The 60,948-nt window shown below is 37.4% G+C and overlaps 1 long non-coding RNA gene across 1 annotated transcript; it reads right to left on the bottom strand.

Annotated features, from left to right (window-relative positions):
- Positions 1 to 14,796: 14,796 nt before the first annotated feature.
- LOC128528275 (uncharacterized) lies at positions 14,797 to 15,726 on the bottom strand. Its single transcript, XR_008360926.1, has 2 exons — positions 15,275 to 15,726; positions 14,797 to 14,985 (listed from the first exon to the last, which is right to left on the bottom strand). It is a non-coding gene; the product is annotated as an uncharacterized LOC128528275 (long non-coding RNA).
- Positions 15,727 to 60,948: the final 45,222 nt, after the last annotated feature.

Below are 60,948 nucleotides of genomic sequence, written 5' to 3'. Positions count from 1 at the left end.
TGACCCTCTTTGTTCAACGACTTAACCATGTTAAAAGCAGAACATACTGTAGTGATGTCTGATTGGTTTTCCCAAATCATCACACATTTGGCATGCATACTAGCTCGCAGGTCATCTGTAGAAGGTCTTTAGGTCATCTTCACAATAATAATGACTTAATGATGATGCACTGAAGCAGCTTAGGTTATAACGGGAGGTTATAATGGGTTTGGTGAAAAAAAAAAAAATATATATATATATATATATATATATATATATATATGCATTCAATCTAAAAATAATTATAGTATTATACAATAATTATACAGTCTTTTAACAGCAGATAAAGGAAACATATTTTGGGTTCGGTGTTTCCACCTGTATTGCACCAAGTCTCGTTATATGCAAGTGCCGCACACGGTCAGGCGTCTTTGTCTATTCACTTCCTGTTCAATACAGACTTAGAAATTAGTGCAGACTGTAAACATTATTTAAAAAAAAATCTCCTACTATTCCCTTTAACTTTATTATTTCTCTCCAGGTGACACTTTCTTGTACAGCCATCACAAGTAAAAAAAAAAATGTATATTTTTACGGATTCTGAGATATTACTACTTTGTTTGCAAATAAAATATTCAACAAGTTATTTTTTTGCGTCGTGTCATTTGAATCGGTTTGTCTCGCTCTGAACTGCTGATGGTCAGCAAAACTTCACCATGGAAATCCATAACCTTCAAACCAAAGGACTGAAAGGTGTCCCATGCAGCACCTACCTCATCCATCCTGCAGCGAGGAACCACATGTTTCCCCCCTGTAATTTGATTCCAGCTATTATTATGTCGACACTTTCAGGGTAAAAATCATCAGACATTGATGACATTTCTGCTTCACTTGACTCAAATTACCTTCCCGGTGTGACACATCGCTCGGCACGTTCTCTCGCCTGTTTAAGCATGTGTCTTCAAAGTGCTCTTTATTTTATTGCACCGCTGAAGCCTTCAGTGCAATTTAGAAGAGGAGAAAGAAAATGAATTTAGTCGAAGCGAACACCACACCAAACAGGCAATAAAAAATAAGAATCATTTGCTGTGATATGAGACATGTTATTGCTACGACTACGAGGCCAGATGGTGCTGTGAAATGAAATTGGACAAGTTTAGAATAATAATAAAGTTGATTATTTTTATAATAATGTTCGTAATGTTTCATATTATGATAGTTAGTTGTTGCTTTTCTGACGTGATAAGTGAAATGTACGGTCTACAGGTACAACATCTATTACGCAACAGTGCCTCCTTTTGTACAGAAATATTAATACTGGTGTGAACAAGAACCTGTTCGTATATGAATCATTTTCGGATCAGGGTTCTGTGTAATGTGAATACATGAATACAAGGAATGTATACATGAAAAAGGACCCTGCATTTTCTGGCTTATCAGTATATTCAATGAATTTCAAGAGAGACAACCACACAACCATTACCCTGCTAAAAACTATACTATACACCATTAAAGACACCAAAACTTTATTACCTGTAATTCATATCAGAACACAATTATGCATGCACACCGTATATACTTGGTCAATTATATGAATGATGCTTGCTTATATCTCATACAATATAGGCTCTTCTATAATAAGTGTAATTTATTATATATAGCATTATCTAAAGTATTTTATATAGATACACATAAAGAGCCTTGTTATAAAACATCATTCTACACTACCAGTCAAAGGTTTGGACACCACGTACACTACGTACTGTAAATTCCTGGTAACTCTAAATAAACTTCTCTGCAGCAGAGGTAACTTTTGGTCTTGCTTTCTTGGGAAGATCTTCATAAGAGACAGTTTTATCATGGTGCTTGATGGGTTTTACAAATGAACTTGACAATAATGTTCATGCAAGAACTATTCCAGATCAGCTGACCTTCATGTCTTAAAATAACAACTGACTGTCATTGTTGTTACTCAATTACCTAATGCAGTGTGTGTTATTTCATAGTTTCTAAAAACAACAAATGCAGTATTGTTCTAGATTGTAAAAAAATAAATCTAAAGTTGAGTCCAAACTTTTGACTGGTACTGTATATACAGTAACTCTACCTATTTAACCTGCATGTTATAAGTTGCACAATGCCAATTTTTGCACGTATATATACAAACTACTATTTGCACATATGGTAAATGTTAAACTGCATTTCACTGCAAAAAAACAGTATGATCTATCCATCTATCCACCCATCCATCAAGGGAACAACTAGTTAACTGTGGTTACTTCTTATTAGAAGTGATGTCACAAAGCAGTTTGCATTTTTGGAATAATGATGCAATATGAACTACTATAGATAAGTTTCTTCTAGTCAAATCAAAAGTACTGTGACATGTAAAGTTCACTGTCTGAAGAGCAGACTCATTTTGACACAGATCATAAAAGCCAAGCACAGAGTTTAGGCATGTGCTACAGTATGTTTAACTTCTTACTGTAGCTTAGTACAGTACTATAACAAAACTGTTAAAACTCTTCAGTAGTGCTGTGCTTTAATATGCTGCTGAAGTTAGCTGTGGGTAAGACAATTCCAAGTGCCCCATACTGCACAACAACAAAAAATCATACAGAGTGGAGTCAGATCTAATCTGTGGTCCTTTAACCCCAATCAGAGCTACTGTAGGCTGAGTCAAGCCTAAGGATTAGACGTTGGAGTGTGTCCTCAGGTTGGTGTTGTTTCGTGCTGCACCTTGTTGTGTAGGTTGAAGGAGGCGTCAGTGCTATTGGAGAAAGTTTGTTGATATTTAAACTCAAAAGCCAAGCAAGTTAAAAAGCTCGTCCACAAAACTCAGGTGGTCACCAGAGGTGGGCAAAGTATACAAATCCTGTAACTGAGTAAATACCCTAGGAAAATATTGCTCAAGTAAAAACCTTCCACTTGCTCGTGTACTCGAGTAAAATTACAGAAGCACTCACCTTCCATGTGGTTAGGTGACGCAACATCCAGAAATGTACTTAGAAGTAGGAGTATGGATATTTGTTGTATTTCTGAGTGAAGTAAAAGTAAAAAGCGTTCTCTAATAAGACAAAAAGTAATGCACACATGTGAAATATATGTACTCAGTTTCCTCCCACTGTGGTGTTCATGTTCTCTTGTCGGTCCTTCTACCCATTCAGCTCATCTTACTCTATCAGCAGATCATGAAGAGTCTCCTCACAGATAAATGACAATACCATTTCAAGGCCAGAAATTGATTTCATCAGCTCTGTGGAAACACCAGTAGGTGCATATGGATCTAAAGGTTTGGTATGGACCACCAGATCCAGCATTCATCATCATCATCATCATCATCATCAGCCACCAACGCCAGTATGCTCTTTCACTGACTAGCTTCTTCTGTGAATGTCACACCACCTGTGGAAGGTCTGTTCTGCCCAAAATCCTGGCTTTGGATCTGGAGAGATATTAACTGAAGGACTTTCAGTGCAGAATAGTTGGTTGCAAAACCATATTGAACCAGAAGTTTTTAAGACACAGGTCTGACAGACTGATCCTGACTCAGAGCTGAGCACAAGTATTAAGTAAAAACTGGGTCATTAAAATGGCAGAAAGTTTAATATGTGCATCTCTCTCTCTCTCTCTCTCTCTGCTAGTGATGGGGCGTCCATGAATGATTAGTTCTTTTTGAATGAGTGTTTAACGTGACTCAAAAATAGCATCACAAAACCTCCGTAGATTATGTACAGTTAACAGAAATGAGTAGTTACCTCTCTTTTACCTAGTCTTTTGGTCTGAATCGTTTGTTTTATTGGTCATGTGACTCCCATAGGTGCTACAGTATGCAGTGCAATAGATTCAAAAGAACGAATGACTCAGACTAAAAGACTCAATTCAACTAGAAGATGCTCAATTCTTTTTCCTTTGTAATGCACTGCATAGCGTCTATGAGAGTCACATGACAAAAGAAAGAAACGATTCAGACCAGAAGATACGAGAGGTGAGCTGCTCATTCTGTTCATTATAATATCTTCTTAGCTGTGATATTTTCATTACTTGAACTACAGATGAAGATTTTTGTATGTACAGTATGTAGGCATGTAGGGGTCTGTTTATTGAAAATGTAACATTTTATTTTTATTTCTGATCAAAAGAACAAAATGAACTAAATGACTCAAAAAAAAGATTTGTTTATTTTTATGAATGAGATTTAAAGAACCGAGTCACTAAACTGATCCAAACTTCCCATCACTACTCTCTGAGCATGCACTAGGTGTGAGGAGAGCGCATGGGGACAGCCGAGCCTGAGAACACGAAGGGCCCACAGCGCAAAACCTGTACAGTAGTCAGCCCTGACTGTGACCCCTACGCCAACTCCGTCCCTAATGTCTGCACTGAAAAGGTACAAGAAAGAGAGCACCGCAGCACAACCCAGAAGAAAAAAAAGAGAACCTACCACAGAACACATCAGAAAACGTAAAACCTGCAGTCAAACTCTGAGCACCGCAGCACATGATAATGAAGGATCAAGGTGCAGCTTAGGGTTGCGCGATATGGCCATTGTCATATCGTCCTATCGTCAGCCTGTAAGATCGCCGATACACGATAGTAGTCAAAGCCCAGGGATTCTGCGTGCTGTCGCGTTGTATTCAGAGAGTAGTACATATTTTTGTGGTTATTTTTTTCATTTCATGTCTGTTGTTTTATCAATAAATCTGCTCATATCTGCGCACGCTTTTATCAGCCTTTTGATCAAAAAGTTGCACGCGCAACTCAGTTTCACTTTGCACAAGGCAGTGTTTATTGTTTAGTGTATATTTAAAGCGCATAAACACAATAAAACAATTGTTTTAGGCTAACATATCATACCTCATTGTAGTTTTTTTGCACACACGCGCGGGTGCGTTACAATAATAATAAGGAAAAATCACAATAATAAATTCGGAGCAGTACTACTAATAATAAATATACTGAATGAAGAAAGCGCCGTCGAAGAAGTATCATCATTGAAGGAGAGAAGAAAATGAAGAATTAATACATATCAGTATTTACAGTTTGAGCTCGACACGTTTATGAGCTCTGTCGCTTGCTGTCAATGGGTGACTAGGAGAGAGAACACATTTTCGGCTTCAGTAGACACACAATACTTCAAACTGAAACACGACTGCCCCATACAGGTAATGAAGGGCATTTTCACAGCTTGCCGTGCGCAGCCGTGGCAAGTCACGGGATTCCTTTTCTTGAAACGTGAGTTTTTAATGGCGACATCTGTATCGTCCATATAGCTGACTATCGTCGATAGACGAGACTATCGTCGATAGACAATAGTATCGTCTATCGGCACAACCCTAGTGCAGCTCAACACATACAGACACACCCAACATAGACATTGAAGAAAGACTAAACTGTTCCTTACAACGATCCAAAACAGAGTAAAAAACATGCAGTAAAAACGCTGCTATCCGAGCAAAAGGAACTGCAAAAAAAAAAAAAACGCAACAGGTAACAAACAACAAGGGGGGGGGGGGGGGGGGGAAAGCCCAATAGTTGAATAAAAAAAACCTTTAAACAGGAGTGTCAATCAATGGAAAAAAAACTGATTCCGGCAAACGCAGGGCTTCGTTTGCTATTGGTCACGTGACTCTCAGGTATTGCCAAGGGGACCAAGTTATGTCTTCCCTGAGTGAGCAATGCGCTGGACCAGTTCCCTATCAGTGTCCTGACACCTCCTGGATTCAATGCCCTGTTCACTCACCTTATCCAGAGATACAGCAGTGCTGGTTTGGGGTCTGCTGGCCTATTTTTAAGTTTATAGTGATTATTGTAGGGAGGCTGACAAAAAGACCAGACTTAAAGATTTGGTGGGTTGTCAATTTACGTATTATTTATCAGGACATCAGGTGAAGCTGACAACCGGACGCTTCAGACGCCCCAAACAAAGGCTGAATTTATGCCAGGTGTGGAGAGCATGAGGTGTGTCTTAGGCCCAGCACGATACCCTGGACAGTGGCCACATTGTTGTCACCTATTAGAGGCCAGCTTTGTCAGTCTGACATTCAAAAGAGACCCAAAAAAAAACAAGTTAATTAAGTTCTGACAAGATGGACAATGATTCTCAGGGACTGCAGTAAAATTAGGCAGCTGGTTCTGGGTACTGACACAGTCATGCAGAGCACTACCCTGCATCTGACTGATGTTCACCAAACTATACTCAATTAGGGGCACAACAAGAGACGGGACACTGGCATTCTGCTGCAGGAATGAAAATACCAGCATCAATTCCTGTAGCTCCTGTGCCTCTCTGACCTGTACAGACACACCCAATGCTCCAACCCACCGCCTGGCACCAAGCATCAGTACCACTTCAATAAAAGTACATTGGGGCAGGAAGTTCTCAAAAAGAAATCTACAGTTTCACGACACCTGGGTGTTTTACCAATTGTTTGACTGAGGCTGCAGCACAATTGTGTTTTTTCCTTTGCTGCCATCAAGAAATGTCTAACAAGAAATGTTTACTGGTTTTGGACAATTTATTTGCAATGTCTCAATTCCAGTTGGCGCTACAGTACATTGTCACAGTGTATTGTATTGTGCATTGTGCTGTGTTTGTTACTGTTTGCACTTTTATATTTTTGTATAGTTTTTAGCTAGTATTGTTAATTTATGTTGCATGATCCTGGAAAATGTTGTGTACTGAACTGTATATGGCTAAAACGACAAAAGTCTACTTGACATGACTCATTTCTATTTTTGATCTCACAAGTGCCTGATCAATTACTCCTTTTTCCAAACCTTTTACTAAAGTGTGTGTTTTATAAGTCTAGGGAGTTGTTAAAGAACTGGAGTAAGGTTCTGTTCAGTGGTGTAGTCTTGTACTGTACATCACGGGTTTGGTTCGATTCCCGCCTCGGGTCTGTGCGAGTGGAGTTTGCATACTCTCCCAGTGCTTGGTGGGTTTCCTCCGGGTGCTCTGGTTTTCTCCCACGGTCCAAAAGATTTGTAGAGTAGGCTGTTAACTGAAGTTCCCAAATTCCCTGCAATGGATTAGAGCCCTGTCCAGGGTGTATCCCGCCTCATACCCCAAGTCTCTTGGGATAGGGTCCAGGCCCCCCGCGACCCTGTATACTGTACATGATAAAGTAGAATAGATTATCGGTGATTGAGTAGTCTGATATTTTTTCCTCTAAAAGTGTATAGTACAACTATTATACAGTATGTATTTGAAAAATACCAGTAAAAATGTGCTAAAATATTTAAATTAAGTAATTTGGCCTATATGTAATTAACAATGAACTGTTAATGTTGGATGGTAATACTTTTACAATAACTTACTCTGCTATTTGTATGGATAATTAAGTGATATTTGAAAGTTTTAAACCACTTCAGGTGTTTGAGATAAAAGATATGTCAGGAATGAAACAGCTGAACTTTGAAGCAGGAAGGGTGCTGATTTCACCCGGTTCTTATTTAGTTTTTTTCTAATTTTTTACCTCCGTGGCACCTTGTCATGTGTTATCTGTATTTTTTTTAGTTCAGCTGGTTTTCAGCACGATCTATTGCAGCGCTTTTGAGCCCTAAAGTCTAAGAGCATCGATTTGCTCGGGTAATCTTATCATGTTCACATTGAGAGCGTACAATTACATTTTCAGCTCGGCAATTGATTGAGAACAGCGGCCTACATGTGTCCATGTTAAAGCCTCGTTCAAAAAAAATCAGCTTTTAAAAGCACACACACAAAGATATTGATTTTTCTTGAGTGCAAACATTAGTCCTGATTATCCATATGAATTTTCATGGCACAGATGGATCTGCGTAAAAGATTTCTTTAATATGTTTGTTTCATGTCTCATTTCAGGGCAATACTAGCTGGTTGCAAATCTTAGACAGGACATAATACAGTATGGCCATATGATGGTAAGGATCTGTACTTTGACATGGACAAAGTATTTTGGCAAACCTTCAATGATATTGTATACAAATACAAATACTTCAATAAGGAGTTGGTCAGTCTTTTGGAGCTATAACAGTTTCCACTCCTCTTGGAAGGCTGTCCACAAGATTTGGGTGTTTCTGATGGAGTTCATGCCCATTCATTCAGTAGAGCATTTTGCAGTGTAAGGTCAGACACTGATGTTGGACGAGACGACCTGGCCTGTAGTCTCCTTTCCATTTAATCTAAAAGTTGCCTAATGGAGTTGAGGTCAGGGCTCTGTGTTAGGGCCAGTCAAGTTCTTCCACACTGAACTCATCAAACCATGTCACAGTCATGTTGGAATAGAAAGGACCTTCACCAAACTGTTGCCACAAAGTTGGAAGCATACCATTGTCCAAGATATCTTGGTATGCTGAAGTCAATATTTAACAGGTTCAACAACAGTTCCCAGGGGCTTTCTTTCTTTCATGCCAGTTGTTGCCCTGGAATTTATCTCAATCATTTTCAAGAGCAATCTAAAGAACATCTTTAATCCTGATGTTGTAGCTCTGACTGCATGTGAAGAAACTTACACAGGGCACACCTTTGCTGCGCACTTAACAGCGGTTGCAGTGCAAATCATTTAATTCTGTTCACTGAGTTGATTACACTTTACAGCTGTAGAGAAAGAATAAAGAAAGCTCACCCAGCATGCCTTGCCCTTAACATTTGGGTTTATAGAGCTGTTTTCCCTAGAAAATCTGTCTCACAGCTTCTGTGCAGCTTTTTTTTTTTTTTACAGTGCTGCTGAGAATAACCCTGGGTAAGGCTATGGTTGCATCGCAGATGAAACAGACTTAAGATACAATGCTGTGAAAAAGTATTTTCCTGTTCCTAATTAAAAAAAATTTGCATATTGGTCACACTTAAATTATTTCAGATCATAAAATAAATGAATGTTGCAACAAAACAAGTAAACAATATTTTCCTTGATGCTGTAAGGAAACATGATTTTTTGGATATAGATTTTTTTTTTTATATTCATGCTTTCCATCGCTGGTTTAAAAAAAAAAGTTTAAGTTTGACCCAATATGTACTGATGCTTTAACATGATTTTTTGTTGTAAATGTATTTTCTTGTTTTACTGTTAAGCATTATCTTTCCTCTTGTTTCAGGTGAAATTTCTATTTTGGAAAGCTTTTCTCACTTAATAAATGAAATCATCATTTAAAACGGCATTTAGTATTTACTTGGGTTATCTTTGTGGGGCAAATACTTTTTCACAGCATTATCTGTAATGTACTGTTCATTCACTCTTGTAATTTACAATAAAGCAGTCTGAAATCTTTTGCCATTTTTTTTTTTCCCTCTATGGAGCCCTGACTGTTTACTCACAGGTGTTTTGGGGGGAAAAAATGCTGCGATCATAATCAAGTGTACCCGAAGATCAATTTATGGCTTCTGAAATCATCACAGGAAAATATTTTAATGAATATATTAATTTATTCATTTTCATTACTCTGCAGGAACATAATGGATTTAAAGCTTATGGTAGAAACTGTAGAGATGAAACAGGAAGACACACTGATTTTGGTAGGTGAGACACATGTGGACATCGAGAACGTGCAAAACTCCAAAACACATGGTCATCCAGGTGTTACAGTACATGTGATCAGGGATCTGTGCATGATACAAGATCTTCTTCTTTAACCTTGGCAAACCCTGTCCTCACAGAGCTCTCTTTGTGCACATTAGACATTGCACATATTTTAGCCCATATTGAGTACACCTCAGCAAATGGTATTCTTAGCCTGAGAGAAATGATAATATAGTACTTTTATATTATATAATGATAATTTAGTACTAAAACCAATAAATTACTGATTTTACCACACCCCTAAATTCAGATCTTAGATGTAGTTGAAGGTGCTATTCAAGAAAGTCATGCAAGAATTACCACTATGAACAGAAGTTCAAGCCTAAAATGAGGCGTGTCTCAGTTTTGTATGAATTTGACCTTAAACCACTGGTGCACAGTTTGGTGTAAATCATAATGAAATTTCAGTTTGGGCTGGAAATACACTACGGAAAGCGGTTTTCTGTAAGTCCTATTAATTCAGTTGCAGAGGCCGCATTGATTTGTGTATACAGTTTAATATAAGTGCAAGAAAATATACTTAAAATATTAGTTCAACATGCAAACTAATTGCAGTTCTTGGACCATGGGGCATTTTCCGAGCAGCCAAATTGACAGGGAAGTATGGAAGCTATACAGTATTGTTATTCATAGGTGAGAAAGAAATTGGTGCTACCAATGCCCAACTAAAAGATGAGGAACATGCACCTAAAAAGAAGGTACTTCTGTTATTTTGGTGTAACAAGTCACGTTAATGTATTAGGATATGATGTCTGAAGATTTAGTGATATACAACATTTTGTTCATATAACTCTACCGTGAATGCCTGAACGACACCCAGTTTAGCTTGCCTCAGCTGAATGGGTCACAAATACTGTAATTGTTCTGTGTGTGAAGGTTTGAAATCAATTTACTAAGTTGCCTCTAAGCCTAGAAAAGAGATTAACTCAATTGCAAGCCATCGTTTGGTCACATGCACAATACAGTACAGTGAAATAATTCTTCATACAGTATATTGTTAGAAAGCTGGGTTCAGAGCACAGGGGCAGGTGAGGGCCATAACTCAAGTGCTCAACAGGGGCAACTAAACAGGCAGCAACATTCTGATCAAAAACCATCAAGCTACCTCTGCCTAGGTTTGTGGATTTAAGGTTTGAATGTGTTTTTTAAGATATTTTGATGCTTGCAAAGTATAAGCAACATACTGTATAGGGATCACCATCTGCTGTCTCGTGGCATCAGTAGTGCCGGCGCTCATCATCACATTTTTTATTAATCTGCAACTCCTCTAAAGCAATTCATGGGAATTTGATCAAACCATCAAAAATAACTTTTACTAGGTAGCCATTTCATTTTCTAATAACTTCACTTTCCCCCTAAAGAGCATTTTTTATGCACTACATGACTTCCTCGAGAGCGTCAGATCTATTTTTTTACTCTTGAATCAGGGAGTGACCATTTCTTTTACCCTGAAAGAACCTTATAATGGATGAGTAATTGCTCAAGTGATATTAAGTTTTCAGCGTTTTTTTTTTTTTTTTTTGGTGGAACTCCAGAGAGAGATAATTATGAATAATAATTGAAAAGAGAAAAAAGAGTTGATTAAAGACCACTTTAAATGAAAGCGAGAGTGTGAGAGAGACAGAGAGAGGGGAAAAAAGAAAGATATGACTGAAGCTTTTGAAGGACACCTCCACACAGTGAGAGAGGGAAAAAAAAGCGACAGAATGGTTTTGACGCTGCTGTCTGTGGCTCATTTCTAATCTGCGTGACCAATAATCTCTAAACCGTTTAACCGCTATGGTGGCTAAAATAGATGTTTTTTTTTCGAATATCTTATTTTTCTTTATGGCTGGCTTTTTCAGGAAAGTGCCTTCAAGGTCATCAGTAATGTACTGCAGGGTATATTTAATTTCTTTAGTCTTTGGCTATTCTATCTTTTTGGTATGATGCGATTTTGAAGTTATTTGTAACAATGATCCAGTGAACAGGTGTCAGTTGCAGCCATGAGCATCATGCGACATTAAGCATGGCAAGGTTCAGATGAGACAGAGTGGTTTGCCTATATCCCTTCTTTGGATGTGTGTACTATTTGATTTACTGTAAAAATGGACACATGTACATGAGCACAAAAATTTTGTAAATGTCTCTTTTTTCCACCTGTCAGTTAGCCATAACATAGGTTTGGATGGTTGAGGGTTTAAATCCAACTACATTTGCACAAACTGGTTGCAGGCTGATTAGATTACAGTGCGTACTCTCTCTCAATTTGACTCCTGGAATATGTCTGTGTCATAAAGGAAGAAACACTCAGTTGATATAATAACCTGGTCGTTCTTCATCATCATCATCATCATCATCATCATTTATGCTTCCTAGCAAACTGAATCCTTTTTTAGGGCCCAAGCACTATAGGGTGTGCAGGACCCACTTTGTTTTCTAAGGATTTTTTTTACAACCTTTTGGACATAACATGCTCAGAAACTCATGAAAATCGGCAGACAGGTTGAAATCTGCTGCCATGGGGACACCTGAAAGTCTTATGGCCCGGGCCCCCAGGGGCCCCCACACGAGATTTAGCTGGATAGCTCGTACACACTTTCATCGTTCGTACACATTTAGAGCTCATTGAGCTGAACAACCTTCGCACTGCATGTCCTGGGCTCAACTCAACAGGAGGCCGGTCATTCTGGCTCATTCACAAAAATGTACTCAATGGATTTTGATAAACTTCTCCCAGGGGATTTATACAATCGTCACCAAACCGGGCCGATGTGATCAAAAGACAATGAGGACGCGAAATTGCGAAGGGATTTTTTATATCTCAAACAGGTCAGCCGTGATAATGTCTTAAACTTACACTGAAAACTTCATAACTTCTGTGTGGCATTATATTGAGTGACATCACGTTCAGTGACATCACATTCAGTCACATCACATTGAGTAATCATAGTGTGATGCTTCATAGTGTGATGATTTTCTTCCAGCATCTGTGGCCTATTGAACACAATTACACATCACAAATGTTAACACTCACACACAAACATCTCACACATACACACAAACACTTTACACATGCACACATACATATATACACACACATCACAAATGTTAACACTCACACACAAACATCTCACACATACACCTCTCTAACGACGCACACACACACACGCACAAACACACTTATCACTAATGTTAACACACAGACTCACATACACAAACATCCACACGTCACAGACACACACGCCACACACACCCACCCACACACACGGCCCAAACTGACATTAGCCCTATATAGTGTGTGATGTGTAAAGTGTGTGAATTTCTTACTTTATTATATGTGTATATTTGCCAGAGTCTTTAGTCTCTCTTACTTTATTTTCTGAAGGTTATTAAATTTCACTTGCTCAATTCTGTGCTCAGATTGAACTCTCGCCTTGGTGATTTCTATACTGTCTTTTGAATTATTTATATTCATTTATTTTATCGAGCACTTCTCATGGTTCAATAAAATACAGTTCCCCATTCATGGAGGTTAAAAAGGTTAAGCATTGTGGCATGATAAATATTTATAAGACTGTATTTTACACCCCTAAATTAATTTCCTTTGTATTATTGCTTTTTATGCTGAGGTGTTTGATGCAAGCTGAGACCGGAGAGAACTGCCCTTTAGGATATGAATACATTAAGTCTGGTGTACCGGGTATCATCTTTCCCGTAGAGCTGAGTCAGACATTTGGGGGAACGATTGGTGCTGACAAACGTTTTTTTAAAAACCTTGTGTATTTAATGTGTATTTTTGGTAATTGTAACATTTTTGTGTATTGAATTTGAAACCACTGAATCCAATATAATTCACATGTGCAATGGGTTTTTAAAAGTATTGGCACCCTTCAATTTTACAGTATAAACTATTCTATAAAATCAATATTACACTATTTATATTCTATGCATAACCTGCATGTGTGTCATTGGCGCCAACATTTTGGTCTTTAATCTGTAGACTTAAAAGGTTTACCCTAAAGGTTCAGCTATCAGGATCTCAAAGCTCTACCCTTTTATTTTATTTTTTGACAAAATCATTAAGAGCAATAGTGTAAATAGTCTTTCCAATCTCTCACATGCTTTCAGCAACTCCTGCACCGAACATCAGCAGCCACATGGAGGCATCCGAGGAGTGCTGAGTGAATCATGGAAGTATTAATAGAAGAAAAATATTCTATTAAATTCTATTCTATTAAATAGAAGAAAAAAAGTGCAGTGTGTACAATAGGTGTGAGGAAGATCAAGGATTAATATAAGTGAGACGTGAGTAATGAAGAGAGTAGGATTTATGTAGATTAGTGCTGTAACATGGTGTAAGCGTCAGAATGTGTGTTTATGGGAAATCCATAATGGCATAATAAAATCCACCACAGTAAAAATTAGTAGTAGCGCAGTCAGAGACATACCCGAAAGCAAAACATGCATGCATCCTCTCTACAGGGTCTCTGGGAGCCTATCCCTGGGGCATGAGGCGGGGTACACAGTGGACAGGGTGCCAATCAGTTGCAGCACATGCACATACAAAAAAAGGGCAAATAACCTAATCTGCATGTCTTTGGATTATGGGAGGAAACCGGAGAATCCGGGGGAAGCCCACCAAGCAGGAATGCTCTAACACCTCAAAACAAGGTTTCTCCAGAGAGTCGACAGTGTGCGGACATGCATCATCATGCAAGACCACAGTGCCCTTGGATATCAGTTCTCTGCATTTAATCTGAAGTTTAGGCTTCAGCTCTTCAATAAACGTCTCACTATAACGAGCACTGTTGATTGTTCCCACATGGAAAAAACCTATATAAAACATATATGTTTTAATATAGGTTTGATATAGGTTTTTAATATATGTGACATATATAAAATTGGCCGTTTTCCTATATTATATGTACATATATGTACATATATGCGTACATATATGTGCGCGTGCATATATGCGTGCATATATGTACCTATAGACATATATGTGACATATATAAAATTGGCCGTTTTCCTATATTATATGTACATATATGTACATATATGCGTACATATATGCGTGCGTGCATATATGTACCCATATAGACATATATGTGACATATATAAAATTGGCCGTTTTCCTATATTATATGTACATATATGTGTACATATATATGTGCATATATGTACCTATGTGCATATTTATGCACCTATATTTTTACCTGGATATTAGTAAAATTATTAAAATCCATAGCTGTTAGACAACATAAATAAAAGCCCAAAATGTAGAAATTTAATTTTTTTATTTTTTTAAGAACAATCAAATAGTAAAAGAACAAAAATAAGACAAAAAAACTCAACAGGAAGAAAACATATATATATTTTGAGGACCTTCTCAGCTTCGTGAGCTTTGAATTGATAGATGTGCCTGTCTGCCCTCGGGTGGCTGCCGGCCACTTCTTCAATGTAGCATCTAGAAAAGACAAAAATAATAAGACAGTATAATAATAATAAATGATTATTTATTAAAACGTTTATAAACATCTGTAAACTCCATAAGGCATTAGCTTAGCCACCGGGAAATATGTTTGTGCTACATACAGAAAGGCAGCATGTTAGCATGATTTACCTAAACTATGTAAATGGCATTGAAAGCCAATGTGTCACACAAGCTGACAAGAGCTAGCTGAAGTGAGGAAAATATTTACTAATATTAGTTTAATATTATCAGAATAAGAGTTATATAAGACTTAATAACTTACCCAGTGTGTCCTCCTGGATTCTCTTTTCAAAATGCTCCCGTTCGTCGTCAGGGCCACACAGTCTTCTTCTGAGGTAAATGTAAACTCCTCCCACTTTCCAGAACATTCTGAAGAGTTTCCTTGTCCGGGGGCGTGGCCTAGTATGTAAATTAGCCGGACTGATTTCTGTGTGATTGGCGTGTGGGCGTGTCCTGCCTCGGGTCATTAGCAGATAACTCGACAGAAATTCTAAAATGTGTTTTTTATTTAGTTAGTTCTTAGTTATTGCCTTGATAATAGAAAATATGAGCGCATCATGTATGACAGTTGCCAAAGTGAAATATGAGCTAAAATGACCAGATCCTGCCATGAGCTATATAGAAGACATATCTTGTATGTACATATAGGGCTTATATGTGGATATAAAGAAGCAATACAGGAGACCTATATGGCCTGTATATGCACATATATGCACCTCAATTTTGCCTATATGCAGCATATATATTATCATATATATGCATATATACTGCATATATCCTCATGTAGGTCAGGATATATGTGCATATATACTGCATATAGGCCTTCATATATACTGCATATAGGCCTTCATATATACTGCATATAGGCTTCATATATGCGCATATATCCTCATGTAGGTCAGGATATATGTGCATATATACTGCATATAGGTGAGGATAAATGCGCATATATACTGCATATAGGCCTTCATATATGCGCATATATCCTCATATAGGTCAGGATATATGTGCATATATACTGCATATAGGTGAGGATAAATGCGCATATATACTGCATATAGGCCTTCATATATGCGCATATATCCTCATATAGGTCAGGATATATGTGCATATATACTGCATATAGGTGAGGATATATGCGCATATATCCTCATATAGGTGAGGATATATGCGCATATATACTGCATATAGGTTTCATATATGCGCATATATCCTCATATAGATTCTTTCCATGTGGGTTGAACCTTTTTCCTGATAATGTTCCAATACTTCTGACCCTTGCGATGCGAATCCCAGAAAATTGTAAGCATTGATGAATTTTCCAGCTGATGGTCGACTTTTGACCTGTTTTCTCTGATTGAGGATGTTTCCGTTCCATACTCTGCCGTTTACTCTCAGGATCGTAGTGATGAATCCATGTCTTCTCACCAGTAATGATTCCATTAAAGAAACTTATACCTCGTCTCTGCCTCAGCGCTTCATTACAATGCCGTAGCTAACGATGTCCGAGCATATTGAAAACCACAGGAAGCTAAGATTTTGTGATTTATTTATTTTTTTTTATCAAAAAAGGAAAAAGTGAAGTGTGAACCAGACCTAATGGTTTTATACACATATCCATGGTGGTGTAATATAGCTGAACAGCATGAAGTGCTTTACTCCTCCTATACCACAACATGCCATGCTTTAAAGCTTAAGATGCAGTAGATTTATTTTAGATCTTTAACCGACCTGATTTCTGTTTAACCAGAATGTAAAAAGAGTTAAGACAAATATTACAAGACGTGCTTGGCTTACTTCACCCTATATTCTCATGTTTCTCTATGACAGATATGAAGTGCGTCACAAATATAGACTTGATTTTAACAATCTAGAACTCGATGTTATAAGCCATAAACAAATCTATATTTTTCCAAAACAGAGTAAATGCATATGCAAGTTTTCTATACAGTAGCTTTTACAAAACCTACAGTAGAGTCAGTAAATTAAGCTTTTAACATTTTCCCCACAATTTATGATGTATGAACAGATGTAAAGATTGTTTTTCTCAATATTAGATTGATGTAAAATAATGTAAAAAGATGCATGTTATTTCATATTTATAGTTCAGCGCTGTTTAATAAGAGGATGCAGGTCATGTCACTTCCATAGTTATAATAATAATAATCACAGCTTAGTACTGAGAGATGTGTAATGAGGTAATTCTGTCATCCATCCACACTCTTGCCTTTACATCCCCCCTCTTGGCTTCACACACACACACTCTGCTCTTCACAGAAACACTGCTCTGTCGGGATTTTTTTCAAAGGTTAAGTGCAGGTTAATTTGTTTGTTTGTTTTACTTTACAGCAGTGATTCCGTTAGTATGCGCTCACATTGTGACAAGTGTCATTAGCGATAATACAAAACAGTCTTTCTGTTAATGTGTGTGTGTGTGTGTGTGTGCACGAAAATCAAATAAGTGAGTAAAAAAGTTTCCGGTGTAAGATAAGAAGAAGGAGACGGGTGGGGCTTAAAGTAAGAGTCTCCTCTTACTTTAGCTTCACACACACACACACACACACCCTGCCTGCGCGCATAAACGGAAACACTTATCTGCCGGGATTTATTTTAACTTTTTTTAAAAAGGTAAAATGCAGGGTTTTTTTTTTTTTTTTTACTTTATATTTTGAGTTAATTATTTTTAAAAATTGTTTTTATTTTTAATTTTTTTTGGCTGTGGAACGAATCATTTGAATTTCCATTATTTCTAATGGGAAAATTTGCTTTAATGTATGAGTGTTTTAGAATATGAGCATGCTTGTAATCCAAGGTTCCACTGTACCTCTTTGTTTATCAATTGATCGTCTATCTTAATTTTTTTTACTAATTATGAATATACTAAGTATTTAATTAAAGCCTAACAAAATTGTTCTTGATCTAAAAAGAAGCGTTCCCCCCCCCCCTTTCTTTCTAATGAGTTTTCTTCTTTTTTATAAACTCTTATTACAGTGCAAACTATCATCTCAGTTTTCTCATGAGGGCCACTAAAGTCACTCCAGGAGAAGTTACAGTATATTTTATCCTTGAGTAAACTCTTTGCAGTTATTATGACAACAATTAGCTCCCTCCTGTTAGTGTTGTGGTTTAACCAAGATGATTAAAAAGATATTGAGATCCAGAACTGTCAGAGTAATTGTCATCCTGGCTGGTTTAATAAGGTCTGTGTTTGATATATTGTACACTTATGACAACTTCAGAACATTATCAATCAATCAACATTTATTTATATAGCACTTTACAGCAACCTAAGTTGAACCATTAGTACAGCCACTGTTCAGTACTGAGGAGGAGAAGTGACGATGCACCGCAAGATAATGATAGTATCAGCTATTACTTCATTCTTTAAGAAAGAAGAAGGGTTTATGCAAATTGGCGATGACATTTTAAATCCTAAAATTTTAGAAATAGTGATTTATACGTAATACATTCAGATATGCGGAAAGTTAGATGGTATTCACAGCCCATCCTGGAAACACTGCTTGAGAAGTGAGAAGACATCCTGGATGGAACACTATTACATTTCTCATTAGGATCAGTCTGGACTGATTAGTGCTTCGCTCCAAAGTCTAATCTTTATGCTCCGTAGCAAATTTAGTGATTTTCTTATTTTTTTACATTTGTTCTCATTACATTATGTTACATAATATATTTCTGTGTGTGTGAAAATGGTCTTTAGGACTTTATTATTAGATTTTTTTTTTCCTGATCACATTTCTTTTACAAAGTTGAAGGTTCAGGAAAGTCCTTACAGGTTGTAATTATGTGTCGGACAGTTCCAAACACAAATCCAGGTAATTTAAAATAATTGTCAGTATTTGATGATGACCAATATTTGACTTTGTGACTTTTTTTTTTCTTTCTAAATATTCTTCAAAATCTCTTTGAATTTTATGTGAAGGAAATATGTACATGATTTCATTGTTTTGTGGATGAGTGTGTGTTTTGGGTTTTACAGTATGTATCTTATTAAAAGTGTTTTAGTGAAACTTAATGTGCTGCCATTATGGCCAGGACTTCCTAGTAGAGGAGATTCGGATTTAAATGGGATTTTTTCTTCCTGGTAAAATAAAGGAATAATAAATATTAAATATAAAAATTTAAATTAGAAACTCTTTCAGGAGGTTCTAAAATTAATCAGAAATGCAATCTGGATGTTTCTATGCATATCCTCGTGTGTTTGTGCGTTTTATAATTCAAACCTTTTTTTTTTTTTTAAACACAACTGATACAGTGGTATTGTACAGTTTGGCATATCAAACACAAATAGCCATTACAAATTTTAGACTTAAATTTTTTTTTTAAATGTTCCTTGGCATATGCAGCATTTTTCACTATATGAGCGAATGAACTGAGCTGAACTAAAGGTTGCCTAAGTTGTGTGTACATCCAGGACCCTTTTAAAACTTCTTTGCAACAGTGGAAAGCCAAGTAAAGCAAGTTTACATATTACTTTGGGTTTATTTTTTTTTTGCCATTTTGTGCAAGATTTAGTGAAGACATACAGTACAGTAGCACACGGGCTCAGTAATGTCAGCAATGACGGTAGCAAAAAGAAAAGGACGCCACTATTCATTTCATGTTTTTTTTTTTTTTTTATATGATTATAGTGTTGGAAATCGGTCATATTTTTTAGTGGCTGAAACATTTTATTTGCATTTATATTATTACCTATACGAAAATGCATATCACTTCACAATACAAAATTTTGCCTTAGGAGCTCGCCTCATATTCATATGCTGAAGTACCACCTTATTCGCATTATTCGTTATTAATCCGTTAAGTCTTGGTTAAATCAGCGTTAATCAGTATTCGGAAAGTGCTGTGAAACTAAAAGAAAAGCAGCGTGCTTAAAACACTCACCAGTCCTGCTAGGTTTAGCGGTTAATGTTTAATGGTGGTGATGAAGAGGAGAACGGTGGAAGTGTAGTTTATGTGAAAGGTGAGTGGTTTTTTCGCAGAAGCACTGGAATTGGGGGGCGGTCAAGCACACACTCAATATAAAACATGAAAGCACTTTCTGATCCACACACACAAAAAAAGGTAGAGGTAAGTAAAGAAAATAAATCTGTATGGTTGATAACGACAAATTCCAGTCTATTGTCTTTATCTTTATGTGTGATTGTGATCCAGTGAACTGACTGGATGATCTTTTCAATTTCTAAGGAAAATGCAGACAGAGGATGAAGATCAACAGCGTGCTAAACAGTGAAGGTCAGTATAAACAGACAGACATTAGCCCTCACTTCTAATAAAGTGATAAATGTAATAAATTTATTCATTCTCGTTAAAAAAATAATAAATATCAATAATTAAGGAAACACACAGTTATTTGAGCAAATTGGCCCACAGGACTAAGGCTAATTATGAATTGTCTGATTATACATTTGATATGGAAATAACACAGCCCATGCGAGCATGTGTTTCTCTAAAAAAAAAGAAGAAAAAAAAAACATTGTTTACAACAAAACAGCTAAAAACAATGAATTATTTAAATTTTCTTTCTAGCAGACAAAAAGGCCTACGCTTCAACCTTTTCAGCACATCTATTTTGTCCTGTGTATCCCACAATGATCCCAGAAACACGTCTCGTTCAGTATGCTGTTCTGTGCTGGAGGGAGACAAATAAAAAAAATCTATTTATTCTTTATTTGATTACCTGCCCAATAAACCTGCAGTGGTAAAGAGATTGAGGATGATGCTTTGTCTTTCTTTGAAAAAATATCAAACTCCAGAGTGACCAGTCATTCGTAGAGGATCAAAGGCCCTAGATCATCATCATCATCATCATCATCATCATCGGTCTGTGGAGTGATATCTTTATACAATGTAAATCATTGTTTCACTGAGGTTTGAGGAGAATGACCATTAGTATCTTTAGCCCCCTTTTACACTGGCATGTGCCCCAGTGAAACCTCACTTTCCAGTTCTATCAACCACAGATAAGAGCTTGTTTTGGGCATGGATGCGTTTGTTCCCCCTTATCCACAATGTCTAAGCAACCTCCTGTAGTTTAACCCTTAATACAAGCTGAGGCCACCTTGTGGTCCGTCATGCATCAAAATCAGAAGCAAAGCAGAAGAATCAGAATTAAGGTGTAATTTAGAACAAATAAAAAAATACAGTTGTGTTCAAAATAATAGCAGTGTGTTGACGAGAGTGAGTTAAGCTCCATATCCATATAAAAACGTTTAATTTAAATGACACAAATGCATTGGACACCATGCACGTTCTATTCTGAATCACAACATGAAGAAAAATATTTGTCTGTTTAAAAAAATATCAGGGTCATCATTCATCTTTACAATGTGATCAATTTACAGTTTAAACAAAAATGCTTTAAGTTTAATCTTTCTTGTGCAGATCTGAACTAATATTTAGTTGTATAACCATGCTTTCTGAGAACTGCTTCACATCTGTGCTGCATGGAGTCAACCTACTTCTAAGAACCTTTGAACAGATATTCCAACCCAAAAAAACAGCATTTTTTTGTCTCAGAAACAGCATTTTTATTGTCAGCCCAAAAGTTTTCTATTTGATTAAGGTCTGGGGATTGGGCCGGCCACTCCATAACGTCAATCTTGTTGGTCTGGAACCAAGATGCTGCCCGCTTACTGGTGTGTCTGGGGTTGTTGTCTTGTTGAAACACCCATTTCAAGGGCAATTCCTCTTCGGCATAAGGCAAGATGACCTCTTTAAGTATTCTGATGTACTCAAATTGATCTATGATCCCTAAAACGTGATGAATAGGCCCAACACCATAGTACGAGAAGCATCGCTATATCATGATGCTTGTGCCTCCATGCTTCACTGTCTTCACAGTGTAGACTACTGTGGCTTGAATTCAGTGTTGGGGGGTCACCTGACAAACTGTCCGTGGCCTCGAGACCCAAAAAAAAAAAGATTAATCTTGCTTACTGTACATCAGTCCACAAAATATTGTGCCATTTCTCTTTAGGCCAGTCAGTGTGTTCTTTGGCGAACTGTAACTTCTTCAGCGCATGTCTTTTTTCACCAATAGGACTTTGCAGGGGCTTCTTGCTGATAGCTTTCTGGTTTTGGTCTCCATTTTAAAGCATTTGATATCATTTTAGCAGATCAGCCTTTTAGCAGAGCAGAACGGTAGTGTATATATATATATATATATATATATATATATATATATATATATATATATAATAAAAAGGATTAGAGCAACAGGAGACCTTTAGATCTAGCAATGGATGTTGGATCGGCCAGACTGACAGGAAGGCTACTACAACTTAAGCACTCTTTACAGCCATGGTTAGCAGAAAAGCATCTCTACAAACAGGAATCTGAGGCAATGCTTGACAGCTGATGAATTTACAGAAACTATGTGAAGCGGTCATGTCAAGCCGAAATCACTAAGGAATGTTTACAACACCTTGAAAAATCAATGTCATGAATTATTAAGGTGAACACAGGAGAGTAATACCTACTGTTAGCACGCTGTTCCATTATATATGTTGCTGTGGAGCAGCCTGTGTTGCTTCTTTTGTTTAAAAAAGCAAAAGTCCCTGGCAATGAATACAGTACATGCATTTATTGTATATGGGAGAAATATGACATGACAAAAAGAAGTACATTAGAAAAACCAAGAGGATCAATATGAGGCATCATCCAGGCCATCAGCATGAAAGATTGCCCTCTCTAGTAGAAAGACACTTCAAGAGTTACGGACATAATGTTAATGACCTGCCTGCCTCCAATGCTTTTGTTACCATGCAAGTAAACAATGTGACAGTTATGGATTTAAAAAAATAATAATAATAAATGCAATAAAAATGTGTGAAGCAAAATGATGCTTTTAGAATCTTCAGATAAAATGGAAATAAAGTGACCTAAATTGAAGAGTTTTTTAGATGTAAAATTATTCATTATAAATAGTATTGACTTTGACCACCATTTGCATTTTACCCTTTAACCCTTATTGCTTTTTGCAATGTAAATAGAGGTTGCAAATGGGAACATATGGCATAATTATCAAATTGAGAGAATCAAGCTGTAGGCAACAAAATAATATAATATGCAACTGTTTCCAACAGAAATTAGGTGTGACTTTGGGCTTTTTTCCTCTTTTTTTAAACCATCTGTTTCAACTCCTTAAACAACTTATCACACAAATGGTTACATCACAACATTTGCATTTCCAATGCAAATAAACAAATATCATTGCAACTTTAAATACATTTTAATATAAAGTGATCATAATATCCTTTTCAACTTTTTCCCCTAGAGAATTTCTTTAGAAATTCCAAAACAGTGTTGGTGCTCATTTTATTATTTTTCTTTTTTATGAAATACATATAACTACAGAATATGTGCATGCTAAAAAAAAAGTTTATGCAACATGGAAGTGATCAATCTTGCTTTCCTAAAATAATTTAAGTAGCTAACTTCAGCCATTTTGGAGAGATGATTTTATATGTGCCCCAAAATTTTACATTTTTCAGCATTATATTGTCTTACTTTAAACAATAATCATTTAAAATGCAAATTATTTATATTTCTTTGAGTATTGATTTTAAAATTGGTTTAAGCGTCTAGAAGCATATATGACCGTGTTGCTTGAATTGGATCGCTTAGTGCAAAATTAAGAATTTTTTTCCCCAAAATAAATAAATAAATCTGTAGTATCCATAACCATGTCAAATTATATTTGTTGCAATATCTTAACACTTTTGCATTTTAGAATAATACACTTTTCTCAGGTTTATGTCTTTTCATGTGAATTCTAAATTGGCCAAGTTTCAACTGAATGACAATTAAGATCTTAGAAAGATTTGAATAAAAATGTGTTACAGTCACTATATAAAAGAGCATGAAATAATATTCACCAAAAGTGTTTATTTTTATCTGACAAAAATATGTTTATGCATATTTACAAAAAAAAAGGCATGGATTTGGAGATAAAGTGTTATACGATCCCTTAGCACCCATACACGTTTTGGCCGCTTGGCTGATTTATTTATATATATTTGGGAAGATAATAACTTTTTCCTTTGACATGAGTTTATTTTTCGATCTCAGAATTAGCAAGTAGACCATTTGTGGTAAATACAATAGCGCACAAGTTACATGAGCTCTTATTGGTTTGGAGTAAAAGCTTAAATAAACACTATAGGACTTTGTCAGTTGAAAACTCATGGTCTAATATAAATAAAGATTTTTATAATTTATTAATTGTTTAGCTTCAAGTTTCTCTCCAGAAAAATCTTCCTTCCTTTCTTTTTTTGCTACTGAACAACAAGCATGTATAAATAATCTTTTAATTAAACACACACAGGTGTAAACACTCACTCATTGGCCTCTGCAACTCCTCCACCCAATCACAGACTGCGCTTTATCAGGAGCTCTCTGCCACAATCAGTATTTCTCTACAATAACAGGTTTTTTTTTTTTATCAACAGAGCAAATCTTCTATATAAGAGGCCACAGAGAATCATTACATTGTCGAAGAATCCACTTGTTCATGTTAGTTGGGATTATACTAATTTGTCCAAATCATTCGACAGGTTTAGATTTTTTATGCTTAAGGTCCAAGATAAATAAAAAAAAACCTGGCCTATGTTTGTACATTGTGATGGAATACACCTTTTTCTGCCTAAATGATCAGATTTTCCAACAAACCTTTACAATGGTACTGTGCGACCAAAGAAATGTAGATCAAAAAAAACTAAGCACTTTATCACAGTTTATGTTGGATATAAGGAATAGTTTTTGTTGAAATTATGAGAACAATTTTTTCACATAATGCGTTTTCAGTGTTTGTGCACAAACACATTTGTATCTCTCGTTAAAGCTGCAGGCAACTAACAAATGAAAGCAGCGCTATCATTAACTGGAGAGTGATCTGATATTGTGTCTGTCATTATAATATCTGTACGCTGCCAGAAAAAAAGGGTTCAATTGGGAACTGTAAAGGGTTCTTAAAGAAGAATCTAATACTGGATTCTTCAGAAAATAGCATCTAATAGTGTTTTCCTTTTACAGAGTGTGTTAAAAAAAAAAAAACTGGTAAATCCCATTTTCCTCCAAAGAGTGTATAAGGAAGGTTAAAGTTCTTTGGTGGTTCAGGTCCATGGACATTTCTGTAATCACTAATGCATACCAAAATTATAAATTACAAACATCTTAAGGCTTTAGAGCAAACATTATTGTATTATTTTATAAGTATTTCATTCTTAAAGAAATATATTATAGTAATTGTTTAATGCTGAATTAAAATAAATAAATAAATAAATAAATAAATAATAATAATAATAATAATAATAATGTAAAATAGTTTGTCATTTTAATACATTATCCATGAATCAATTTTCTGGTTTCCCTTATATCGTAGATAAAATCAGTCATTTTCTTAAAGCCTCTTTATTTTGTCTTGAAATTAAATAAACAAATTAGTATTCATTCATTCATTCATTCATTCATTCATTCCCTTAACCACCTTACCTGTAAATAGACTCGGGATCCCCACAGTCTATCCGAGAAGACTTTGGGCATAAAACAGGGTATATGTACAGGGTCCCAGTCCATTACAGGGCACACACACTCACACACACACATGCACACACACCACACAACATCTCTACATGCAATTTGTGACAATTACTCTAATCTGCATGTATTTGAAGTGTGTATGGAAACCAGAGCCCCTGAAGGAAACCCACCGAGCACGGCGAAAACATACAAGCTCCATACACACATGAACCTGAGGCAAGAATTAAACCCTCAACCCTGGGGGTGCTATATACTGTACATACATAACAATAATCTCTCCTAAATACTTTCCAGTGTCAGGAAGATAGTAAGTGCCAAATGCAGATCTTCTTGATGAAACCTTCACTATTTTTGTGCTGTTTTTTTTTTAATCAGCTTGTGTGCAGTGTTCATCAGCTCTGTTCCTCTATAAGTTGTTACTACAGTAATTAGAACAAATTAGAATGACTGTATTAATATAAACCTATAATTTGCAGCTCCTGTTATAGTACAATAAGCTTCATAAAAAACAAGGAGTCTAGAGTAATACACTATACTCAAGTGTTCAGGAGGAGTTTTGGAGGCAGATCAAGCCATCAATTCTCGCTGTCTGCATTTGTAATTTCAAACCTAACCTACTTTTAATTTAAGTAGCATGTTAGAAATGTAAAAATAAATAAATAAAAGAAACATTGACCCAAAGTTCAGGGAATACGGCACACAACATATTTAATTTTGACCTACGTGAATACTTCCCATAATTACTGCTGTTTAAAGCTAACTATACCTACCAAAGAGACTTCTTGGCGGATGTAGGAAATGACTCATTGTATCTTTAATACCTAGTCATTATCCTCAGATATAAAAAGACTAAGTAGATGTGTAGTTGAAAGTTAAAATAGGAATAAAGAGAATTTTTTTTAAAGAGCTTCTGTAAAAAAACAGTCTAAATGCTTTACTGTAGAATGACTTCCTCATTGAGGGACATTTTTTTACTAACTTTATATTTTAGTATTGGTGATGTATTGCACATTTAATAATTTGGCATATTTTGGTCACTATACACAATTTATAAAATCCAAACCGATTTAGTAAGCAGGTCATTCTGAGTTTTGATTTTTTCCAAAAAAAATTGAATACACAACCATGCCAAAAAAAAAAAAAAATTACTATGTCTTATATGCAATAAATAGACACAAAACCGTCAAGGAATTTAATGCAATTCTGTTGACCTGTAAGACAAACCAAGATGAGTTGGATTTATTTGATTCCATTCCTATATATGTTAGACTTCTGGTTTTTGGCAGAGGAAGAGCTGATGAGTTCATCTGTCACACGGAGAAAACCATCCAAAAAAATTATGGATGAGACTGAATTCTGATTTCAATCATTACTGGAAATCATAAAAAGTCTAATCTAACCTTAAGCCTAAATTGCATGGGGTGTTTAAAGTTACTGTCTAATTAAATGCTTTGAGGATGCAAGCACACATTTTATTAGAAACTCTAATCGTAATGATTTCAGTCCACCTGACAAAATATTCTCTATGTAAACCTTGATTTATCTCCATTGCCTCCTCTTGTATTATTTTATCCTCATTGAAATATAATGAACTGAAGTAATGTTTTTGTTGTTGTTTTGTTGTTGTTGTCTTTTAAAACTAATCTGACTTTATATCAGAAATAAAGAAATAAATGTAACTTCCTTACTGCATTGCATTTTACTTTGATTGTAGAGTTGTTGTCTCGCAATCACCGTCCACAGCCCCATGTTTAAGTTGTATTTTTTTTTGTTAGGGCCTTAAAGAGATCATAAGGAGTTGATGTTCCATATAATATACGGTAATGCCTTTTCTTTTTTTTTTTTTTAACAAACTTTTTGGAATTGGTACTAAAAATACTTCCAGCTCACTAAATGGAATTATTTGATCAGATTTCAGTTCTGAATATCATCTGTGCATCTTACATTCATGATCAGTTCTGTTTAAGATAAGAGCTCTGTCTGCCTAAAAATACATTTAAATGATTAACGTTTTACTGTTCAAGCCTTAACCCCACAGTGCGTCCGGTATCATGAGCTGATTACCAGTTGAGTCCATGGAAACCGAATTTCTACTTGTTTCGTTACCATAGCAACTAAACCTGAGCAAGTAACTTGAGGTAATCAATAACTGTGTCTTTTTTTGCAAGGGCAATATTATTATAAAATAGTATAATTATCAAATATTATGCCGATGGTGTGATATTAGGGATGACTGAGGGTGTGTGTGTGCTGGGGGGGAAGCTGGGTTATTCAGTAGAGATCAAATATGCTTGCTCTGTCCCCTCTCCTGCTGCGCAGCCAGAATAATCAGAATATGAACAGCTTGACAGGGTTATTATTCATATTCCAAACTAATAACTGGTTTTATAGAAATTAGGCCGATAAAAAAAATAAGGAGTAAAAAGTTGCTTCAGGTCATGCTGTTATTGAAAAGAAATGATAAACTTTGGATGTTAACCCGAAACTCTGCTCGACTACTGTACATTTACGCCATATCACAGTGTTGATTTGTTTTTCTAAAACACCCTGTGGTGAAGGGTTTCTTTCTCTTATACCCCAGTGAGTGCCAATTATTAAAATGTGTTAATTAATTATTCAACACCTCATCGCTAATTTTAACTATCTGTGGTTAGAATAATCATTACGAAAAAAGTTCTGTTCTTACATTTATAGCAGCTATAAACAGTTTCTCTCTCAAGGGTAAAACAATGATAAAATGGGTCTTCTCACTATATATACAGTGAATGATAAACAGCAGTGCATGGAGTCATGGACGCTTTTCATAGTTGAATGGTTACAGCTTTAAAGTAGACATTTTATGCAAAAATCCCTTTTTTGACATTCTCCAGTGTGCGTACAAACAAAGTTGTTGTCGTTTTTTGAAAACTTGAGGTATCTGTCTGTCAACTGGAGCATTAACACACACACACACACACACACACTTTGGAGGAACACTGAGACCTGTTAAAGAAATAGTTTGAGAAGTGTTCAAGTAAAACCGGGACTTGGGATAGAATTTCTCCTGAAAGAAGGCATAAAACCGATTGACCCTTGCAGAAGAGTTCAAGGACAGTACGGTGATAAGACTCTTAAAATATCTGAATGGTGCAAACGTTTTAAAGAAGGTTGTGATACCTGACCCTTGAGTACACACAATCATTCACCATATTACTGAGCTAGGAGTTACTGCCACATACCCCTGTGCAGATATGACATCATTCCAAATCATTTCCACATGTTTAAACCACTTAAGGAGTTCCTGGGAGGCCAGTGTTTCAGACATGAAGCAAGCTGTCCAAAAATGGCAAGAAAACTTTCTACTTTGATGGTGTCCAAGCACTAGTGAAACACTGGGAGAAGTGCATTAGTGTAGCAGGAGATTATTTAGAGAAATAAAGGGAGTTTTTAGTCTCATAATTTGTGTTCTGTTATTCCGAACAATCAAAAGTCCCGTTTAAAGTTTAAAGTTCCAGCAAATGCTAAGCGTCTACCCCAAGCAACAATAATGCATTGCATTAATATAAGTATAACTTACAGCCAGATCAGCTACTATAGACATTAAATATAGGTATTTAACAACTTTTGAGCACACATCAAAGATTCAACAGGTGCAACTGGCGTTTTAGCAAATAAAAGAACTGTAGATGTTTAGGTTCTTGCAGCACATCAGCACGAGTATCGTTCTTATGTCTTTGCAATGTCTATTTTGTTTTTTTTTGTATTTTTCTTCTCTTTATTTCTCTCTCATCCTTGTAGTCTATAGGAGGAATAATTCATGTCCCCTATGAGATCTTTCACCACATGCACTGTGTCTGTGTGTACATGCATAATTTAAAATAAGAGACATGAAGCCTGCAGAAATGCAATTTATATGAAAAACCACTGTAGAGGAATACATTTTAATAGTGTTTTTTTCTATTATTTATTTATTCATTTATTTCTGAACTTGTACATGTAGGGTGACATTACAGTTTATGGTAAGACTTGCTGTCAACGTGAATTCCCAATAGATACTGTAGATGCTCTCTCAGTGCTCCTGAGGAGCATTTTATACTAAACCATGAAGGCACACAGACCGTAGCTTGCCAAGGAGCCCCATTTCTGAAATATCCCCCTTTATAGAAATATGCGTCAATTTTAGCTGTAAATAAAGATAAGAAATCTTCCAGCATGCTCAAGGTAACAAATCTCACTACATGCATGTGAGGGCATTTTTCTCATGCATAAGGCTGATGCCTTTTTTATGGGTCATGTGGTCCAATATAGGATTCTGGTCGTAAGAAAAGAAAAAACAACCTTTAAAGATTGATCGGCTGTTACAGTATATTCCAAATCAATGTGGATTTGATGTAAGTGCCCCAGTAAAGCAGTTTGTTATGATGGCAAATATAATGCAAACAGAATGGTATAAATTGACAGGGCAGAATTTGTGTGTATAAATCAACTTGTGCGCTTCCTCCTATTGGATGTGTATGATTTTATTTCAATCTGTTAGGACTACCTTCTGTTATATAAACCCATTGATGACAGACTTATATCCCTGCAGTGCCAGCAACATATCTGAGCAGGAAAACCCATTTGATCTTTATGGCACCACAGGCTCTGTAAACAAGATTCTAAACAAATGATGTAGAACACCGGCATCCATCCAACCTGGACATGTAGGCACCTTTAACTGTCCATCTGTCATGTTGCCTGTCAGTTCAGAAAGCTCGTTCTGTTGTACAAATGTGTACAGTGGCTATGTATCAGGAACACTGTAGCACAAAGAGAAAAGAAAACCTAGGAAAATAAAAGCTTTGTTGTTGTTGTTGTTTTTGCTAGAACACTAGTATCATTAAACTGCTTAAAAATCACACCACTCCTTTATTAAATGCATAATTTTATAACATCATTTATGACAAATCAATCCAATTATTATTATTTATTATTCTTACTCCAATATTCCAGAAGTCAGATGTTGTACAGAGAACAACAAGATCTAAAGTTCCTAAAGATCATGTGGAGAAGAAATTATTTTCTCTCATTCAGTTTTCTTATTTAATGATAACATTTTTAATGATATCGATGTGTTTTGCTTTAAATATGTTGCTGGCACTGCATGGATGTAAGGCTGTCTTCACTGGGTTTATACTGTATAACTGCAGTCACATTGACTCCATTGTTAAAAAAGGCCCATCAGGGGTTGCATTTCCTTCACCAGCTGAAGAAGTTCAACCTGTCAGAGGAGCTACTCACACAGTTCCACTCAGCCATCAATGAATCTGTCCTGTGCACTTCATTAACTGTCTGGTTTGGCTCGGCTCAGCTACAAAATCAGACACCTTAAGAGACTACAAAGGAGGGTTCGGACTGCTGAAAGAAGTATCAGTGCTCCCCTTCCCACCCTTCAAAGACTGTATACAGTATGAGGAAAAGGGCTCAGAAAATTACTCAGACCCCTTACATCAAAGCCATCTTGTCCTTGAGCACTGAACACCAGGACAGTCAGACATAAAACCATTTATTTCACCTCCATGCAATCTACCTCCTGAAGAGTCAAGTGTTCTCCTCACTGTACAATAAAAATATGTGCAATATTAATCTGTGCACTTATCTACAGTAATACCCCACATAATACCCCATTTGTTTGTTTTTTGTTTTTTCATGTTGTGTTTGTTGTGTCTGGAAGCTTCGGGGAACCAAAACAAATTCCTTGTGCAAACGTATTTGGCAATAAAGATCTTCCTGAGTATGATTATGATTGATTGGGAAGCTTAGTTTAAAACTAAAATGACAGGAAATGAGCATTTAGACAATTAATTTCCATTGAATTCTAACTAACTATTGCTTCAAAGTGCATGTTCTATAAAAATTTTACTTAGTTTTAAGGAACTCTATAGACCTACAGTTGGACTCCCTAGAACTTCTGCTTTGATAGGCATGCTCAATAGAATTCTAGTCAGTTCTTTAGAACTCTATAGACCCACACTATAACTCTCTAGAAATTCTGCTTTAAGATGCATGTTCTGTAGAATTTGTATTAGTTTTGTGATACAACTCCGTAGACCTACATTGAATTTTCTGCCCCAAGGTACAGGTTATATTAAATTTTATTTCAGTTCTACAGAACTCTATAGACCTGCAATGGAACACTGTTTAAGACACACAATGTAGAGAGTTTCCATTTACTTCTATACAACTATATAGACCTGCAGAACTTTAAGATACATGTTCTATAGATATTTTTTTTTTTACAAAACACCATGGACATACAACAGGGCTTTGTGAAACCTCCTCTTCAAGACACATGTTCTATGGAATATTAATTAGTTTTATAGAATTCTATAGACCTGCAGTTAAACTCCACAGAACGTCTTCCATCATTAAGTAAATTATATATACGTTTTACTCAGTTTTGTAGACCTTGTAGGCCTGCAATATGACAGGCCTGGGGGAAAAATCTATTTTGAGAAGCATGCTGTGTAGAATTTTTACTCAGTTCTACAGAACTTCGTGTACCTGCAATATGACTCTGTGGAACTTCTGTTTCAAGATGCATGTTTTTAATGGGATTTTTACTATTGTTTTAAGGAACTCTGTAGACCTACTGTATAATTAGACTCTATAGAACCTTTGCATGTTCTATAGAAATGTAGTCAATTTAATAGAACTTGTATACCTGCGATAAAAAACTGTAGAATCTCTGATTTAAGATGGCATAGAATTTTTATTCAGTTCTATGGAATTCTATAGACTTGCAATTTGGGTCCATAGAACTTCTACTTCAAGGTGCATGTTCTGTGAAATGTTTATTTTGTCCTACAGAACTCTACAGTCCTCCAATGTGACCCTGCATACTGTAACTACATCTGTTGTTTTCCTCCCTCAGTCCTACAGAACTCCATTGACCTGCTGGAACTGGAACTTCTGCTCTAGTAGACATGTTCTACAGTATGGGATTTTTTATTTAGGTTTAAGAAACTTTAAGAAAACTATATAGACATACAATTGGACTCCATAGAAATTTTGCTCATTAACATGGTACAAGCTCTGCTTTATTGTAACATACATGTTGTGTAAAATTTTACTTTGTTCTTCAGAACTCTGTAGACTTGCAGTTTGACTCCATAGAAGCTCTCCTTCTATGGAATTTTAAGTTCTATAGAACTCTATAGACCTGCAATCGGAATCTATACAATTTCAGAGATGCCATTGATGTTCTTTAGAATGCTATAGAGCGCAAGTAAATTTCTGAAAAAACATGCAGGTTTTACTGTTACTTTGTTTATAGAATCTTTCCTTTAGTATAAAATCCAGTCAGCTGTTTAAAATTCCGTCATTTCTCCACTGCTGCAAAGTGTTCACAAGTTACACAAGTGTGGTTCCTGCCAATAATTGAAAAAAATATATATTCCTCAATCTTTAATGGATTACAGATTCTCTTTAATTCTCCATTTGCATTTCACAAGGTCTGCCTAGGGACGTGTTTAGATTAATTGGTGGGGAAGCCTCCAGCCATTTCTTTATGTGAATTCTGTTACACTAATCCTATTCCTTTTAAACTAGTTTGTTTACATCCAGCTTTTGATTAAGGCATAATTTTGATGAGAACGGTTCCAAAGAATTTACTGCTTTAGATTGGCACAGGAAGTATGAGATTTCCTGTTGGTTGGGTGGCTGGCATTTTGGGATCTTCACAATTTCTGGTCAGGGAAACAAGCCAATACACCCTTAGTCAGTCATACTGTATGCCTGCAAAAATGTGGAGGGTTGTTTCAGAAACTGCATCTGGCATAAAACTTTACAGGTATCTGGTCCATATCCAAGTGCGCCTGCCAACTTTAAGAGTGTTGGTTTTCAGACTGGAAGGTCTCACGCTCAAACCAATGGGCCACTGTTGGACCCTTAAGCAAGGCCCTTAACTCTCAACTGCTCAAATGTGTATTAAGATAACAAAATAAGTCGCTCTGCAAAAGTGTATCTGCCAAATGCTGTAAATGTTATTGCAATAAATGCAATTGACATCATTTCCATTTCTACACCCCATGCCCCATGTGAAACTCCTCTGCTATCTATCTATCTATCTATCTATCCATCCATCCATCCATCAGAACCTTTTATAGTCCAGCTAGGGACTCTGGAAGCCAATGGTGACCATTAGGTTCATTTCCATTTTTTTTTTATTTTTTTTTTTGGCCATAGTAGGACCTCTGGTCAACATTCACACATGCATTCACACATTACATGTAATTTGGAACACCAATTAGCCTCATCGGCATGTCTTTGTGACTGTGGGAGGAAACCAGAATACTCGGAGGAAACCCACCAAGGAACACATGAAGAACATGCAAACTCCATGCACACAGACACAAGGTAGAAATCCAACTTGGATCCTGGAGGTGCGAGGTGATGGTGCGAACCACTGAGCCACCATGCCCCATGTATATAAATAAAATAAATAAAGCATTGAGATATGCATCTAAAAGCACCTAGATAAATCAGCACTTTTCTGGAACAGTGTACAGTATTTATAAAATCTGATTATAAGGAGAATATTGATGTTGCATCAAGACAATTACCCTAAATGTTCATCCAAAATAGCTAAACAGCTTACAAAGATATGCAAATAATTAAATAAATAAATATTTAATGCATGACGAGCAGCAGGATTCTCAAAACCTTGCTGAATTTTAAGATGATTAAACGACTTTGGATCAAACTTCTTTCCCATCAATTGTTCTTTACATTTTTACATTATTTTAGAAATATGTAATTGTTTATGATCATTAAAAAAAATGTTAAATGCACATATGCAGTGGAGGTAGAGTATCTTAGAAAAAAAAAAAAAAGAAAATGTCCAAATATGTATTTCATTCTCACTTTAAAATATTATCCCTACTGTCTTTGTACCATTAACGGAGATGCTAGTGTAATTAGACAGATGTTGTGTATTTATTCATCCTGTGCTAAAAAAGATTTTTTTTTTTTTTTAAATAAAAATCTGTTGCTCTTTTTAAAGCAAAATGCAACAACGTATAATTAAATTGTTGACCAAGATGTTTTTAGATTCATTTTTGAAAATAATTAGAAATAAAAAATAAAATGTAAGAGGTGAGATGGGTTAAATGGCTTCGTGATCATAGTCACCTTTAGACACATGAATATACATAGACTGCATTCATTTTCTACACAGATGCACTAAAAAATAGCAGACAGTCTTTCTCTCTGGTGCGTGAAGGAGGGAGGAGGAGAGAAGGCACATGAGGAGAGGGAAAGCGTGCGCGTGTGTGTGTGCACGCGCGTGTGTGTGTGAGAGCTTATTGCTGGAGTAAGACTCGAAGTGGAAGCATACGGTGAGGCAAGAAGCACAGGGGGAAGAAAAGTGGACTGTTCCATCAATAAGCAAGGATATCAGCTATATACGTATTCTTCAGGATAAGGAATTCCCGTGTGGAGAGAACGGGAGAGACGGAAGACAGGAGAGGGAAGGGAGAGGTGGATAAGAGGGGAGGGAAGAGTTGATGGCAAGTGATGCTTCAGTGTAGTGTATTCCTCTCTGACACAACTTGCCACTCAAGGTACCAGCATCTCTTTGCATGCTCTATCTGTGTACATGTTTGTGTGTATTTCGCTGTATGATCAATGTGGGCTTGTTTGGAGAAGTGTGAATGTGTACTGTACAGTATGTGTGTGCTTGTATATCAGAGATAGAAAGAGAGAGAGAGCGAGAGGGGACAGTGAGGACGGCATCATCAGACAGCAGAAAGTTTAATGATGCATTGCAGGATAAACATCACTGCCGAGCTCATGAGATCATCTCCACGTTGTATATTTAACCAGCTGCAGGTGTTATTATGATAATCGAGTGCCAGTGCTCACCCGGTGCTTCCTGGCTCTTCTGATCTGCTCGTGTCTCCTTTACCCACGCTGCATTGCTGGACGTACTGTAGCACCAGGTGCAAGTCAGAGACCTGGGTGGAAAAGAGCTCTGAATCGTATTTATTGTTTAAGAGCAATTCAGGGGGAAGAAATGACTATTTGTTACAACCATGAGATAACTGGATAACATGTCAATGAACTCGTCAAGGTGCTATTGGATTCTTTCTTTGTTTTCACCAGAAGGTGTGATACAGTATGTGAGCCACTCTGTGGAAGTGTCATAACTCATGGCACTCCCATGCGTGTTGGTAATATTATGAAACTTATATTGCACAAAATGTCATAATAGCCTTAATGGAATATATTTCAGAAAGTCCATTTCTACAGCAGTCATATATCTGGTGCAATAAATTACAACAGCGGTGTTGAATTCTTAATGTATTTCCTGTAGCGGTGGCTCTGACGCTAATTTAGTTCATAAAGCAAATCATCGATTTATATTCCTGTCAGTTTAATATATTATCCATATATACTTATAATGAAATAAGACTAATAATAAATGTGGCGGCCAAGTGCTTACTGTAGCACTGTCGCCTTGAACCTCCAGAGTCCAGGTTCGGTTTCTGCCTCGGGGTCTGTGTGCATGGAGTTTACATGTTCTCCCTGTGTTTGGTGGGTTTCTTCCGGGTACTCTGGTTTTCTCCCAAAGTCCAAAGACAAGTAGATTAGGTTAACTGGCATTCCCAAATTCCCCTGTGGTGTGTAAATGGGCAAGTATGAGTGTGCGGGCTGTGATGGATTGGCACTCTGTCCAGGGTGTACCCTGCCTTGTGCCCCAAATCTCCCCCAAGGATCTAGGTCCTGCAACCCTGTATACAGGATATAGATGATGAGTGATTAATAATAAATGGGTTGAAACAACAATTAATGATTAAATTCCACCTCCCTCCTGTGTCTATGGAAGTTGCATGTTTCTTTCCTGTTATCCAGGTGCTCTGAGTCAGAATACAATGGTTAAGACATTGGACTACAGTTCTGAAGGTCCCAGGTTCAAACCCTACAACCACCAAGTTTGCCCCTGTTGGGCCCCTGAGAAAGGCCCTTAACATTCAACTGCTAATTAATATATATATAGCATATTGAGAATATTGCTGCTATAGCATAAGTGATTATTAAATGTATCTAGAAAAAGCTTGGAAAAAGCTATAGTTTACTGTAATACAAAAAAAAGTAATGATGTCTCTTCATGTTGCTCTGAATGACATGTTAATTTTCATATACAGTAACAGTACAGTACTTCATTGTATTACAGAGTGCTTTGTTCCGTTTAGTTTGCTAGTCTTTCTCTACATCTACATCCTTCTGCTTTATTCAGTCTTCTGTCTGTGTTATTAAGAATTTATAAAACAGCAGGAGGGAAAAGAAGAAAGCCCTCTTACTCCTGCCCTCTAACACTGAATCTCTTCCTCGGATACATCAGCTAAACATCTTTTACAAACCGTTTATGCCGTGATGAAACGCAAAAATAATATATACATCTCTCAAATCATTTGGGAATTGAACTTAAAAGTGTGAGCTTCCGCGGGGTACAAAAGGTCTGAAACTAGCGGAAGAGAGTGCTAATAAATAGGCCATTTATCTTACAAAATCCCTAATGATTCGTGTTTGAGTTCAATAACATTGAATTAACCTCATTCATAACTGCAAGAGATTAAACAGATTTGTAAACATTTCCGTCTGCTCGCTCAACGCAAATCAACAGAAGTAATATGTTTTCCGGAGAATTCCCTCGTCTCCATGTTTGTTTTACGACTCCTGGGTGCACCGGATTGATTACGCTCCTCCGCCGATGGCAGTGAATGTTTTCAGCTTTAACTACTTTGCTTAAATCCAAAAGGAAGTCATGAAGGGAAAAAAATGATCCATGCATGTGACTTTTTTTCCGCTCAGGTTTAATAGCAGAAAGAATGCGCACAGTTTCCTCGAAACAGCTCAAACCTCAACAAACAGCTCGGTTACTGTGATTCTGTTCAAAGACGCTTTCTTCCTGACCCTCTGTGTCTTCTCATTAGAGATACTCGAAGCTGTTGGAGCTTTGAGAAATGGTCCCAGCGGTGCTCCCGTTAGTGGCCTAGCCATTAGTGTTGCTTACGTAAGTGTGAATTCCTGCCCCCCCCCCCCCCCTTGGGTGGGATCGGTCTTTCCATGTTATGTTTTGTTGCATTTTATTATTTATTTCATTTTAATCATATCAAAGCAGATAAAAATTTAATTCTGAGCCTTTGTGTCACTGTATCGAAGTTACCACAAATCCATGAATCTATCATTTCTATATCATTCGCTAATTTATTCCAGAGAGTAAATGAGGATGTGGTCTGATTGCTAGCATTAGCAGTTGAAATTTGTAGCATGTTTCCATTCACTGTCGAGTGAATCCATTAAAGGTCTCTTTTTTTTTAACCAGTTAACATACAGTAGATAGGTGATAAAACTACCAAGTTTACATGTCAGGCTTTGTATTAGCGCCATTGACTGATTAGCACTTGAAGCTAGTCATGCTAGATGTGTACAACTGCTAGAATCTAGCTAGAAACTGCTACCAACCATTTCTGTTAATCCTTGTCATGCTTTATTATTATTTTTTTCAAGCTTTAGCTTGGTGTATATACTGTAAACCCATAAATGCTAAAAAAGTGTTGCGTGATCGGATATTCCCAGCAGACGAACAAAGAGAGAATGTTGATTTGTACACGATCCCTGCTGAGTCTGTTGCAGAAAGCAGATCCAGGGAGGAATTATTATAGTGGTCAGTTCAGTACATCTAAAGGTGCTGTAGTGTGTTGGCCTTTGCTCTATCCGCTACAGTATGCGTGATCAATGGTTTCCAGCTCTTGTAAGTTACTCCTCTGAACATTTTATCCAATAGTAATATGTCTGATCTGGTCTGTATTGTTCGGCAATGTTAAATTATCACTTTTCCACTATCTGCCAGCATCCTCATTCCCCTTTCTGCATCCACACTATCTCAATATTGAAATTGCAGCAGGGCTGTTCTATTATGTGATAGTTACAGCACTGAATCGACAAGGCTAGACATAGCTGAACCATCAGACGGGAGAAAAAAGCAACATTCTGTCATGTGACTGGATATACATACTGTTCAGTATATGTTTCTTGTGAATGAAGGCGTAAAACCAATTGACGTTTACAGGAAGACTTCAAGCACAGTACGATGATGAGACTTTTAACCGCAGTAAAACATGTAAATTGTGCAAATGTTTTAAAGAAGACGTCCGTGAATGACGATACCTGTCGAACACACAACCATTCACCCACACCACTTGCACATTACAGTTACTCTGCTGGGAGTTTTCGCCACATTCACTGTACAATCCTGACCTCACTCCAAGCCATTTCCACAAGTTTGGGCCATTTAAGGAGTTCCTGGGAGGCCTGCAGTTTAGATGACTCTGGCATACTGAGAAAACTTTCTACCTTGATGGTAACAAGCGCTAATGAAACACTGGGATAAGTGCATTACACTCAAAAAAATGAACATGGCTACCTGTTACATGTACTAAAATGTAATATGTGTTTTGTACATAATAATTTCATGTTTCCAAGATGAACATGAATAAATTATGTTGTATTTACATGAAATTCAACAACTTAACATGTATTAGATTTAATCATGTTGAGATAAACCATAAAGATCTTGTCACTATGAAAACCGGAAATAGCAAAACCGGAAATATCGCGAGAAGAGAACACAGCGTGTTAAGAAGACAAACGTTTGGCGGGCGTGTGGAAAAGGTAAGCAGGAATTAATTCCTTAATATTTCTAAATAGAAACGAAATATTGAACATAAATGTCACCTTCTGTTTAGCGATGTTTAGTCACGTTATTGTGGTTTAAGCTATTTCTTGTATTTTTAATCACACTTAAAATACCGACGGGTATATGCGCGTGCTTAATCTGCGGTTCGGTTCTGGTTTCGGTCTGTTCTCATGAGTTGTGAAGCGAGAGGAACAAAGTATAAATATTGTTCATTTGATAAATTAAGTATCATGAACTTTAATTAAATCTATCTTTGTATTTTTCCACAGGAGTTTGTGAGTGAAAGTGTCCTGTCTGCATCTGACTTCAAGAGTTTCCTGACCAACCGTCTCTAACGGTCATATTTAAAAGTCATAACGGACAGTTATAAAGTACAAAACTTTCTGTTGGTGTTACATTTTTTTTCTATGATTAATACTTATTTGTGGTGTTTTATGTTTTGTACATCTTTTCAAATTGAGACTTCATTTGTAAGTTGCTGCTGGTGTAAAATAAAAATCTCTGTTTTATCCCGTTTGTCTTATGCTTCATTCCTTCACAGAATTCTGTTGACCAGGGCTTGAAATTTAAATTTACTTGAGTTGGATCAACTTAATTTACAACTGAAAAATGTGTTGTACCAACGCTATTCATTTATGTTAACAGTATTAAATTATGTTGGACGCAGCTGTAGTAAATAAGTTAAATGAACCTAATAAAATTAATTTGACTGAACCTAAGAACATTAAGTTGGGCCAACAAAATTGCTTAATGTTGAAAGAAAGCCATTAAATCAGGTGGAAATTCTTTCCATAATTTAATTACGTTCATTTAACGTTATTTTTTTGAGTGTAGAGCAGCAGGGGATTATATATAGAGAAATGTCATAATGTAGAAAACTTCAACACCCATCTCACGGTTGCTCCATGTTATGCATGCATGTAAAAAATGAAGGCTTATCTGCTCCTTTGTTGCTTGCTAGTACTAAACCTACTGAATGTAAGATTTTGAAATGTCATCTTTTGTAGTAGAAAAATCCTATTCACTGCTACTCACTGAAGAAATGCTTTGACATGCGTTCGCAACTAAACAGAATAATTAAGGGATAATGAAATATGCGATTCTTCCAGTTGCAACCCCAAACAATAGATCCTACCCATTGTTAGATTGACCTTATACCTACAGTATAAAAACAAGCTCAGAGACGACTATTTTGAAAGGGGAAAATATTGACTTGGCACATCTGAAAATAATAAAAATAATAACAATAACCCTGTGTGACAGGTGAAGATATGATTCTCTTGAATTCTGTCAGATATTGCTATTTTTGGCATCTGTCATAATAGTTACATATCACATCCACAGGTATAGTGCACACACGATCAGAAGGGACTCGTACTTTCACCGACCTTTCCTTTCTGCACGGGTGAGCATGTAGTCAAAGGAAAGAGGAAGACTGGCAGCTGGGATTTCTCCTTATTGAGAACATGTTCTGGCTGGTTAGGGGGTCTGGCTGGCTTTGGGTGCTTGCCGTTCAGGACGGAAAGAGAGAGACACATACACACATCACGCATGATAGAGTCTGAAAAAACATGAGGCCAATACTAAGTACCCCATACTGCTTTCACAGGATTTTAAACGGTAATCTGCACCCGGTGCTGCTACTCATCAGCCCCCTTGATTAACTGATCATCAACAGATGTGCAGATCTTTATGAAAACACAAGTTTTGGCAGTTTGCTGGGCTAAATTTAGGTGTGTTTTAAGACAATACCAAAAGGGAAAGATACAAGCAATGATTTTATGACATTTATCTGGAAAGAGTAATAAAACCATTTCATAACCAGTGTTGGGTGTAACGCGTTACAAAGTTAGAGTACTTGGATTACTTTTTTGATGGAACGAGTAATCTAACGCATTAGGTCCGCCATTTAAGTACTCAGGAACTTAGTCATATTTTCAAAAATGTAATCCGTGAGCCAGACAGCAATCATTCCCAAAAATAATTTTGTGTGGGTAAAAGTCGGCCTACAAGCCCCGTCCCTGATAACCCGTCCCCCCTATCTCGCCTATGCAGTTTGACTCATGGTGAGAAGTGGTGTTAGGTACCGTGAGCCGCTGCGAGTGACTGCCCGACGTTCTGCGAAGTTCTGCAAGGTCCACGAGCTTCCGCGAGGACCGACGCGCGAAAAGATGGAAACATAATCACAGCGGCAAAACTCAGTGAATCATGATAAACCGTACTTACGGTCACCGTGCGAAACCGCGTAGGTAAGATGAGGAGTATTAGTAGTTAACAGATTATGGGCCAAACTTCGCAGAGTGATGATGGTAGAATAATTATAAAGGTCTTGACTAAAACAACATGCATGAGGAATCACAAAGGAGTTTTTCATTTTCTGCAATGGAAAAGTACTCGAACTAGTTACTTTTATCAGAAAGTAACTGATTACTTTTTAATGACAGTAATTTTGTAATGTAATTAGTTACTTTAAAACTTAACATCTCCCAACACTGTTCATAACATTTCAGAATTAAAGATTATTCACAAGTGGAAAGTATTTAAAACATTCAAACTTCTCAGGAGTGAAAATCCCAGCACAACAACAAAAAAATCTACATCGGAATAGCTTAAAAATTAAGCAATCATGGTTTTGGAATGGCCTTGTCAGATGTCCAGACTTCAACCCATTTGAAATGCTGTGGTTGGACATTAAGAGAGCAGGGCATATTGTGCAGATGACCAAAAACCAGAATGAACTGAAGCAATGTGGTAAAAAGAATGGAGCGAAATGATGTGGAAGACTGGTGAAGTCATACAGGAAACAATTACTTCAAATGATTGCTGCAAGCTATTGTATTATGAAGGTACTTTGTATTGCTCACATGTTGGTGTTGTTTTTCTTTTTACCTTCGTTTTTGTAAAATAAATAAGGTCATAGTGAAAATTGTTGTTTGTATGAGGTTGTATACTGAGACCCACTATGATCAGATGATTTTTATACAAAAAAAACTTAGAATTGAAAGAGGGGACACAAACTTTTACAAATGACTTTAAATAAAAACAACAGCAAAAACAACACCAATGCGAAAAACACAACTGTAAAACCAGGAACAACGCCACAAGCTAAAGTAGCTAAACCTAAAAGCAAACCAACAAACGAGAAACACAAAATTAAACAACTGCAAAACCAGAAACCTAACACAAACCAATAAACACAACAAAAACAACAAAACCCCACTATAGATCCATGATACTGTGTATTATTACTCTGGCATTTCTTTTTCATCTTCTTCCTGAGCTCATGCTTCTGTCTATCTGATGCGTACTGTAGTAAAGAGGCTCTCTCATCATCTCCCTGTTTCTCTTTCTCATTGCTTTTCCATTTCTTTCTTTCTTTCTTCCTCCTGCAGTCATATACAGTAGAGTCTTTTCCTGCCAGGTTAAGTGTGTAATCTGCTCCCCTCATGGCCTTCTGAGCACATGATGGAACGAACACGCTGGTCAATTTCAGCCGGTCCCTGATCCATGTTTACCTGCATACTGAGGAAAGATAGATCATTTATTTATTCGCCCGCAGACCCGGTAACCTCTACTGGAGCTGGGAATTGTCAGCTGCTGCGTCACATTACTGTATGAGAGAGAACTCAGGTTGTGATGGCCTGGGAACATGTACACAGTCTGACATTTGTCTCCTGCAGCTGGCACCCTGTGAGTCGAGTTTATAGGAACACTTTACACGACTGTATGAGTTACTTTTAGTTACATTAAGTGTTTCATATCCTTATTTACCAACTCGTGAGATTTTGCGGGAAGTGCTGCACAGCTGTTCCTACTCCATGTCTCAGTGTCTACAGCTACAGCATTTGCAACTCAATCAATTTCATTTACTAGATGACTCCTTTTGTTAAAGACAAATGCTCATTAGTCAGTGTGAATTGAATGGACGCAGATGAATTGTACTCAGAAGCAATGGAACTTCATTCCATGGGGTGGATCTGTCAGTTCAACTTGAATGCAGTGGATCAAACTTAAAATGTCTGACGTTGACTGTTAGTCAAAAGAAAACAAATCGAATGCAATGTATCTCATTAAAAATAATGAGGGTAACTCCAGTGCTGTAAGACTAATTCAAATTCAGTGGCTCTTCCTTGAAAGCAACACGCTTGTTAAACAAAACAAATAAAATTAGATCTAACTCAAATACAAAAATAATTAAATTTAGTCAATTTAGAATTGAATTTTCTTTTTAGGTGAAAAGAATTTAGTCATGTCTATTATTGGTTAGAAACCTTAAGGTTGCAGACGTGACTCGAATCATGTTTTTATATGCAGTATAAAAGTTCTGAAAATATATATGAGGGATTTATTTTCTTCGACATATTTAAGGATTTTTTCTTTTCTTCAATGTATTTTATGCCCTTTAATGTCTCTGTAGAAAGTCAAATGCAGTGAAAGTACTTTAAAATCAGTAGGTTGAGCTAAAATAAAACTAAATTGGAATTAATTGAGATCAACCACAATTAATGCAATAGTTGTTGAAGGATGGAATTTACTGATTAACTTTATATTCCATATAAAGCGGATTATGCTAAAAATGAACAAAATAAACATGGTTGCGAAAAAAAGAAGAAAAAAAACGTGTGATGCCTGCAAGTGTTATTTTGCATGTGACACGTGTTTAATCATCACTGGTTTTCTGATGAGTTATGCCATAGTATGGTTTGTCAGCTGCTCTGCTGAATTTTTGACAACAAAAGAGGCCAAGTGTCACAACATATGTGCTGTCTACTGTGCCAAGCCAGGGTGTGTTCAGGGATCTGCATTTGCCAGGCATGATGTCACACTGCCATGTGCTATGCCATGCCATGCTATAAGTGGTGATACAGAGTTGTGTGGGGAAGAGGTGTTTCAGGTGGTTAAGACACTGGGTTGCTGATCGTAGGGTTAATGGTTTAAGCCCCGCCTCCCCCTGGTAACCACTGTTGGATCCTTGGGCAAGATTCTTAACCTTGCGTCCAATGCAACCCAGCCACTACATGCCAATGCCAATCCCAAGCCGAGCTGGAAAATGGGAGAGTTGTGACAAAAGGGCATCCGGCATAAAACCTGTGCCAGATTTTGCGGGACCCAATGGGGTGACCCACAGAATAAAAGGAAAAAAGTCCAAGGAAATAAAAAAGCTGTGTATAAGCATGCCAATACAATATGTGGCTCAACAAGCTGCCCAGTTTGCCAGTTTGGGTTCTGCAGATTTGCCTATTTATTCTGCTGACCTCTCGCATCATGTCCCTGGTTTGTGCAAAAGAATAGATGAATTTGAATTCTCTTTGTTTGTTTCATTATGCATTTTTCTGCAGTTTTTTTTCCCTTATATCCTAATGTTTTAAAAAAAATTTATCCTTTCATCTCTCTCTTTTCAGTGTCTTATTTTTTTAGTTTTAAAACATTCCACTCATGCCAGTGTAGCTCTGATCGCATGCTCTGTGATAATATGCTGGATTCCTCATGCACTGGGATTGACTCACATGATCAAATATCTGTTCATTGTTCATATTTACTAGATTTAGCGTTCTGTTTGCTTCAGAGTGGTAACATAAGGGATAAGACACTGCAGGGTGTGCTGTTTGAGAACAATAATCATTGAATGTAAGGGACGGTAGTTACAGTTACCACTCTGGAGTTGTTTACTTTGCTAGAACAGCATGCCCCAAAGTGTTTTATTGCTTTTATTATACCGCAATTTGCCAGTGATTAGCTTAAAAAATGGCATCTGATACTTTTAATCATTTTTAATACAGTATATTTCCTGTTTTATGAAGTTGCAAATGCGCTTTTGTGATGATTAATGATCTTCACTTCAGGCGGCACTGTAGCCTCGTTCCTCTAGGGTTGAGGGTTCGAGTTCTGTGCACATGTTCTACCAAGGTGGTTTTTCTCCCACGGTCCAAAAACATGCAGATTAGGCTAACTGACATTTCCAAAATTGGCCATACTGTGTGTGAGTGTGTGATTGTATGCCCTTCAATGCACCGGCACCCCATCTAGGATTGTGCCCCCCGCAACCCTGAACAGGATAAGGAAGGAAGGATAATCAGAAGGTCCCGGGTTTAAACACAGCACCACCAAGTTGCCACTGTTGGGTACTTGAGCAAGGCCCTTAAACCTCAAATGGAAAATGAGAAAAAACAGAAATCGTTCTGGATAAGGGTGTCTGCCAAATGCAGTGAATGTAAATAGACATGAGAGGCCATATTTTGGGGGGGTCAGGCATAGCTTAGTGTTTAATCCATTGGACTACTGATTGGAAGGTCCTAGGTTCAAACCCTAGCACCACCAAGTTGCCACTGTTGGGCCTTGAGCAAGGCCATTAACCCCTTAACTGTTAAGATGTAAAGAGTGAAATAAAATTGCATAGGTAAGTCGCTCTGGATAAGGGCATCTGCCAAATCCTCAAATGTAATCAGTGATCTTCACTTCATTCTCTCATAAGACAATAGAAAATAAGGGGAAGGAAAAAAAAGATATGCACTCTTATGGAAAAGAATTGGGTATATTAATTGTGTGTGTGGTATGGCTGTGGCGATGTAGTGTGACTAAAGAGCTCCAGTCTGTTGGTTGTCCTTGTTATAACATTAAAGGTTATGTGATGATTGATTTAAGGTTCTGCCTTGAGTTAGATCGATGTAAGTCAAAAAGGTCTCCATCTTGTTTATTCCATCCTTCGTGTTCTTGAATTCTCACATCTGGTGTTTCGTTCATATCACTGGGACCGAATTGATCAACTCGGCCTTAACAAACAGCCTCACGATGTTCATTGATCCCTCGGCAGACTTGATCCTCCGCCTACACCGTGTTTATCCTTTTAGATGATCAGACCCCATTTATTCAGTGGTTTTACAAAAACAATGCAAAAAAAGGAATAACGATTTTTTTCCTCTTTATTTTTAGACCTCAGTGCTGTTTAATTCCTGAATCATTTCTGACAATAGAGCTAACTGCGGTTCAAATCACGGGTTTATATTAACACCCGTGTTCTAGTATGTTATGTTCTAGTTGTTTCCATAGTAACAACTCATTTACATCTAACCCATCATATAAGGCTAGTATGAAGTGATTTTGTTTTGATGAGGCTTTTTTGTAAGCAGATATTTATTAAACGTTTATACAGTAGTATAAGGAGTCTGTAGTGTGAGCACTTAACACTCAGTATATTTTCTGCCAATGGAAAGACCTCAGCACAGAACATTTAGTAGTTTTCCAGTTTCTTTAACAGGACGTGTGTATTTTTATTTTATTTTAAAGTTATTAAAAAGGTCAGTGGTTAAGGGAATGGACAAATGATTGAGAGATCCTAGGTTCTTGGGCAAACCCCTTAACCCCGTAAATACACAGATGTGTAAAGTGTAATCAGATAAATAAAATCTGCTTTGGATAAGGGTATCTGCCAAATGCCATAAATGTAAATAAATGTAAGCAATATCACACGAGATGGACGGCTGTACTGAATATCAGTACAGCTGTGATAGTACAGTCGTGCTGATATTCAGTACAACAGCACTGTACAACCATGAGTGTGATATTGCTTTTATATAACAGTTGCACAAATGGCATTTATTATCCACATATAAAGACTTGTTTGTTTATTTAATCTGTCAATGCATATTCTTCCACAACAACAACAACAGTTTGTGTAATTAACGATTATTAGAACCAGAGGCATCATGCATAAAATTTTTTGATGGGACACAATTCCTTGGTATTATCATCTAAATTTTTTACATTTTTATTATTTTTAAATAAAAACTAATTTAATGTTAGCAACAAGCTAATGTTAACACTAATGTTAATCACTGATGTTAAAGACACTTTACACACATAATTCTGAAGTTAATAGTAATGTATGCTACTGTCATGTTGTGAGCCGAGATTGGTTACCCTGCCTCACTCTGCAGTTAACACGACCTCAGTTGTATATCAGCTCGTAATACTGTACTTCAGGTTAGCGCTTAAACCGCGCTAGTGACATCTCAGTGCTGTTATACCATGTTATACAGTGCTCCTTGTCCTACTAAATTACTTGGTCGGTTCTAACTGTTGTATAAATTTAGTAACCCTAAACCATCCCACATTATTTAATGTCATTATAAAAGGATAAAAATATATTATCAGACATTACAAAAGAAAAACTGTGGTATATAGAAAAGATTAATCAATGACATTTTAAAAAATGAATCAACTTTGGGATGGTATCATCACACCACTCATATTTCTTACTGATCACATAGGATTAGCACACACATCATTAAAAACCATTAAAAAGGTAAATATGTAAAACATGTCATTTTCTTATCAGTAACTCAATCAAATCTACAATGAAACTTCCACTATACTGAAATAGCTCCACAATAGAGTAAAATAAAATGGTACATGTGAGTAAGCAGCATAATCTAAGACATGAACTGGAACTGTCTGAATATAAACAGAATTAGACCAGCAAATCAAAGCAGGGGTCTATAAATAGAACGGCATTTATTATATTATTTTGGTCATGGTGTGTGTGCACTGAATACTGATTAGCTTCACAATAACGTGCCTGCGTGTTTTGGGAGGTTTTGCCGATATTAGTGCAAGCCATAGCCTGGGGGAGATTAGTGTTAGTGGAAGCCTGTGGGGTTTCTCTTCTGTTCTTTTGCTTAGCAAAAAAAGGTCTGAGGTTCTCCCCTGCGGTCTGTTAATAAAGCAATGGAAATTTCTGCATTAAGATGTTTTCCATACCTCCTGTGCATTTTATTTTTTCCCCGTCATTCAAGCACAGCGGGAGGTGTGACGAGCCGGTGGTTTATGCATTAGGAGAGTGCAGAGTACAGTAATCAAATGTGTTTCATTTACAGTACAATCAATATAAAGGTAATCTTTTGTGTGTTTGGGAATGCTACAGTAGCTGCAAGAGACCTTTCAATTAAATTATTATGTTGATATCAATACTTTTATGTCAACTAGCTTTTAGGTTTAGTCAAAATCAGTTTTTAGTCATTCTTAGTCAGCTGGTTAATTTGCTTTAGTGGAAGAAAACCAAGTTCAGTGAACTGTTGCCAGTCAACAAAATCACACTGAAATTGCTTTACATGAGCATTTATTAGGAAAAAAAAAAAAAAAAAAACCTTTTAAAATAATCACATTTTGTTTCTTTGCATCCTGAAATAAAAACGTCTTGGGTTACTTTGCTATAACCCTGTTCCCTGAAAAGGCGGGAACGAGACGCTGCGTGAAAACGCTATGGGAACATCTTTTCGTGTTGCCGGTTGTAAAGCATGTGTGTATCAAACACGCCAAATTTTGGCTTATATAACCTCGGTAGGGTGACGTCATTTGATGAGACGCACCTGCAGGTTATAAATAGGAATGAGCCGGAAACATTCCTCAGATTGATTTGTCTGAACGGACGTCCGGTCACGTGGCAGTGCGGAATTGGGACGCAGCATCTGGTTCCCGCCTTATCAGGGAACAGGGTTACAGCAAAGTAACCAGAGATGTTCCCTTTCAAAGGCAACACTCGATGCTGCATGAAACAATATGGGAACGAGAGTACCAATGCCGCACTGCAAGTGTCTGGACCCCCAGGTTGTGTAGCGGGTGCGCACAAGGCCGAAAGGCCGGAGTGGCATAAACATCCAGACTATAAAATCTAACAAATTTTATAGAGGACCAGCCTGCTGCGTCACACACTTGCTGCAGGGGAATACCTCTTGCTAGTGCAATAGATGAAGTGATCCCCCTGGTTGAGTAAGCCCAGATTCCTAGAGGCGAAGTCAGCCCACGCGCCTCATAGGAGAGAGCAATAGCATCTCTCACTGTAAAGTTTCTCCTGCTCCGAAACTGTGAAAGGCGGAGGACAGAAGCCTTCAAGAACAACATGGTACATGGTTGAGAATGGAACTTTCGGAAGATAGTTCGGGTGAGGATGCAAAATGGCCTTGACTAGCCCAGGGGCAAAGTCCAGGCAGGATGGGGTGACTGACAAGACGCGCAGATCTCCAATCCTCTTCAGAGAGGTAATGGCCATAAGAAAAACCATCTTAAAGGTCAGAAACCTGTCAGGGGCTGACTCTAGTGGTTTCAAAAGGAGTGTCAATTAGACCTTCGAGCACAATAGATAAATCCCACGAAGGGATAGTGGCTCTAGTGGGTGGCCTCAACCGTTTAGCTCCACAAATGAAACGGGCAACTAAAGGGTGTTTTCCCACAGTAACCCCCTCAATCGGAACGTGGCAGGCTGAAATAGCGGCCAGCGGAAATTGTGCTGTCTATTGGGAGGCAAAGAGGTCAACCTCTGCTGTAAAGAATCTTTCCCAGATTCGACTGACCACTTCGGTGGACTTGTCTGGACAGTAAATCTGCTCTCACATTTATGTGCCCCAGAATGTAAATCGCCCTGAGGGACAGGAACTTGTCCTGTGCCCAGAGCAGGACCTGATGCGCTAGCTTGTTCAAGCGGCGCGAGTGCAGTCCCCCCTGGCGATTTATGTAGGAAACTACCGATGTGTTCTCCACCCGCACTAGAACATGGGAAGATGGCCTCTCCAGCTCCCCTGGGCTGGACGGCCATCCAAGACCACACCCCAGCCGGTAAGGGAAGCGTCTTTCGTTAGCATTTTGCGGCAACGAGATGGACCTAGAGTGGGACCCAAAGTCAAGAACCGGGGTCTGAACCACATGGAAAGGGTACGAAGTCCTTTGCGCGTAACCCTTATTTGCCTTCGGGGTTTGGCCCACATATGAAATCCCCTGGCTCTTAGCCACAACTGAAAAGCTCTCCTGTGCAAAAGGCCCAAAGGGATCACCGTGGATGCATCTGCCATGAGGCCTAAACATTTTTAAAAGTGATGTGCAGTGACTTTGTGGTCTAGTCTAGTCTGTCGTTGAGGCGACATCCCGATGTCAAAGCGCTAGCTACTGAGACTGGGCCAGGATCAGCCAGTCGTCTATGTAATTGAAAATACGGATGCCCTGGAGTCGCAAGGGAGCCAGGACTGCATCCATACATTTTGTTTATGTGCGGGATGACAGAGCTAAACCAAATGGACGGACCCGATACTGGTAAGCTTTTCTCCCGAAAGCGAACCTCAGGAACTTCCTGAGTTGTGGCAAAATTTCTATGTGAAAGTATGCGTCCTTCAAGTCTATTGTCACAAACCAATCCTCTGGTTGGATTTGTGAAACAATAATTTTGACAGTTAACATTTCGAATCTGTACTTTTTGAGATAGCGGTTCAACCCGCGAAGATCCAAGATTAGACGCAGACCCCCGTCCTTCTTGGGGACCAAGAAATAACGACTGTAGTAGCCTGACTCCATGTCTGGAAGAGGAACCTGTTCTATGGCTCCCTTCTCCAGCAACGCCTGGAGTTCGGAGTTTAGCAGATGCACCCTTGCCGGTATCCCAGAAGTGTAGACCACGCCATTGAAACACGGAGGGCGATGTGCAAACTGTATCCTCTAGCCTTTCTCTATAGTCTTTAATACCCAGGGAGATATGCCCGGCAGCTAACACTCGCCTCTCGCCTGGCGAGAGTCAGATCTGGTTGAGGCTGGGTGGCTGACGGCCTCAACTCTTGAACACAGCGTGGGAGAAATTTCCCAAAAGCTTGTTCATACAGCCTAGCCTCTCGGAACTTAGTGGCGACGGAATTAACAGCGTCGCTGAATAGGCTGGAAGGTGGGTCAGGGGCATCAAGGAGGAATGTTCGATCCTTATCTTTGATGCCTGTCAGATTTAACCATAGGTGCCTTTCAGCGGTCACCAAGGAGGCCATAGAACGGCGGATAGCACGGGCTGTCTGTTTAGTCGGGCAAAGGGATAAATAGTAGTCCAGCGTAATTCTGTGAATGCTTCCTGATTCACAGTGCCACTCATGCTCAAATCCTTCAGCAGATCAGCCTGGTACGCCTGCAAGACCGCCATGGCGTGCAAGGAAGCGCCGGCCTGACCTGCTGCTTGGAACGCCTTTCCTACCAGGGTAGAAGAAGTTCTACATGGTTTGGAAGGAAGTGTTGGCTTCTTTATTGAGGATGATGTCCCAAGCGAGAGATAGCCCGCAAACGTCTCTTCTATCTGGGGCATCACCATATAACCTCGTGCTTTTGCATCAACGATGTGTGAATAAAATGAAGTTGATTGTACAAAAATACACGATGAAAAAGGATTACTCCAAGAACAAGATAGTTCGTTGTGGAGACCTTCAAAAAAGGGGAGAGAGTGGGGTTGTGGCTCCATCTCCTAACCACCCGACAGAAATCTGTCATCTAATTTTGACTGTTTTGGGTGAGCTTGCTCCTGTGATCAATCAATGTGCAGTTGTTCGACTGCACGCATTATGACTTCAAGGAACTCCTCATACTCTCTATCATCTTTAGAGGAGCATTCTGAGGTAGCTACTTCCATTTCCACAGAAGCAGGAGAGCAAGTCTCTTCTACACACCCACGAGAAGCACCGAAGTGTGCTCGTGAAGTGGGAGAGGAGCCTTCGGGATCGGGGGAGAGGGCAAGAGAAAGGAGGGACTTGTCTATGGTGTTAAGCCGCGGGTGTGCAGATTTATGGAGAGTTTTGACAAAAAAAGAGTTCTCGGCTAGCGTATGGCAAGGACGAGGAATATCAGCTGATATCATGGTTTTGCAAATGGTGAGACAGAAGAGCTCTGGAATTGGCAAGGCGTGCTCTACCATGAGTACAAGAGAGCTTGGCGCGAGCGAGACATGGGAGAATGACGCCAGTGCCACATCCGCCCCGTGGCCCGTTTCAGGAGTTCTCATCAACGCTGTCCTCGAGCTCGCCAACTCTCACCTGGATTATGTAGATCACTCGCTAAAACTTTTCTCATTCTCATCTATCTTGCCAGAACTCCCACCAAGTAGAAAATGCATTTTTTTTAAACTTGTAGGACTTCTTCACGATTATTCCTCTATATTCTCAGTCACTTCATCAATCTCATCATCGCTGTCCTGTCACACTGGGGAGTGCCTCAAGAGTCAGTTTACTGGGGTTAGGGGTATGCTCTGAGAGCAATTTATTGATGTATTTTTCCTCTAAAAATTTTATAGAAAGGATTAACATGTTCTATCATTGTTAACTTCTTTTCCTTCTTTTGCTTTGAGATTAAAGAGAGCCCTATGAGGGCCCTAAAGTAACAGGAAATCTCCAGGAAGCAGGAGAGCGAGGAGGTGTCAATTCACCTGGCAAAATTGCTTTTGGAGAGATTCTTGTCAGACTCCTGTAGCGGCTAGCAAGCTAGCTAGTTAATAACCGATTACACAAGCTAGCTACAGTAATAGCAATTAAATATGTTAAACTATAGATTTGCTAAGAATTTTAAAGCTGTGTAATGCAAAAAAAAAAAACATATGATCGTTAAAACGAAATGTACTGATATTTTTAAGTCTAGAGAGTAGAATGTAAAGCTTACCACCCCCCCCTCCCCCTTTTTTTAAATGTAGGTAGTCCTTAAAGGTGTCATCCAGTCCCATTTTTCATTAAATGTTAATATGACTTTTTAGGGTCCTAATGAAAAGTTTGTAATATACTTTAATAAAAAATTCTAAATGGTTGTGTAAAAAAAACCATTACTTTTACCTGGTTGTAACTAGCTCTGTTCTCAGCAACCTTTTTTAGTACATGTTCCTTTAAATGCTTATGATCTCTGCTGAAGAAGACGACATAACAGTTGTCAGTTAACATAAAGACAAGTTAACTTACACTCTGCATTCATCGTGATTATTAAAAAAGGCGATCTGCAAAGATTCATAGAAAAAGAAATTACACTTACCAAGCCTGGTGAAGATGAAGCAGGAACACGAAGTACAAATAGTACAGATCCATTTTTTAGGAGCTGCTTCCTAGCAAAACCTGCTTTATATTGACCCTCGTTTATAAAGCAGTATGGTGAAAAATGATTAGCGCAAACATGAACGCATTTAGGTAGATCGGCAGGGACGTTAGCTTCAAAAATAAAATTCAGGCACTGCGTCCTCAGTGGCTCAGATGTCGGTAGTGAATGACGACTGCTGTGTTCGCTATTACACCCAACTACTGTACACCACACTCGCTTAGACGACATTTTGCTCCAGCGGCGCAAAACAATGGCCGACAGACTTTGCTAAAACACCAGTGTCAATCAACTATAGTACTGTAGGGGCGGCCTCTGTTGGTGTGGCGTCACATTGACAGGCATTTGAGATTGGCCTGATTTCAGAAGGGGCATGTTATTTTAATAAATGAAAAGAAATACACTGGACGGCTCTTTATCATTGTAGTGTGGTTGTGTACACACTCTCCTAACACACATTTCAGTCCAAACAGCTTGAAAAAGTGCATGTAGGCCCGTATGACCCCTTTAAAGCTCAGAGCATTTAGCCATTATTCGTTTTGCTGTTTTTTTAATAAACACATATAGGGCTTATGATTTGGCAGTTTTCAGCACAAAATATGCAACATGATGAACTGAATTTTAGTTAATTTAAACGAACTTTCCCAAACACAACTGAGCGAAAAATTTTAAACTAGGTCACAAAGGCAGCGAAATAGCCTGGAGCCTATCACAGGAGACTTAGGGCACAAGGCAGGGTACACCCTAGACAGGCTGCCAATCCATCGCAGAGCACACATACTGTACATACACATTCACACACTTCAGTTAATTTGGAGATGCCAATTAACCTAACCTACATATCTTCGGACTGTGGGAGGAAACCGGAGTACCCGGAAAAAACCCACCAAGCATGGGGAGAACATGCACTTAGAGACAGGAATCGAGTCTGGCCGGGAATCAAACCCGGACCCTGGAGGTGCAAGGTGACAGTGCTAACCACTACACCAACATGCCGCCTTGGTTGCCGAAAAAAACGATTATAATAATATGCTTATTTTGAAAGTTCTACATTTTTGCAACCTCATTTCCATTTTCTTGTGTGAAATTTCCTTTTTTTTAAGTATTAATAACCTTTGTTTAACCTATCATATCCAAAAATCTGACTAAAGCCTCCCCATTAACACACATTAGCAAGGCAGTATAAGCACTTTAAGACATTTACCTTTTCTGCTTGCCAGCATGTATCTGTGCCGCTTGACTTTTAAGGTTAATAAAAGTTAATTACTACTTTCGGATACATACACAATCTGCAGCAAAGGAGCGAACCTGGAAAAAACATATGAAGGATACAGAATCCTAAGAGTTTTCTCCACTGAGAATAAGGCGAGAGGTGTGAAGGAAGCTTTCTCCAGGGAACAATTTAAGCTATTTTCTCTCATTGTGCTCAGATTCAGAGGTGTCTCAGGCAACGGGTCATGCCACCCCACTGACTAAAATACAGACCTGCCAAACACAATGAAGTGTAATCATATTCCTGGAAAGTAGTGAGCATAAAAACTTGAAAGATACAGTAGAAAGCTTTTTTAGAATTTTTTTCTGATCTGGTTACTAAGGCCATAAAGAAGAAATATTTCTCATTATTAGATAAACACAGACCTTTCATAGATAGATAGATATTTTCTTTTTTCACTTATCTTCTGGAAGATTTTTCAGCCTGTGATTAGGTCAGGCCTTTTACAAATAGGTTGGATAATATCTCTTGGAGAACCATGAAATGCTTCTATACTGTGGACATTTTTCTATTAATCTGCTCCTTGAAGGCATTTTAAGTCTATTGATGAACTTTAACTAATAAACCTCATTTCACTTTATCAGAAATGAGTCAACTTATTGGGGATATCTGGCTTGGGCCTCCAGAGGGATCAGTAACAGAGAGTTCAAAACATCTATGCAACTGTCAGTCATTTTAGATTCATTTTATCAGCCATTTCTAATGGGAAGAAAAGTTGATTGATCTTCTTTTGAGTAACAACTCAGAAGTTCTTAGGTCTGAGATTTCTCACTTCATTTAACTTAATACACCTGATAAACCTGGCGCCAAAAAGGAAAAGTTATATGCTAATAATTCCCCCTTTACTACCCCCTTTAGGTTTAAGTATATGGCACACATTTGCATAGCAGTGTTTTAACAGCCTTGTGCAAGAGTGCATTTATTTTTCATCCAGCATTACATACTGTAGATTTTTGGCTAAAATCTTGTACTGGACTCAAATCATTCATTTCGTCTTCAGCACATCCAAATGGCTGGCCAGTTCATGAGTGAAAATTATTTCTCATGCTCCCAGAAACACTCTTTCACATCTTGAATCCAGGAATATAATACATCTGAATAGCCCATAGATGTGATAACCTGGTCATTCAGTACATTCAGGTCGTCAGCTGACTTCATTTAATTGCTACATACTGTAACGTTGTCGAGTTTAGACATGACTTACTGGAGCAACCCCAGATTCTACCACTGCCTCCATAGGCTTGTACAGTTGCCACTATGCATGATGGGTGCATCACTTCATGCGCATCCCTTCTCACTGTGACACACTCACTCTGGTACAGGGTCGACCTGGGCTTATCAGATGACATGACCTTTTTCCATTGCTTAAAAATCCAATCTTTCTGTCCTCTAGCTACCTGAAGGCTTTTTTTCTGATTAGTCTCCCTAACAAGCGGTTTTCTTATTGACACAGAGCTATTTAGTCGCAATCCTGTGAGTTCCCATCACATTGTGTGTAAAAAGGCTTTTACTTTAACCATTAAACAATTTAAGTTCTTTTTATGATGCCATTGTACCAAGCATTTAAGCGATCTGTGATCATTCATGGACGGTCGTTCATGATTTTTATTTCTAAACTCATTTTTTTTGCAAAGTCGATGGTTCAGTTCCAGGTTTCAATAATGAACAGGTTTTTAACTCAATTATAGTAATTCCATCAATTTCCTTAGTTGTTTTCTTGCTTTGCTTTGGTTTAGGCCAATTAAAACAAAATAAATTTAAAAATCGATATAACAAAACCAAAAACAAAACAACAAAACCCCCCCAAAAAAATAAATTCAAAACCAAATTAACAAATCCGAAAACAAAATAACACAACCCAAAACAAAATAACAAAGCCCAAAACTAATTTTTTTTTTTTTTGGATTTTGTTGTTTTGTTTTTGTTTTTTAGTTTTCAGATTTGTTAGTTTGTATTGCACTTCTCGGCCAGTCAGATACAAACCAGAAATGGTAGGTATAGTTTGCGAATGAAATTCATCAGCGGTAAGAATTTTATTCGCAAACTATACCCACCTTTTCTGGTTTGTATCTGACTGGCCGAGAACTGCAATACAAATTAACGAAACGGAAAACAAAATTACAAAATCAAAACAACATAACAAATTAGTTTTGGATTTTGTTATTTTGTTTTGGGTTTATAAGTTTATAAGTGAGTAAGAATGAGTGATTGGGTCATTCAAGTTTTGGTCAGATTTTGCTGCTAAAAAAACACTGCACATTTAGAAGAAATTATTTAGTCTTGCATGGACGTGAAAATTTGGAAAATTTCATATGTAGTAGTGACTATCTGCAATTTTTTAAAATTATTATTTAGGTCGTCCAATGATTTTAACTGTCAGTCAGATAAAACTTTGCTAATTTAGATGTAACAAGAAAAAACATTTTAACGTGAATTTAACATGGTTACGGACACTACAGATTTTTTTGCTTATAAAAATCCTTAATTTTGCACAGGATGCTTTAATTAAAGCAACAATTTTTACAGGTCATATGCTTCTAGAAGCTTAAGTCAATTTAAGTATCAATAAAAAAATACAAATAAGTTACATTTTGAATGATTATTGTTTGAAGTGAGGCAGTATACAGTAACACTAAAAATGGCAATTTTTGAGCATATATATATATATATATATATATATATATATATATATATATATATATATATATAATCATCTTTTCAAAATGAAGTTGACACCTTTAGGGAAGCAAGATTGGTCACGTCCATGTTGCATAAACTTCAGAAGTAGCTTCTTTGGCCAAACACATTTTCTGTATTATATGAATAACATAAAAAAAATAATATAAGCACCAATACTGTGTTTTGGCCATCAGTTTAACTCCAACGTGCTCCTTATATCTGACCCATCATTGTTGTTTACCTGAAGCCTTTCACCTTGTTCTTTTTGTTTTACAGTTTTAAAAACGGCAGTATTTTTTTGTTGCTGTAGACTTTGTCCAAGTCTTGAAATGGATAACAGTGCTATTTTCCAAACAGCGTGAATTTTCCATGTGCACGCTCATCCTCTGGATTATTTGTGTCGTGCACCTGAGGTCATGGTTATCACCTCCATCCTACAATTATAGCATTAGACAACCGCACCTGGCTTCTCTAAATTGTGCACAAATGCACCCTGACCTGGCTGAGTTCTCAACCTGATTTTCACATCCAGTGCTTTTTCAGACTGCTCAAATAATCACTGTGCGCTGATTTATTTTCACCCCAGGGCCGTGGTTGTTATGGCAGCAGGTCTCCATAGCAGGGCATCCCTTGTTTAGCTATTTGACAGCGAATCCCCGAGTCAGATGATAAAAGAGAGGGAGTAGGTACTGCCTGGAGAACCCACGCTGTGGTAAATTAGCTCCCTGTGGCACAGAACTGTGATTGAAAATGACAAACGCTATAAGTAATGAGAAATTACACAACGATGGCATCAGATAGATAAAAAGCGTTGCTGGATATCCAGTAGTGCTGGTATTGCTCAAGGAGCAACCAGAGGCGAAAGCCGTATCCTGACACTCTGATACATGACGCTCTGTGAAGATCACAAATTGTTTAAAATTATAGCAGTTTCCACTGGTGTTCATTCTACAGCTATATCTAAATTCTACAGCTATATCAGGTCTCACAGCCATCGCCCCAGCAACAGTCTGCGCAAGCACTGGTTTCTATCTTTGCTTGATTTGTTCGGCTCCCCTGAGACCGAGCAGGTGAGTTTACAAAGGCGTGCAATTACTCCACATTGTGCTGACACTAAATCTATTGACCAAATCTGCTCACATACTGAAAAAGCTCTGTCCAATTTATACCTGTGCTTCCTTGAGAAAGTCATTCGTCTGAAAAAATCCTTTTTTTTTTTTTTTGCATGTATTTCAATTAGAAGCTAGGTAAAAGGGATTTAAAGTCACACATACTGTACCATATGAATACGCATACAATTATGAAAAAGGAGACACTTGCATAAGAAAGTCAGTATTAGTTATAATTACTGTACCTGGACATCATTTGATAAAATGTATTCCATAGCATCGTCTCATTTGCGACAGAAGCACTGAATATATTTGTACACCATCTGAAGTAATCACGTCTCCGAAAACTTCTCCAAACTACCATCCTTATTTCCTTCTTCATGCATTTTCGCACGCTTGATTCTCTTCTGGATGAGTCACCAAGTCCATCACAATTTACTGCGTATGAAAAACATACAGTCTGTCAAAACAGATGTTTCAATTGCTCCACTAGTTTGCTCTTTTATCTGTGTGACAAAGCACCATGTAGGTAATCAGGTAATCTTTCAGGTTTTTTTTTTTCCTGGCTAAGATATACACCTCGAATGCAATTATTAACAAAAATATATAGTGGTCTAATGCCTAGTGACGTTAATTCTCCAATCCACTTTTTGTGACTGACGTCACCAAGTTATTAAGGCAGGAAAATCTGTTTTACAAAGTGAATAAAAGAGGTTATTTTCATAAAATAAAATACATTTATAGAGAGATAGCAAAAAGCACTCTTTTGTTTAAAATACATTATGACTTTTTTCTCAAACTTTAGCCGTTTTCCAGGATTCCCTAGCATACAACAAGTTTTCTTAAACTGCCAAATATCTTGCTAGCATTTATACTCGGCGTTGATGGGAAAAGAGTTTGTAAAAATAGTTAACACGTTAACGCTAAAACAAATCTGATTAGTTTTAATGTAATCAGGCATATTATTATTTCAGGTTAAAGCCCACGGACATGTCTGTCTGTCTGTCTGTCTCTGTACGGCCGAACTCTCTGTCTAACTTCTTATAATAAAGAAATCACGTTGTGTAAGGTTTAGTATCCTACATCTTGTTGACGCTAAGTTGTAATTCTTTTGTCGTCAGACAAATAAACTCCGTGATCGATAATCGAGTGAATCACAAATGAGAAGTCTAAAAAGTTGATTGGATAAAGATGAGGTTTTGTCTTAAAACAACTCCAACACTTTAAAATTTACTTATACCACTTCAGAGCTGTTATTTTGGCAAAAGTGAAAACATGAACTAATCCCAGTAAAAATATCCAGTTTATTTATTGTAGGTGTGTGTTTACATTGAGCAAGTAGCTTATTAGTAGCTTATTTTAAAGTAGATTATTAAATTCAGCACATTACTGGTCATAATGTCACTTTAACTAAACATTTTTATTTTACATATGGTGCAGGTTAAACTTCTGGCAAATACCTAAGTACTGCAAAAGTTGAATTAAATTCTGTCCAACGTCGATTTAGGACACGCCCACAGTGTGACGCATGTGCAGTACACGTCAAAACGTCCGGTTTGTAATCTGGCACAAAACTGCTCATAACTTCAGCTATACTAAACATTTTCATTTAATTAGATTTAATAACTTCATAACTTCAAAAACCAACATACTGCCAAAGTTTAACAACCAGTTTTTGTGTGATTCTGTGCCCAAATCCTGCTGGACAGACATACAGACATACAGACTGATATCTAGACTGACAGAAATTTCTGAGACAGGTTTTGGGTCCTTTAATGTATGAAACGTTAAGATATCATTGAAAGAGCAAGTTCTGATCAATGTACAGACAAAACCTCTCTTTTATTTACATAAATGCATTATTTCCTTGATGTTATACATTGATATATATTTACGCATTGCTGATGAAAACACCAGAGAAACTTCCAGAAAAGCATTTATGCAGTAATGCTCTACCTCGCGATGTGGCTGGACGCATCTCATGAGGTGTGGTTTAAAAAAGACTAACTAATTAAAAACTAACTAATTAAAATTAATGATTAAAAACAGCTAGGATGCAAATATCCAGTTCAATATTAAAATAAATAAATAAATAAATAAATTATTTTGAGCCGGCTGTTTTGTGCATGTGCAGGCTCTAAAGTTCAGGTACTACAGTATATTTCGAGAACTTGAACTATCTTCCTGGAGAGGAAAAGGAGGATTCCCAGAGGAGAATTTTTATAAGGTTTCTGATCGAATGGATTAGTATGAATTAATAATAACTTTTGAATCTTGCATTGAGCAGCTCACAGGCATTTCTCAGACGTGATTGATCAGAGGAGGAATGTTTTCCAAGAGGAAAAGCATACTGTAGGTGAAGGAGTTTTGGCTTGATTTTTAGGTCTGATTATAGATATAATAAGGTATAGATTTATTGAACAGAGTAATATTACCTTCAAAGTTAGTAGGAATAATTAGTTTTAATTTTATTCAATCACCTTCATTTGGTAAAACATTACCTTGTAGTTTCTGGGAGATTTTGGGAGACTTTTTTGGACGGCTTTTTCTTCATCTGCTTAGAGTCACACAGAAACGTATTGTTTCTTCTGGTCTGTGTGTGTTTGTAAAGTTTACATGTCCAGTTTATGCTTGGTGGGATTTCTCTGGGAACTATGGTTTCTTAAAATAGTCCAAACACGCAGTGTATTAACTGTAATTGTAGTTTCTAAGTTGCCTGTTGTGCATGTGTG

The sequence above is a fragment of the Clarias gariepinus genome, chromosome 7, assembly GCF_024256425.1.
Source record: "Clarias gariepinus isolate MV-2021 ecotype Netherlands chromosome 7, CGAR_prim_01v2, whole genome shotgun sequence".
Classification (NCBI taxonomy): Eukaryota; Metazoa; Chordata; class Actinopteri; order Siluriformes; family Clariidae; genus Clarias; species Clarias gariepinus.
Note: the sequence above shows the minus strand (reverse complement) of the source record. Positions and strands in the feature narration are given on the sequence as shown.